Raw genomic sequence first — 72,089 nt, 5'->3', positions numbered from 1 at the left:
AGAGTAAGTTAACAAAAGGACGGCATATCTTCATTAAAATTCTGGCCATTCGAGCCGGTCGGAATGATTACAAGAAACACTTCATTCAAGGAAATTATAAACCTGCTTCGGGATAGAAGAAAGGAGCGTCGCGTAGTCTTTAGCCGAGATGGCAGCGGAGTCGGGAAGCTGACCCTTGGACTTCAGATAGTCCGTCGTGGCGGCAATGGCCAACTCAAAGGAAGTATACATCCGCTCGCGGACTTTCTCAGAAAATTCGTTCGAGCGGATGTGCTGCAGTCTCAGGGATGCGACCCGGCCTGGCTCGGCCTCTTGATACTCCTTGAAGGGAGCTCGGGAAGCTTCAAGAGCCTCCTGCAGGGTCTTCAGTTCGTTCTTGTGTTTGGATGCCTCCCCCGAGAGCCCCGTCTTCTCGCCGTCCAACTGCTCCATCAACTCCTTAACTCGTTGCTCCAGGGCCCGCACCTCGACGTTTTTCTTATCCAGATCGGCGACAGCCTGCTTCTTCCGATCGGTGGCCAGGCTTATTTTCCGGTCAAAAGTTTTGACCTGTTTTTCGAATTCGGCCAGCGTATAGGCCTAGTCGGTCATCTTCTTTCGCTCGGCCTCCAACAAATCTTTGGTCCTCTTGAGCTCTTTCTGCAGCTCGGCATATGAGGGGCCCTGGGAGGACGGCCCGTCCGAACTCTTCAACCTCTTCAGCTCTTCATCCGCCATGGCCAGTCGGTTGGCGACAGCGATGTCCTCCACCTATCTCTGACATAAATAGGAGTATTAATAGCCGATCGGAAAGACGGCATAAAGGACTTCGGAAGAAAACACACTTACCCCAATGGCCTGCTGCATTTGGCTGTTGGCTAGGTTGTCGAGCGGAATCATCGCAACACGGGCCCGAGCGTCGGCCCACATCTCGGCGAGGGGCCCCTTCATGGTGATCGTATGCTCGGGCACTGTCGGCCGATCAGACTCGGCCAAAAGCTCCTCGGTGGGAAGGTGCAGGGTGGCCCTGATGGTGCGGCTTCGGCCGAGAGTCGTGTGAACAGACGTAGAGGGATCAGAGGCCGGGGTGGAGAACTTGGACAAAATGGCCGAGCGCTGGACCCGGCGGGAGGCAGGTGGAAGAGTGCTGACCAGCACAGCCTCGATAGGGTTGGCAGGCGGGTTCAGTTGAGACGGAGTCCGATCGGAGGATAATGCCTCCACCATTGGGGTTTTCCCACGAGAATCGGGTCCCGTCCGCTCGGACACATGAACAGTGGAAGTAGCCGATCGCAGTGGCGTCTCCGTCTGGCGTCTTTTTTGTCTGAGCGGGCGCTCGCATTCCCGATCAGAGCCTTCCTCCTGGACGGTTGGTTCCCTGTTTGACGTGGCGCCCCACGTCACCTCCACGGGGGAGGCATGAGCGGCCGACTCCTCTGCGTTTGTCCCGCTCTCACCCTCGTGAGAGCCGACCGGGGTGATGCCCAGTTGCTCCATCTCCTTGGCGGCTGCCGCCTCAAGCGCCTCCGCTTTTCTCTTCAAAATCCCGAGCATCACAGACTCCATGACGATATTCGCTGCAAAGGAAAAAGAAGAAAATCAGTTAGCACTCAAAGTAAATACCTAAGTGAAATTCTTACCAAAGCTGCTCGGGAGTGGAGTTCGGCTCGGACTCAGGCCGAATATATACAGCACGCCTTCAGGCAGAAGCTTGTTGATATCGAGCTTCAGACCAGCAAGCATGTTCGCGGCCTGGAGATAGTCCGGTCGGGTCTTAAATCTTTTTAGCTCGGGAGAAGTAGGCGGTCCGACCTGCCATTTGGTTTGGAAGGGAGCCCGCTCGGGGAGACGAAGATAAAAGTAATACTCCTTCATGGGTGAACGACTCTATTATTCTTCTCCTCTCTTTCCCTCCTTGGTGGCCGACCCTAGCTTCTCTCTCTTCTCTTCTTCTTGTGGCCGGCGGCAACCCCTCTTGGAGCTCTTGATGGTGGCCGGTTCTAGCTAGGAGAAGGAGAGAAAGGAGGTTTTATTTCTTGTATCCCTTGGAGCTTGGTGGTGGTGGCCGGACCTCTACTTCTCTTCGAGAATTGTGGTGGCCGAAACCTAGAAGGAAGAAGAAGGTGCTTGGTGGTTCTCGTCTTGGAAGATAATTGCTCACACAATGTTCGAGGTTAGAAGAGGAATACGGTAGAAGATTAAGAAGTTATTTTTGCTTACAAAGAAAAATATAACTAGTAATTATTTTCTGCATCATACTAATTTTCTTTGTATTGTTATTTTTGAAAATACCAAACACAAGAGACATATGATTCTAGAGTTTTCGAAATAGTTTTACGAGTTTGTGTTTTTTTTTTTCGAATTTGTGATTCGATTGTTCTTTTTGGTTAACCTAGAGTTATTTAAGGAAATAAATATGAACTTTCCTTAAAAGGCTTTGCCTAGGCGGTGGTGGTTGCTCTCATATCCAAGAAGATCATGTGCCTCGCCATGCAGTCCTGGAAGCCAATTTTGAAAATTAATATTTATGAAATTAATAACTTAGGTAGATTTAAATCAATAGTGTTAAGTTCCGCTTGCGATTCAAATTTAAACAATTAAGAACAGATAAGTTAAATTTGAAATCAATGATGTTAAGTTCCATCTGCGATTCCTAATTTAACTTCTAAAGAACACAATAGGTTATTTAAGGAAAGGTTCGACACTTGTACAAAAAAATTTTGTATAGTGGAACCGATACGATTTTCTTAGGACTAACCAACAATTAGTATCAGAGCTAGGATTTGCCTCTGTGTGTTTGGTTTTCAAATTAGGTTATGAACATGTCATACATAATTTAGGTAGGATAATAGTAAGATGTGCTAACTTTGTGGTTGTAGGCTCCAACTATTATGGCATATTTTTATTGTGTGTGATTGGACCCTTGGACATGTCAAGGCATTTAGTTGTGTGTGTATGATTGTAAAATTAAATACAGCAGGAGCTGTATTAGTTATTAGGATTTTACATTTTTTGTTCGATCTAGAATATATGTACATTCCTTTATGAAATATAGGATCGATGTATGTAAAATTCTATATTTGTCGCGGATCGTATCCTTGCGAGGCGTGGTGCTATCAGAGGACCAGAGGCGCAGCGGAATAAGAAGGAAGATAGATGCGACAACTCGACCTGATGGTGGTGGCTAAAGATGGCAGCAGCTAGGGTTGGAGCACACGGAGGACAGTGATGAATATGCCATAATAGTTGGGAAATTAATTTCCATGTTTATTGTTTTTATTTACTGTGATGTGTATGCATGTGTTATATGCTAGCATAACATAAAATTCCTCACTTTAAATAACTAAGTGGGAGAGGGATTTATTTTAATAAATTCCACGGTCTCCATTACTAGTTTGTAAGTGATGCAAACAAACTTGCGCGTTGGCTCTGAGTGTCTTCCTCCATATCGGATGAATTTGTTTGCGGATCACTAGATCAAACTTCCATTTAGGATGACTATAGGAAATTAATTAAGAGCGTGTGATCTTCCCCATCGGAAGGGACATAATCTTATTAATGGACTTAGTGTCAAGTAATGGTATACACTTAGACACGTCTAATAGTATCCTCCCCATCGGAGCCACTGCTATTATTTGTGTGACCAAATGAAAACCAACTATTAAATTTGTCAAAAAGATAAGTTGACAAGATAATAAAATTAAATCCCCCTCTTACAAATGTTTGATTTTGTATACGTCCACACTATTGTGACATACAAAATTCACGGTGTTTGAGGTAATTTTATTCGTCATAAAGACTTATTGACAAGATAATTAATGGGTAAAACCCTCCTCTTACAAATGTTTGAATTTGTATACGTCCACACTATCGTGGCATGCAAAATTCACGGTGTTTGAGGTGTTGGTGAATTTAATTGATATTGTTTTGAGGAATCAATATTATTTCAAATTCAAAGTTATTGACCAAAATATTTGATAGACCAACTATTAATTTTATTGGTCATAAAGTTAGGATGACGAGATAATAAAATTAATGAATAAAATCTCCACTTTGTTTTTGTATACGTCCACACTATCGTGACATATAAAATTCATGAGGATTTTAAGGTGTTGGTCTTGACCAACTATTTTTGTGATTCTTAGGATTTAAAATGTTTGTCAATTCCCTAATTGTTATACTATAGAATAGACTTAGTAGTCCCAATTGTAATGATTGGAAATAGGACTTGGACATTTAAGGTAGACTGTACTCTTAGAGCTAAGAACAAAATAGGTGTATTTCATTCATTAGTTAATACATGATTAGTGATGTTATCTACCGGTACCTGGTGTGTAGATACGGGAGCCACTAATCATGTCTGCAATTCATTGTAGAGGTTCCAGGAAACCCGATAACTATATGAAGGGGAAGTCACCGTCTACATGGGCACTACTGCAAAAGTGGTAGCTGTTGCAGTGGGAGATGCTTATCCTCTGATAGGAATAAAATATGGATTTTAAGAAATTATCTTTACGTACCAAGTTTAGAAAGAATTTGATTTCGGTTTATAAACTATAGAAGAATAAATATTCTATCTATTTTGATAACAAACTTATTATCAAGAAAATAGGAAAGATATCTGTTCTGATACGTTGGTTAACAATTTATAAATCCAATAACTCCCACGATGCAATAAATGGAAATTAATAACACATCTTCTAACTATTAAGAGAAAGCAACCTTCAGAAATGAACCAATTATATCTTTGGCATCAAAAGCTAGGTTATTTTAACTTAAGTAGGATTAAGCTGATGAACTTTTGGATTCATTGGTAGTGTGGAAATCTTTCCAACCTGAGAGTCTTACTTGGAAGGAAAAATAACCGAGAAGCTTTTAAGTCTAAGGGATATGGAGCCAAAGATATAATGGAATTGGTTCATTCTGATTTGTGTAGTCCTATGACTATCCAGACAATAGGTAGTTTCGAATATTTCGTCTATTTTATAGACAACTATTCGAGACATAAATAGATTTACTTGATACACCGCAAGTCTAAGTGATTTAATTAGTTCAAAGAGTACGAAGCTTATGTGGAGAAATGTCAAAGTAAAAATATTGAGACACTACGGTGAGATCATAGTAGCAAATACCTCTTGGGAGAATTTAGAAGTCACTTATTAGAAGTAGGGATTCAATCCAAACTAACTGCACTTGGTATATCTCAACAGAATTGTGTAGTAGAAAAAAGGTATAAGGCTCTTATGGAATAATTAGATCGATGATGAGTTATTTAGAAAATTACCAAATTCGTTTTAAGAATATACACTGAAAACGGAAGTGAACATAGTACCTTCTAAGTCAAAACTCTCTACTCCCACAGAATTGTATAATGGGCGTAAGCCTAGTCTGAAGTATATTCGGATTTGGATGGTCTAGCACGTGAGAGACACTGAAAAATTGGAGATGAGTTCACTTGTTTGTGAGTTATCCTAAAAATAAAGAGGTTTGTAGTCCTTAAAATCGGAAGGTCATTGTTGGCACCAATGCTCGATTTGAGAAAAGGACTATACTATAAACCACAAGCCCATGAGTAAAAATTAATCTTAAGGAAATTAAAGGACACGTCTAACCTAGTACCAACTGTACAAGATGAAATATCACAAGAAACTGCAACACATATCACAAATGATACACAATTGCAGAAAGTGTCTCATCGTAGTGGGAGGGTTGTTAGGCAACCTAAAATATTCATGTTTTGAGAGAGTCTTTGGACTCGATCCCTGGTGGACATGAACCTGATCCTCGGACATATAACGAAGCACTCCAAGATAAAGAGGCAGTATCTTTGCAAAAAGCAATAAATACAAAATTAGAATATATGTATTCTAATAAAGTCTGGAAGCTTATAAAATCACCAAATGGTGTAAAATCCATTGGGTAAAAATAAGTCTACAATAGGAAAAGAGGGATAGACAAGAAGGTAGAAACTTTCAAAGCAAGGCTTGTTGAAAAAGGGAATTTTTTTACCGGTAGTCATGCTTAAGTCTATCCGGGTTCTTTTAGCTATGAGATTTAGCAAGTGGATGTCAAGACAGCTTTCTTTAATGGAAATCTTGAAGAAAACATCCATATATAGCAACCAGAAGGGTTCATTGCAAAGAGCATCTTGTGTATAATCTCAATCAGTCTATGGATTGAGGTAAAGCTTCAAGGTCTTGGTACATCCGGTTTAATAAAGTAATCCAGACCTATGGATTTATTTTATAATCGAATGAGTTTTGTGTATACAAGAAGTGTGATGGAAACGTGGTGATATTTCTTGTACTATACGTAGATAACATTTTTTGTAGTTAGAAATAATATCAAAGTGTTGTCAGAAGTAAGGGTATATTTGTCTAAATAATTCGATATGAAGGACTTGGGAGAATGCATATATTCTTGGGATCAAAGGGATCGGAAGAAAAGAATATATTTTACTTATCCCAAGCTTCATATATCGAAACAATCCTCGCTCGTTTTAAGCATGCAAAACTCCAAGAAAGGTTTCTTACCTTTTTAGGCATGGAGTAGCTTTATCTAAAGAGATGTCTCCGAAGACATCAAAGGAGATAACGGACATGGAGGCAGTTCCTTATGCTTCACCTGTGGAAAGTCTAATGTATGCAATGCTGTGTACAAGACTGGATATCTGTTTTGTCGTGGGCATGGTTAGCAGATATCAAAATAACCCTGGACAAGGACATTGGTCTATGGTAAAGCATATATTGAAGTACCTTAGAGGCACTAGAGATTATATGCTAGCTTACAAGGCAGATAATTTGTGGATTACATAGATTTTGACATCCAATCAGATAGGGACAATAGTAAGTCGACCTCGGGGTTTTGTATTTACTTTAGGAGATAAAGTCATAACTATGGAAGAGTGATAAGCATAGGTGTTTTTTCGGATTCCACCATAAAAGCTGAGTATATGACAGCCTCTGAGGTAGCCATAGAAACTGTATGGCTCAGATACTTCAAGATAAACTTAGATATGATTTCTGGTTTGCCCAAAATAATTTGGTGCAGTAGCAAACTCGAAGAAACCATAAGTCCATAAAGCAAGTAAACACAATAGAGCGCAAGTACCACCCAATACGAGAAATCGTATAAACGAGGAGAAGTTGTTGCCGCCTAGATTGCATTAGATGATGACCTATAAATCTTTTCACTAAGGCCCTTAAGGCAAGAGCTTTTGATGGGCATATTGAAGGGTTGGGAATCAGATGTATAGCAGCAGATATGGCAGCTTAGTCTTTTAGTATAAGTGGGAGATTGTTAGAGTATATACTAAAAGCCTAGTTTTTGGTATAAACATTTATCTAGAAATAAGAATCACATTAGTCAAATATCTACATTTATGATAAATGTAGTTGTTCAAATAATTTATATTGTAGATAATATGGTGTGTGGTGTCACACACAGAAGATCATGTTATCAGTTATTTATAAATTATAAACAGTTGCTCACGACTAAGATGGAAAGGAACAAACCATTGAAATAGTCGTAGTGTAATTAGGTATTAGTTTATCTTGACTAATAAATTACACTAGTACACTCTAAGTGTATTGAGTAGGACCATTTTAGGTAAGTTCTTTTTATACTGACTTGATAAAAGAACTAGAGCTTAGTTATTATGGAAGTGTGTGCTCTTAATCCTAATATAATAACAAGCACATATATTTGATATTTATTTCTTTAATTTATCAATGGGTGAGATTTAGTTCGATAAATCAATAAGCCCGATAAGTTGGAAAATGATATCATTTATAGTGTGTGTTGTTGATTATAGAAGGAATCTGTGTCCTAGTAATGTAGGTTGAGAATGACCCCAAGAGGAGCTCATAAGGATTGTCATGTTAAACCCTGCAGGTGGACTTATTCGGACATGACGATAAGGTTGAGTGGTACTACTCTTGGACTAAGATATTAATTAAGTGAGTTGTCAGTAACTCATTTAATTAGTGGGCATTCATTATCTTAAACACAGGGAGACTAACACACTCATAATAAGAAGGAGCCCAAAATGTAATTTGGAATTGGTACGGTAGTTCAATAATAGTTCTTTAGTGGAATGAATTATTATTGATGAAATTAAGTTATGTGTTCGGGGTGAACACGGGATGCTTAATTTCATTAGGAGACCAAAACCAATTCTTCCTCTCGGTCCCTATCGTAGCCTCTTGTATATAGAGATTTATACCCACCACATACTCACCTTCTTACCCAACCAATAGGGGCCGGCCAAGTCAAACTTGAAGCTCAAGCTTAGGGTCGGCCAAGCCTAAAGGTTGAGCCTTAAGGTGGTCAGCCAATAGCTTGGAGCCCAAGCTTAGGTTGCCGGCCACATCATATTGAAAAGGGATTTTTGTTAAAATTATTTTTTATGTGAATATCATGGTTTTAAAAGAGAGTTTAAAATTTAAATCTTTCCTTTTATAGCTTTCTACAAAAGATTAAGAAAAGATTTGAAATCTTTCCTTATTTGTAGATTAAAAGATAGATTTTATTTTTGAGAAAACTTTCCTTTTTAACCATGTTCATGATTTAAAAGAGAGTTTAAAAATTAAATATTTTCTTTTATAAGTTTCTACAAAAGATTAAGAAAAGATTTGATATCTTTCCTTATTTGTAGATTAAAAGATATTTTAATTTTTAGAGATAACTTTCTTTTTATTCACATGTTTAAAAGAAAGATTTTAATTTATAAAATTTCCTTTTTACAAACCACCATAAGGGAAAATTATTGGAGAAATTTTTTATAAATTTCCGGAGACAAATTAGGAAGTTTTAATTTTTGTTTTAATTAAAACTCTCCTTGTTTTTGGGAAATAAGTGGTCGGCCATGTATATTGAGAAGAGAAAATTATTTTTAATTAAATAAATTTTCCTTTTCATAGTAAAAGAATTAAGGAAGTTTTTTATTTAAATTTCCTTATTTGTCAAGACCAATGATTATAAAAGAGGGGGTAGAGATGCCTTCATGGGTGAACGACTCTATTATTCTTCTCCTCTCTTTCCCTCCTTGGTGGCCGACCCTAGCTTCTCCCTCTTCTCTTCTTCTTGTGGCCGGCGGCAACCCCTCTTGGAGCTCTTGATGGTGGCCGGTTCTAGCTAGGAGAAGGAGAGAAAGGAGGTTTTGTTTCTTGCATCCCTTGGAGCTTGGTGGTGGTGGCCGGACCTCTACTTCTCTTGGAGAATTGTGGTGGCCGAAACCTAGAAGGAAGAAGAAGGTGCTTGGTGGTTCTCGTCTCGGAAGATCATTGCCCACACAATGTCCGAAGTTAGAAGAGGAATACGGTAGAAGATCAAGAGGTTATTTTTGCTTACAAAGAAAGGTATAACTAGTAATTGTTTTCCGCATCATACTAATTTTTTTTGTATTGTTATTTTTGAAAATACCAAACACAAGAGGCATATGATTCTAGAGTTTTCGAAATAGTTTTTCGAGTTTGTGTTTTCTTTTTTTTCGAATTTGTGATTCGATTGTTCGTTTTGGTTAACTAAAGTTATTTAAGGAAATAAATATTAACTTTCCTTAAAAGGCTTTGCCTAGGCGGTGGTGGTTGCTCCCATATCCAAGAAGATCATGTGCCTCGCCATGCAGTAATAGAAGCCAATTTTAAAAATTAATATTTATGGAATTAATAACTTAGGTAAATTTGAATCAATAGTGTTAAGTTCCGCTTGTGATTCAAATTTAAACCATTAAGAACAGATAAGTTAAATTTGGAATCAATAATGTTAAGTTCCGTCTGCGATTCCTAATTTAACTTCTAAAGAACACAATAGGTTATTTAAGGAAAGGTTCGACACTTGTACAAAAAAAATTTGTACAGTGAAACCGATACGATTTTCTTAAGACTAACCAACACTAATTGGGCGAGCGGGAGACCAAAGAAATTGCAAACGTCGACGAAGAAGGGGTGGAGAGGAAACCGCAGACCGGCTGTGAATTGGTTGCGGAAAAAACAGATAGCTCCGCGCGGCAGTTGGTGCGGCCGAGCGGACGATGAGGGTAGAACAAGTTCAAAGTCGGACGAAATATCATAACCATCAAGCAAGGTCTCGACGTCGCGCCGATCGAAGCGAGACTCCATGGTAGTATACCAGGGGCCTAAAGTGAGGTCTGCAGGTCGGGAAGAACTGGCCATTGTCCGACCGAGTAAGAAAATAAAAAAACGAGAAAAAGGCACACAGCAAAAGGAAGAAGACGATGAAGGGGACAACGACCAAAAGACAAGAATTTGACAAAGAACACAAGGGAAACAGAGAAGAAAGGCGGGAGAACCTTACAAAGAAGTTGAGGATCGAAGGAAGGAGGTGGGGAATCGTCGGAAAACAGAAAATCGGAGTCGTCGGAACGCTGAAGCACCAAAGAAGGTTGCGGGACACGCGAACGCAAAGGTGCAGCGGAGGAAGAAGGCGAAGGCTTTATAAGGTCGGGCCCGATCGGCCTCAGCCGTCAGATGCAGGTCACAGGAACCGAGGCCCACATCGGGCCGTTCATTTCAAATCGCCGATGTCCCATCGGACACATCACCGAGTCGTACAATGACGCCAGCGGAGGCGACACGTGGCGCCATGCCATAGGGGCGTATTTAATGAGCGCCATTACGGCGTGCAGCGCGCGTGCTCGGTCTTAATGGAGAAGATTTATACGAATTTCAAGGAGATCCGAAGGGCGTCAGCGTTGACCGTCGACACGGTAGCAAAGCCAACGACAGTAAGAGGCCGAGCGGCCGTGAGGAGGAACATTCCAGAAAGCGACAGAGCGATGTTACTCTGGCCGACCGGCAGTCCAGTCAGTCGGACTTAGCACCTCCTTCGACTAGACTTGAGGGGGAGGCATGTGATCCGGTGGTAAGGACGGGGACCCTCGTTGGCGGAAGGTCAATGACACGTGGAGGTCAAAGGTCAAGAGATTCAACTCTGATACCCGACCGACCGGACTGAGAAGGCCGACCGGCCGGGAATCCCCCGAGCCGAATGAAAGACAACCCGACTAGGGGTCGGGTTTCCGATGCTCAAGGTAAAAAAGGTTTCATGGCCGAGCAAGTTGTCCGTTCGGCCGGGGCACAAGGCAACAAAGACAGGCAGGAGCAATCTCATCCGAGCATACGACCGGGAGTCCTCCCAGTCGGACCGATACTTACAACCGGGGCAGAAGTGATATGTCTGTCGAGCGGTCGAACTGCTCGACCCTGGAACAGACAAGAGGCGCAAGAGGACAAAGGAGACGGGAGATAACATCATCCTCGAGACATCTGCCGCCGACAGGCAGCAGGGTTGGCGGTCGAGCCGTACACAAGATCATCAGGTGGAAGCTTCCACCGTCACATCCGGGTTATGCTCGGACGATTATAGAATGGCGTCAGGAGTACTTTTCTGACATGGGCTCGTTAAGGTATGTTTGGGAAAGCGTACACGCATCGAGAAATGTGCCCGCGCCTCCCCGAGGTCCTATATAATGACCCCCAGATGTCGATGAAGATATGCACAATTTTCACTGTAGCCACAGTTACGCTGCCTCTCTCATTTCTCGTTGCCTGACTTGAGCATCGGAGGACCGTCGTCGGAAAACCCTTCCCGACTCGGCTTCTTTGCAGGTCCATCGGAGATATTTATCGTCAGCCAGAGACAGCGGAGCGTGCCACGTCCCAACGTCCGTCGACTCAGCGCTCGGACAGGATCATTTGTATTATCATCTTCCGTCTAAATCCTAAGTTGGTCGGATATATTATAACAATTACAATTTTATAACTGTTATTATATATATTATAATGGTTATTATTTCAAAATTATTATAAAACATACTTAATCTGTTAAAAAAATATGATTTCATAATTACTATCTGTTTAAAAATATTCACATTTTACCTAGCTACCTTGCTGGGAAGCAGACGCTCCATCAAAACCGTCACGTTATTAGCAGCTGTTGCACTTTTACCTAGCTGGGAAGCAGACGCTCCATCAAAACCTCCACATTTTTGACGAGCTTGCTCAGCCATGAGTTGCCACTTTGAAAGCATATCATCTCAAGCTGCTAGCGGCTTGAGCTGCCACATTAGCAACTGTTGTTCTTAGTTTATCGTCTTCTTCTTTGTTAGCCTGCTCAAACAAGAAAGTAATTACAGGGAAAATGAAAAAAAAAACAATTATTCAACAGAACAGTGATACCTTAACGGCTTTAGAACAATCAACTTCTTTGTCCTTTTCTACATCAACTTTTGTATATCATGTCAAAAAAGGTAAAAGGCCGTTTTAAGTACTTAGAAGGAAATAAATGCATGAAAAATTTTCAGATTTGGGCAAATTCCGGAAAAAGTCAGATGCCAGTATTCACATGGAGCAATGTTTGATTCAAATACTTAAAGGTGTATATATCAAGCCTTATAGAAAGGATAAATCCAAATTGTTTCCGGGTGATGGTAAACCAAGCCTTATCACTAATTAGGGTCGGCAATATGAATTCATCTATGTTATTATGTTCTATCCTCTATTATATCATCTATATTTAAATAAATTTTATCCTATTTTATTATATTACTAAGCAAGTCTTTTTTGATCTTTCTCTCTCTCATTTAATGTGAGTATTTGTTAGATCCCAACATTCAGAGTTATATAACATAACAGGTCTAACTGTCATTTTGTAAAACTTCTCTTTAACTTTTAGAAATACTTTACTATCACATAAAACATCCGATGTCAACCTCCATTTCAACTATCTTACTTATATTCTATGTAAGACATCTCTCTCAATTCCTCTATCGTTTTGCAAAAATGATCCCAAATACTTAAAACTTCTAGTTCCAGACAACTCGTCATCTCCCATCTTAATAATTATCTCACTACATCTAATATTGCTAAATAAATTCAATCTATTCTGTCTATACTCTAGTAAGCCTAAAATCTTTCACTTCTAGTGTTTCTCGTCAAGATTCTAGTTTAGTATTTACTCCTTCACGTGTCTTATCTATCAAAACATATCATCTGCAAATAGTATGCACCGTGGTACTATATCTTGAATGTGTCTAGTGAGTTCGTCCATGATTAGTGTAAAAAGATAGGGATTTAGAGTTGATCTTTAATGCAACTCTCTTCTTATTAGAAATACTCCAGTTGACCCGCCTGACGTCTTCACTCTGGTCATTACATTTTCATACGTATCCTTAATTAGTTTAATATATGTTACGCTAAGTTTTTTCTAAGTCAATAAATATCATGTGTAAATCTGGCTTTTGCTCTCGATACTTTCAATTAATTGTCTGAGAAGATGTATAGTTTCTATTGTCAACCTTCTAGGCATGAATCCAAATTGATTTTCGATCGTCGTTGGCTCCTTTCTTAATCTTTTTTCTATTACTTTTTCCCAAAGATTCATGGTATAACTCATTAGTTTAATACTCTTATAGTTTACATAATTTTGTATGTCTCCTATGTTCTTATATAAAGAATTAGAATACTTACATTCCATTGATTAGATATTTTTTCTATTTTCAATATCATATTAAATAATTTTATAAGTATAAGTCATTTATTATCTTGTTCTCTAAACACTTCCATACCTCTATTGGGATATCATCTCATCCCACGATTGTTCTATTTTACATCCCTTTTAAAGCTTGCTCTATTTCTGAAGTTTGAATTCTATGATAAAAATTTAAATTTCTATACTCATTTAGCCTACTTAAATTGTCTAAGTTGACCACCTAAACCTTATTAAAAAGTTGATGAAAATATATTTTTCACCATTCTTTTATTTCTCCATCATTTACTAGTATCGTATTGCATTTATCTTTAATACATCTCTTATTTTTCTTTCTCTCACTTTAACTATTCTATAAATGTCTCTTTTCCCTTCTTTTGTATCGATGTTTCAACATAATCATTCAAAAGTTTTATTTTTTTCTTCATTCACTACTTTTCTTAGACTCTTTCTTAGTTATAGTATATTTTTTAAAGTTTTTCTCGTTCTTACAATATATAATTCCTTATAGACTATTCGATTTTTCCATCACTTTTTCCTGTACTTTCTCATTCCACCACTAAGATTCATTAGTGATACATGCCCCTTTGACTCACCGAGTACACTTTTAGCAACTATTTTCAACTTGGATACCATCTTATCCCATATCGTATTAGAGTCACAGTATATTTCACCTAATGCTTGTACTTCTAGTTTCTCCTTAAATATATTTTGTTTCTCATCCTTTAACTTCCACCACTTAATTCTAAGAGTCGCGTATATTTTCCTTCTATTGATATTATGATTAAGGCGTATATCCAATACTACTAACTTATATTCGGTAGTTAAATTTTCTCCAAGGATAACTTACAATCTTTATAAATCTTTCTATTCCTCTTCCTTACCATAAAAAAAAAAACAATTTACGATTTATTATCCCACTTTTAAACGTGACCAAGTGTTCTTTTTTTCTAAAAAAAACGTATTAGCTAGTATAAGGTCATATGCTATCACAAAATCTAATATAGTTTCCCTTCTTCATTTCTTGTTCTAAACTCATAACCCCCATGCACCCTCTCATATTCCTCATTTTTCACTTCAACATGTTCATTTAAATCGTCTCCTATTAAAATCATTTCATTTGACGAAATATTTTGTAGCACCTCATCTAAGTCGTCCCAAAATCCTTATTTAGATTCTTCATCAAATCCTACTTAGAGGTGCATATATGATAATTATGTTCACAGCTTCTTTCGCCACTACTATTTTGAGAGCTATAATTCTATCCCCTTTATAACTACTTCAACGACTTCAACTTTTAATGAACTATCTATAAAAATATCCACTCTATTTTTTGTTTTACTCTTTCCTATGTATTATAACTTAAACTCGAGTTCTCTATCATTTTTGTCTTTTCACCTACCTATTTAGTCTCTTATACATACAAAATATTAATTCTTCTCCTAATGATCATATCTATTACCTTCATTACTTTACCAGTAAGAGTTCCTATGTTCCATATTTCAAATCTTAAACTATTAATGTTTCTATAGTCTTTCCTATGTTTGCCAATATGTAATGGGTGTGAGTTGTGTTCATTCTTGTTGTACTCTTGTTTAATAAGAATGTAATCTTTTTATTTGGCTTAAGCTATCTTGTTTCCATGATGATTGGCATACACGTGTACTTAGAATAATTAGTCCAAATAATGTGAATTTATTTATCCAAAATTGTTTAATGATTATTATCATACACATGAATATTATGCATAAGGATTCATGATGGTGTCCCCTCGGAGCAGGACGGGACGGTGGTTAAGATATGAAATGTTATCACAAGATATCTTAGGGTCGAAACTGAATACATTCGAGCTTTTTTTTTTCTCATATCTTAGCCACCTGCACCAATAGCTTATAACCACCTGTGATTTACCTTCTTCATATTATCCTAAGAATAGATTGATGAGGATGCTGGGGCGAGCGAATCACCACATAAGGATTCCATTATGCCACATAAGGATTCCATTATGGCTTGAAGATTTCTCAACATTTTAACCATTTTCCATTCAATTATGGAACATAATAATTTAGCAAAGTACTACATCTGGTCATCATGTTTAACATAGCGAATACATTTTTATCTTTTTTATATATGGAAAGAAATGTTTATCCATCTTCTTTATATTTATCTATTAGAGCATCTGCAACGCTAATTCGTTATAATATCCATCATCTCATCAAAAAGTATGAGACCCACTACCACATACTCATTATAACAACATATCTCTTTCACTCACATTCCTTTTAACATTAACATTCATTATTTATGAGTCCCACCCTTCACTTATTCATCTCTTTTATTAGTTTTTTAAATAATATTAAAAATTTTATAATTTAAAAAAGAAAAATATATTAAAAAATTAAGAGAGAGGGTGTTCAAATCTTTGAACACCCTCTCTCCTCTCTTTTGTAAATGGACATTATAATACCCACTCACAATAGAGAGGGGAGTTTATAATGTCCATTTAACACCCATTGAGGATGCTCTTATAGTTTTTTTTTTATTTATGAAATATCATGTGTCACAATCTTTATGTTTAAGAATTGTTTACACGGCATGCACCTATTAAATAAAGACATTATCTTCTTCTCTTTCTATCGATGGATTGACTTTTCAATTTCTTGTTACAACATTGATTTCTGGTATCATTTACATTTTTCATATTTCAAGTTTAGTACAATTGTATTTTAATTGAAGTTCATTCTTTGAATAAGGAATGATACCTCAAGCTTTAAATTGATATCACGATTGAATCAAATAGTCAGAGAATCCAAGTATCAATCATATTAGATTGGTAGAATCGATGAATCAAAATTGCTAGGAAAAAGGAAAAACAAAGGTTCAGATTTAAGATTAATAGATGATGTTCTAAATATTTAAAAGAATATGTTTATTATACATCATTACATATACAATTATTAAATATGTAAATAAAGTCATATTATATAAAGATTAATAAGCAATAAAACATTATTACAACAACTAATAAAATTATATTTTAGATTACTAAATAACATTAAATTGTTAAAATATATATAAAAAAATACCTGCACACCCATGATGGACTCCCACTATGAGCCCCCTTCACACTGAAAATGATCAGGATGACAAAAATTGATTCGAGTGCCTGTCCATAGTGGTTGCCCACCGTGGGTGTCTTGGCTATATATGTGTTATTCAATATTTAATTTTATAGGAGCCAATCGAGTCCCAAATTAGTTTTTAGTTAAAAGTTATTTTATTTTTAATATTTAGATTGTTGTTGATCGGAGGAGATTATTGTGTTCTCTCTTAATCCCAAATAACTTCTTTCAATTCATAATATCCTCAATCAATAATGAGTAAGGGAAAAATAATAAAGCGTTGAGTCACTCGACGTACAAGTTAAACAAGTGATCCTTAATCTTATAGTGGATTTTGAACTGCAGGAATAATAAGCAATTTTAGAGTAAATTAAAAATTCAGGTGACGTTTGATTTAGAAGTTTGGGAATGAGAGAATGGATTCATTCTTAAACCTTGTATTTGGTTGATGGAAAGGGAATCAAGATTTTGGAATGAACCCAAAAATTTGAGTATAAATGAAACTCACCCCCTCCCTTTGATTTTAATGGAATGGGAATAAGAATTAAGTTTTAGACAAAATACCCTTAGTATATTTGTTCAATTTTTCTTTCATTCCACTCTCTCTACTTATTCTCTCTCATCATACTTTCTCTCTCCTCATTCTATCATCACATTTTCTCTCTCAACATACTTTTTCTCTTCTTATTTTCTCTCATCACACACTCTCTCTCTCTCATTATTTTCTTTCTCTTCATTCTCTCCTCATTTATTCATCATACTTTCTCTCTCCTCAATCTCTCTTACCATATTCTTTCTTCATATTTTATCTCATCACACCCTCTCTCTTCATTCTCTTCCATCACACTATCTCTCCTCATTCTCTCTCATCACACATTCGCTACCATTTTCTCTCTGTATTCTCTCTCAGCACACACTCTCTCTCATTATTTTCTCTCAGTCATTCTCTTCTATTTTTCATCATACTCTCTCTCATCATATTTTCTCTTTCTTCAATCTCTCTTGTCATACTCTCTCTCCATATTTTCTTTCATCACACTTTCTCTCTCTTCATTCTCTTCCATCACACTCTTTCTCCTCATTTTCTCTCATCACATTTTCCCTCTTTTCATTTTTTCCCATCACACTTTCTCTCTCATCACACTTTCTCTTTTTTCATTTTTTGCCATCACTTTTTTTCTCTTAACACACTTTCTCTCTCATCACGTGTTGGCCTAGGGACGGGTTGGCGGGGGCGCTGGGGGCGAGCGAATCGCCTTTTGTCACATGTCACATACTTTTTCTCTTCTCAATCTCTCCTATCACGCTCTCTCCTTATTTTCTCTCATGACACTTTCCCTCTCTTTATTTTTTTCTCATCACACTTTCTCTCTCATCATATGTTTCTCTCACATTCAACTTTATCTTCTATTTAATGTTTTCTCTTATTTTTTTTTCAAGGGTAAAAAAGGAAATTTAAGTTCATTCCGATTGAAAATATTCAACTAACCAAACATTATTTTTAGGAATGATATCCAAGCTCATACCCATTCCCAATCCACAATACTATGATATCCAAACTCATACCCATTCACATTCCACAATACTATGATACTCATTCCGATTCCGATTCCGATTCCGATTCCTAAGAGAGAACCAAACGCCACCTCACTCTTCTAACAGGATGAGTTCAGATTAAAGAGAAGGCTAGATTAGTCACGTTTTTCAAACTTATCTCACTTTAACCAAATGTTATCACAGCTCATCCATTTTCACTTTATATTTGATTAAAGTTCAATAGATTCTATCAATTTTCTAAGGTAATCTAAAAAAAAATCAACAAATAACTAGCAAAGAGGGTCCTTATCTACTCACTTCCGTTACTTTCCTATGTTTTTCAGTCCCTTCAACCTGTTTTTTTTCGCACTCTTAGCTTTCTGATTCATTGAAAAAAATCTGGCATCAAACATCTGACGTGATGACAAATTGATGCCTGGACTTTTCAACATAGACTCTCTGAAAAAGGGAATAACAAATCTCACGATAGATGACGGGATTCAAAAATAAAGCCAAGCATGTCCATGATTAGACTTACCTGTTTTGACAGTCTTATCAGATAAGACATCAACCCCTTCAAATGCTCCTCGACGCACTGGCAAGTATTGGGTATTATTAAGTAAATAGATCACCTCCAAGACAATGCAGATGATATAGACATGAATTACCATTAGACAACGTTCTACGTCACCACCAATAATCTTCAAACCACATTTAAACACTGCAAGAAGCACCACAGATTAGAAGTGCCGGACCATTATATCTTCCTAATATCTAAAAATGGTAAAAGAGCATTAATTTCATCAGATAGAAGATGTAATAACTGATATCTGAAATCCTTTTTTGAAGGGGGGCCTTCTGCAATATTAACCTGTCTTCTTCTTGTACAACCCTTCAAGTTGCTTCTGACTCTCGACTGTCTTCTTTCAGGCCTGATAACAGCTGCTCTTCCTCTTCCTATTGAATATTCAGAAATACCCAATATAAATTTGGAAACATTGTATCAATATTCATTTGTAGAAAGCTGCTATTTTTTCCATAAATTAAACACAAGGACAGGTTCATACCCTTAAATTAACTCCACTAACAACAGCAACATCATTTAGCTGCACAATGCTTTGATCAAGAGAAGTGCCAGCAGTTTTCTGCTTCTTGCTGACGGCATAATAATAGAATTTGCAACTTATAGTTCTAGACATGCTCTTTGAAAAGAGTATGGTTATGAGGTTAACCTGAACATCGGCGGAGATGAGCCTAGTGCATCGAATGGTTTCTTCTGCCCAGCAGATGGTTTCTTTAATGGAGATTTTGTCATTGATCCAGGCGGGGGTAAAGTTGCAGAAGTCACCTGCTGCAAGTGAATCTACATTTACATTCATAAAAAACAATGCATGCATTTTACAACAAAAGGTAAATTTTACAAGGCATTTTGTGGAAATATTGCAAAATGCAAACTATTGGGATGCATTTTGACAATAAGCAAAGTTGAAGGTGTAAAAAAAAGGCCTTTTGAGGGTAGAATAGAATTGCCACAAAATAAAATGTCAAATGGTAAGTTACAGTCTTATATGAGGATGTTGTACTGCATTCAATATCCAGGGAGAACATGTAGTTAAAAATGCACTTTCATTGTAGCTTTATGCCAATGTAAAAACACTCATGATGACAAAAGGCGAATACGCTCGCCCCCAACGCCCCCGCCAACCCGTCCAAGGGCCAACACGGAGGAGGTAAATCACGGACGACTACTAGCCTTTGGAATAGTGACTAGTACATAAGGGAGGTATTTACCATGCTTTGGTACTTGGGTGCTCAACAAGTACCAAGTTAAATGGCACACATGGTGAGTTGGTAGCACTAAGCAAAAAAGCTGGTTTGTTACTCATTCTATTAGGAACTACACACTTTTTATTTCATCATATTCATGGATTTAAGATCATGACTGAGAAACTAAATCTGCTCCGAAGAAAAGGGATGAATGTCCAACAAGAGAAAGGATAATCTATAAGCCTAATTCACTTGCAAGTTAGTTGGTTGAAGATGGAAAAATAATCATTTCAGAACATTTTTGTAAGATGATTATTTTTTTTCCTTTCTAAAATCTTTCAAGGCTATAAATTGTGACCATAAATAATCATTCTATCAGAGCCTAAGGATTCCACTAAAGGTTCATACATGGAAGGTGAGTCGAAGCATAATATCAAATTGGAATGTGCCATCAATGGACAATATGTAAATATTGTTGTACTACCCTTTGATGGTCCGAGGCACAAAAGATGTTAGCTAACATGAGTACAAGTTAGTAGCACTCTAATCTAGTTCAATGCTCAGTATTTTTAGAATGTCACATGGTGCCATCAAAAGTCCTATAATAACACATGTTCCCATATGAGTTAATTGTTTGCAGTACAAAAGTTTTCTAGTTTAATGCTCTTGTGTTTTAGCATGTCACGTGGTGCCTTCAAAAGGACTATAATAACACCAGTTCCCAAATGAGTTAATTGTTCGCAGTATAAATCTCAGAGACTCAAAATTAAACTTATTTTGCCTAAAGTATTTTTGGAATTACAACAATGAGACTCAACTCTGCCCATGATGATCGGTCATGGCCGGTCCCAAGCCCGGATAAAGGAGGAGGGTTGTGTTAGGTTGCCAGCCAGCGTCAAATTATAGCAAATATTCAATGAATGAATTCATTAAACTATTGTGCTAATGCTAGGTTGTTCCCCGGAAGGAATGCGTTGCAGGATCCGACTGTAACGTCTCGGCAAGGACCGCTACATCTCCAGAACTCGAGTGTAGTGCTAAATATGCAAGAGTTCGCATTACAAGGTCCGACTGTAACGTCTCAACAAGGATCGATTCATCTCCATGAGAACTTGTGTGTAGTGTTAAATAGGCAAGATTTCTCACACCATACGTTGGATAAGAACAAATATGATAGGAAACCTAATAATCTAATATTTGAAACATGGAATATAGGAACTCTCACTAGTAAATCAATGGAGGTAGTAGATATGATGATTAGGAAAAGAATTAGTATTTTGAGTGTACAAGAGACAAAATGGACAGGCGAGAAGACAAAGATGATAGAGAACTCGGGTTTTAAGTTATGGTACACTGGAAAGAGTAAAACAAGAAATAGAGTGGGTATTATTGTAGATAGTTTGTTAAAGGATGAAGTTGTAGGAGTAGTTAGAAAAGGGGATAGAATTATAACCCTTAAGATAATAGTGGCAAAAGAAACTATGAACATAATTAGCATATATGCACCACAGGTAGGATTAGATGAACTACCAGATCAAGGTTTTGGGAGGACTTAGATGAAATATTACAAAATATTCCACCAAATGAAATGATTTTAACAGAAGGTGATCTAAATGGGCATGTCGGAGTGAAAAATGAGGAATATGAGAGAGTACATGGGAATTATGGGTTTGGAACGAGGAATGAAGAAGGGAAATCTATATTAGATTTTGTAATAGCATATGACCTTATATTAGCTAATACGTTTTTTAAGAAAAGAGAAGAACACTTAGTCACATTCAAAAGTGGGAATAACAAATCGCAAATTGACTTTTTTATGGCTAGGAAGAAGGATAGAAAGATTTGTAAAGATTGAAAAGTTATCCCTAGAGAAAACTTAACTACCCTAGTGTTAGATATACGCCTCAAACATAGTATCAATAGAAAGAAAATATATACAATTCCTAGAATTAAGTGGTGGAAGTTAAAGGATGGGAAGCAAAATATATTTAAGGAGAAGGTAAAAGTACAAGCATTAGGTCAAATATACGATGACTCTAATACAACATGGGATAAGATGGTATCAAAGTTGAAAATAGTAGCTAAGAGTGTATGGTGAGTCAAAGGGACATGCACCACTAAGTAAAAAATCTTGGTGGTAGAATGAGAAAATACAAAAGAAAGTAAAAGGAAAAACAAATAGCTTATAAGGAATTATATATTTGTAAGACGAGGAAAACTTAAAAAAATATACATTAGCCAAGAAAGAAGCTAAGAAAGTAGTGAGTGAAGCAAAAAATAAAACTTTTGAACGGTTATATCAAAAATTGGATACAAAAGAAGGGGAAAGAGACATTTATAAAATTGCTAAAGTGAGAGAAAGGAAAACAAGATATCTTAGCTAAATAAAATATAATAAAGATGAATGTAATAGGGTATTAGTAAACGATGGAGAAATAAAAGAGCGGTGGAAAAGGTATTTTCATCAACTTTTTAATGAAGGTTTAGGTGGCCAACTTAACTTAGATAATTTAAGTAGGTCAAATGAGCATAGAAATTTTAATTTTTATCGTAGAATTCAAACTTCAGAAGTAAAACAAACTTTAAATGAGATGCAAAATGAAAAAAATAGTTGGACCAAATGATATTCTGATAGAGACATGGAAGTGTATCGGGAAACAAGATATCGAATGACTTACAAAATTATTCAATCTAATATTGGAAACTAAAAAAAGTCTAACAAGGGTAAGTACTCTAATTCCCTTATATAAGAACAAGGGAGATGTACAAAATTGTGCAAACTATAGGGGTATTAAACAATGAGTCATACTATGAAACTTTGGGAAAAAATAATAGAAAAAAGATTAAGGAGGGAGACCACAGTGACAGAAAATCAATTTGGGTTCATGTCTGGAAGGTCGACAATAGAATCTATACATCTTCTTAGATAATTAATTGAAAAATATCGGAAGCAAAAACAAGATCAACATATGGTATTCATTGACTTAGAAAAAGCTTATGATAGAGTCCCAAGAGAAATTATATGGAGAATTTTAGAAAAGAGAGGTGTTAGAGTAACATATATTGAACTAATTAAGGATATGTATGAGGATGTAACGACCAGAATAAAGACTTCAGGCAGAGTAACTGAAGCATTTCCAATAAAAATAGGGTTACATAAGGATCAACTCTAAGTCCCTATCATTTCACATTAATTATGGACGAACTCACTGCGCACATTCAAGACACAGTACCGTGGTGCATGTTGTTTGCAGATGATATTATTTTGGTAGATGAAACACGTGAAGGAGTAAATGATAAACTAGAATCTTGGAGGGAAACACTAGAAGGAAAATGTTTTAAGCTTAGTAGATTAAAGACAGAATATATGGAATTTAAGTTTAGCAATATTAGAAGTAATGAAACAATTGTTAAGATCGGAGAGGATGAGTTGCCCGGAACCGAGAGATTTAAATATTTAGGATCATTTTTGCAAAATGATGCAGGGATTGAGAGAGATGTCTTACATATAATACAAGCAGGATAGGTGAAATAGAGGGGAGCGTCGAGTGTTTTATGTGACCATAAAGAACCTCTTAAACTTAAAGGTAAGTTTTATAAAATCGCAGTTAGACCTGCTATGTTATATGGAGCTGAATGTTGGGCTATGACTCGAGCACATGAGCAGAAGATGAGAGTTGCAGAGATGAGGATGTTAAGGTGGATGTGTGAACATACTAGGATGAATAAAATAATAAATGAGAGCATTAGAGAGAAAGTCAGAGTTGCATCTATTGAAGAAAAGCTCCGAGAGACACGTTTAAGATGGTACAGACATGTACTTAGACGACCAATAAATACTCCAGTTAGGCGATGTAAAACTATGATAAATATACATATCAAACGAGAAAGAGGAAGACTAAAAAAGACTTGGTTAGCAACAATAAAACAAGAAAAAATTTATTTAAATATAGATGATGATATAATAGGAGATAGAGCTCAATGACATAAAAGGATTCATACAGCCGACCCCACCTAGTGGGAAAAGGCTTGATTGTTGTTGTTGTTGTTGTACAACAATGAGACTCCAACCATTATTTTATCCAATAAACTTCATTTTTCTTTAATTTATTGTCATGAAGAGTTAGATATCATTTTTATTCAAGTTGTGATCTTTTTTTCTCTTGGTTCTTAAAAGAACTGCATAGAAATGTTGAGTTTCAAACAAATTTTGGCATTTTCCACACAACTATGAATTTGCAACTGCTAACCTGTGTATTCTGATCTGCTTGTCTAGGTACTGAGCCCGAAACCCGATTTGTTGTCACCATATTTGAACCAAATGCTGAATTCGCTTGGTTCAAATGCAATGTATCAAATGAAGTGGTCTCTGAAGATGAAAACTGAACCTTAGGAGGTTCAGACGATTGATCAACCACCTCTTGATTTACATAAGAAGTTGATTGCAATCCACTACTTTCTGCTGACATCTGCAAAGCAATTAGGTTACGCAGGGAGGATGAATGGTCTGTCAAGGAACCAGTTTGCTGTCTCTTGGTATCATTATTAGAACCTTGTTGATATGCAGGCATTCTCATTGTATTAATGGGCTGAGTTGGTCTTATTAGCGTTGAAACAAGTCCCTGAGTATGTGAAACTGGTCTTGGATGTGACTCTAGATTGGGTCTGAGAGAAGTTGAGGAGCTCATAGATGGCCTAGGATAGGCTTGGGTATTATAACTATTAGTGCTACCAGACACTGAAATAGATGATTGCAACTTCTGTGGCCTGTTAATTGATTGTGTTGAACCCATCAATCCATCCCTTTCAGAACTGGACATATTCATGCTGTTAGAATAATATTGCACACGATAGGGACCCTTCCCATTTGATCCAATCCCAACTTCTCGAGGACCTGTGCTAGGGTGCAAAGCAGGAACATGAGGTTGACCAGGAGAAGATGCAGGGACTATAACATTCTGAGATGGTAAGGAGTGGAGTGCTGGAAATGATTGAGCTCCAGATATCTGCTGCGTAGCACCGCGAGAAACTTGCTGAGAAGAAGCTTGAGCAGGTAATGAAAATAGATTTGTATTTGACGGTGCGTTCTGAGAAGCCTGCGCCTGAAGCTGCTGAGAAATCAACAGAAAAAAAGTCGCAAATAAAATAGACAAACCTTAGAAGGCAATAATCTATACAGAAAGCTATTTCTCTACACAGTTTTTAACATTCATTAACATCAAAGAATAAGAAAATTTTTAGAGATGTCTTTGATAGTTACCTGCATTTGTACCTTTCCAGCAGCCTGTCTAAGCATCTGATCACCAACTGTATTCCTTATCACTCTCAAAAAGTCCTCTTTGCTGACTTCTTTATTCTAGAAAATACATTGCAAGTTTAAGTATGTTTTTCATAACTAATCAAATTGTATGAATCTGGTTCCAGCATGTAATCTATTACAACATAACAAAAGATCATCTAAAAAGGTAGTCAAACAAAGATTTGAAGTATAAGAGGAAGTTCTGAAAAAGTTACACATAAAGGTAGTTTTAGTTGACATATTCCATGATCTATACAACAGGGATTTGGAATTGCACAAGTTTATGTGAAAAAGAGAAACAAAAGACTCAGACGCATTTGTTTGATAGAAGAAAGCATTTCCTTCCTTCCTGTTGGTTTTCTCCAAGTATTGTATCCTATAAATTGACTTGTTACATGATATAAACCTACATACCACTCCCTCCAACCATAGAACAACTCAAACTTTTCCTCTTGCATTCCCAGCAAATCCCCAAGATGTTGGTCCTGCAACTCCTCTATTCAGCCAAATCATACACATCCTACTGCACTAGTTTTTGATGGTTTCTTTAGAATAGAATAAATTAGAGTAGCTCACAGAATTGCATACCCTGAGTTTGTTAAAAATAGACTGCAGCTGCATGGATCTGTGCTTGTCAAGGTGAGGTCTTAAAATTGGAATCAGCATGTGGAAAGGTATGGACGAAGCAGTTTTAGTTCTTAATGCCATGTTTGATTGACTAGAAGTGGGTGTTTGTTGGCTATTTGACTGTTGCATAATGAGTTGTTGGCTCTCAGAAGGCCGAGCAGCTGCATTTGCTATGTCAGGTGTTTGTTGACTGTTTGACTGCTGGACAATGTGCGGCCGCCGCTGCTGCTGCTGCTTCTCAGAATGCTGGGCAACATCCAACTTTGGGTCTGCAATTGTATCCAAGACTGGTATATTACTTTGCTCAGGTCCCTTGTCCTCAGGTTTAACTGAATTAGCTTCTGACTGTTGCTGACAGTTATTTGAATGCATGATCTCTTGCTGAAAAGTCATTTGGTCTTGTTTCGATACATGATTGAGCTGCTCCACTCGAGGTTGAATAGAACTTGTCCGAACCAGTTCTCCCCCAGACGAATGCTGCTCCAATGATTGTAAAGGTTGGTTTTGTTCTTTTTGTACAATCTGGTCATCTCCTACTTCACTGGGTGTTTTCCATTGTCTAATTACTCGTTTAGATGCTGAACTACTTGCTTGCATCAACACACCTGATGAACACACAGCTATTGTAGAAGTTAAAAGATAAATAGGTAATATCTGCTATATAAACTTGAAAATTAGATTTTGTCATACACATTAGGTAATATTTGCTGTATAAACTTGAAAATTAGATCTAGTGATACACATTCGAGAAAAGGGACCATATCAAAACATTTTCCAAAAGAATTGATAAAATCAGAGAAGCTACAATGATTCTATGGTGATGACATATTCTGGATGCACATGATGAACCAGCGAGCCATTCCAAACTAAGACATTGAATAAGGTGGTGCATAGCATGAATTGTTGTGATGATTTTGAATTGAGAATCATATTAAATTGTGAAGCTTGACATAAAAAATATAAAATATATTTAAAAGATTCTACACTGATCAAAATAATTTTAAAACCCCAACCATGGAAATTAAAATAATATTCTCTAGCCTAAGCTGCTGGAGAATCGCCAGATGATTTCTCATACAGGCGATAAATCAAAGATGATTTGGACATCTGTTGTTGCTTCTCAAGGGCCGCAATCACATCTTTAACAGAGATATTGTGTGCAATTTTTGGATGTGCCAGGGCACCATTCCTCCCAAATATCCTCACACCACCTGCAACATCAGATTTTCAAGTGAACGACGAAGACGAATCATGCTACCTCAGACTTCCATTTAATAGAAACTCTTGCGATAATACAATACGCTGAACTGCAATGAATAATACTAGTAACATTGTTTTATTAGTGTTAGATCAAAAGCAGATCGGAGGCTACTAATTGATCTGACTGAATCTATATATGAAGTTGAATCTAAATTGCACCATTATATGAGGCAGTGGCGAATACAGATTTAATCAGTATCATTTCTACCCAAACCGGATCTTAGACTGAATCAGTCAAATACAATCCAAGAACAGCATAGAGAGTAACACTTTATAACCTTCTTAGTCTGCAGAATCAATTAAAGCACTTAACTACCAAATCAGACTATCCAAAGTCAATCCTCAAAGATTATTTAAATCATCAGAATATGAAGTTAATGTTTTTGTTCATAGCAAGATCAAATTGATCCACTAATACTTCTATACACTTGGGATTGAACTCAAGCATAGAGATATCGTGTTGAGTTGGGTAGCAGGCTTACCAGATGTTGGCATGGAAGAGTTTTTCTTTTCAGATTCATGTATTTCTCTCGAACCTATTCCCAAGTTCAGTGAAGATTTACTGCTTGCACTTTTACCTAGCTGGGAAGCAGACGCCCCATCAAAACCTTCACGTTTTTGACGAGATCGCTCAGCCATGAGTTGCCACTTTGAAAGCATATCATCTCCGCCAACAGCGGCTCGAGCTGCCACATTAGCAGCTGTTATTCTTAGTTTATCATCTTCGTTTTTGTTAGCCTGCTCAAACAACAAAGTAATTACAGGGAAAATGAAAAAAAAAAAAAAATTATTCAACAGAAGATCAGTGATACCTTAACGGCTTTAGAACGACCATCCTCTTTGTCCTTTTCAACATCAACTTTTGTGTTTCCGTCCATCTGCAATTACATATATTTATAAATTATCATATACTTTGTAGTGTCCATCTCAAGTCACACATCATGTCAAAAAAGGTAAAAAGACCATTTTAATTACTTAAAAGGAAATAAATGCAGGAAATATCTTCAGATTTGGACAAATTCGGGAAGAAAGTCAGATGCCCAGTATTCACATGGAGCAATGCTTAATTCAAATACTTAAAGATGTATTGAAAGGATAAATCTTACGGGATTGCTGACAAATAACCTAGTTGTTTGCATGTGATGGTCAACCAAGCATTATCTCACTTGGTGGGGTCGGATATTTGGATCCTTTTACGCCATTATACTCCATCCTCTATTATATCATTTATATTTAAATAAATTTTATATTGTTTTATTGTTACTAACCAGGTTCCTCTCTCTCGTTTGATATGCGTATTTCTCATAGTTTCACATCGCCTAACTAAAGCATTTATTCATCGTTTAAGTACATATCCGTACATTTTTAAAGTCTCTCGAAGCTTTTCATCAATAGATACAACTCCGACTTTGTTTCTAATACTCTCATTCCTTATTCGGTTCATTTTCGTATGTCCACATATCCATCTTAACACTCACATCTCTGCAACTTTCTACTCATGTGCCCGAGTCATAGCCCAACATTCAGAGTCATATAACATAGTAGGTCTATCTGTCGTTTTAAAGAACTTCCTTTTAAGTTTTATAGGTACTTTACGATCACATAAAACACTCTATGTCAACCTCCATTTCAATCATCCTGCTTGTATCATATGTAAGACATCTCTCTCAATTTCTCATCGTTTTGCAAAAATGATCCTAAAAACTTAAAGCTCGTTCCAGATAACTCGTCTTCCCCTATCTTAACAATTATCTCATTTTTTTTAATTTATTATCATGAAGAGTTAATTATCATTTATATTCAAGTTATCATCTTTTTTCTCTTGGTTCTTAAAAGAACTGCATAGAAATGTTTAGTTTCGAACAAATTTTGGTATTTTCCACACAACTATGAATTTGCAATTGCTAACCTGTGTATTCTGATCTGCTTGACTAGGTACTGAGCCTGAAACCTGATTTGTTCTCACCATACTTGAACCAAATGCTGAATTCCCTTGGTTCAAATGTGATGTATCAAATGAAGTGGTCTCTGAAGATGAAAACTGAACCTTAGGAGGTTCAGACGATTGATCAACCACCTCTTGATTTACATAAGAAGTTGACTGCAATCCACTACTTTCTGCTGACATCTGCAAAGCAATTAGGTTACGCAGGGAGGATGAATGGTTTGTCAAGGAACCAGTTTGCTGTCTCTTGGTTTCATTATTAGAACCTTGTTGATATGGCATTCTCATTGTATTAATGGGCTGAGTTGGTCTTATTAGCGTTGAAACAAGTCCCTGAGTACGTGAAACTGGTCTTGGATGTGACTCTAGATTGGGTCTGAGAGAAGTTGAGGAGCTCATAGATGGCCTAGGATAGGTTTGGGTAATATAACTATTAGTGCTACCGGACACTGAAATAGATGATTGCAACTTCTGTTGCCCGTTAATTGATTGTGTTGAACCCATCAATCCATCCCTTTCAGAACTGGACATATTCATACTGTTAGAATAATTTTGCACAAGATGGGGGCCCTTCCCATTTGATCCAATCCCAACTTCTCGAGGACCTGTGCTAGGGTGCAAAGCAGGAACATGAGGTTGACCAGGAGAAGATGCAGGGACTATAACATTCTGAGATGGTAAGGAGTGGAGTGCTGGAAATGATTGAGCTCCAGATATCTGCTGCGTACCACCACGAGAAACTTGCTGAGAAGAAGCTTGAGCTGGTAATGAAAATAGATTTGTATTTGACGGTGTGTTCTGAGAAGCCTGCGCCTGAAGCTGCTGAGACAATCAACAGAAAGAAAGTTGCAAATAAAATAGACAAACCTTAAAAGGCAATAATCTGTACAGAAAGCTATTTCTCTTAACAGTTTTTAACATTCATTAACATCAAAGAATAAGAAAATTTTTAGAGATGTCTTTGATAGTTACCTGCATTTGTACCTTTCGAGCAGCCTGTCTAAGCATCTGATCACCAACTGTATTCCTTACCACTCTCAAAAAGTCCTCTTTGCTGACTTCTTTATTCTAGAAAATACATTGCAAGTTTAAGTATGTTTTTCATAACTAATCAAATTGTATGAATCTGGTTCAGCATGTAATCTATTACAACATAACAAAAGATCATCTAAAAAGGTAGTCAAACAAAGATTTGAAGTATAAGAGGAAGTTCTGAAAAAGTTACACATAAAGGTAGTTTTAGTTGACATATTCCATGATCTATACAACAGGGATTTGGAATTGCACAAGTTTATGTGAAAAAGAGAAACTAAAGACTCAGACGCATTTGTTTGATAGAAGAAAGCATTTCCTTCCTTCCTGTTGGTTTTCTCCAAGTATTGTATCCTATAAATTGACTTGTTACATGATATGAACCTATATACCACTCCCTCCAACCATAGAACAACTCCACTTTTCCTCTTGCATTCCCAGCAAATCCCCAAGATGTTGGTCCTGCAACTCCTTTATTCAGCCAAATCATACACATCCTACTGCACTAGTTTTTGATGGTTTCTTTAGAATAGAATAAATTAGAGTAGCTCACAGAATTGCATACCCTGAGTTTGTTAAAAATAGACTGCAGCTGCATGGATCTGTCCTTGTCAAGGTGAGGTCTTAAAATTGGAATCAGCATGTGGAAAGGTATGGACGAAGCAGTTTTAGTTCTTAATGCCATGTTTGATTGACTAGAAGTGGGTGTTTGTTGGCTATTTGACTGTTGCATAATGAGTTGTTGGCTTTCAGAAGGCCGAGCAGCTGCATTTGCTATGTCAGGTGCTTGTTGACTGTTTGACTGCTGGACAATGTGCGGCCGCTGCTGCTGCTGCTGCTTCTCAGAATGCTGGGCAACATCCAACTTTGGGTCTGCAATTGTATCCAAGACTGGTATATTACTTTGCTCAGGTCCCTTGTCCACAGGTTTAACTGAATTAGCTTCTGACTGTTGCTGACAGTTATTTGAATGCATGATCTCTTGCTGAAAAGTCATTTGGTCTTGTTTCGATACATGATTGAGCTGCTCCACTCGAGGTTGAATAGAACTTGTCCGAACCAATTCTCCCCCAGACGAATGCTGCTCCAATGATTGTAAAGGTTGGTTTTGTTCTTTTTGTACAATCTGGTCATTTCCTACTTCACTGGGTGTTTTCCATTGTCTAATTACTTGTTCAGATGCTGAACTACTTGCTTGCATCAATACACCTGATGAACACACAGCTATGGTAGAAGTTAAAAGATAAATAGGTAATATCTGCTATATAAACTTGAAAATTAGATTTTGTCATACACATTAGGTAATATTTGCTGTATAAACTTGAAAATTAGATCTAGTGATACACATTCGAGAAAAGGGACCATATCAAAACATTTTCCAAAAGAATTGATAAAATCAGAGAAGCTACAATGATTCTATGGTGATGACATATTCTGGATGCACATGATGAACCAGCGAGCCAATCCAAACTAAGACATTGAATAAGAAGGTGCATAGAGTGAATTGCTGTGATGATTTTGAATTGAGAATCATATTAAATTGTGAAGCTTGACATAAAAAATATAAAATATATTTAAAAGATTCTACACTGATCAAAATAATTTTAAAACCCCAACCATGGAAATTAAAATAATATTCCATTTGCTGGATACCTGGACTACCAAAAAAAAAAAAAATCCATTTGATAGCATAATAATATAGATGGAGTAACTCTATGTTTATTCTTAATAAGAATATATAGGCTCATATCGTAATAAATAATATATTAATTATTATTTATTTCATATCCTAAATTGATAATATAATAAATTATTTTTATTTCTAAGTAGCAATAGTATAAGAATGAAGCTTTTGGTCATGTAGGCCAAGATGCTAGAATCCATGAAAAAAATATAGGGGACCCACTTGCATCAGGATCCAAGGGTGGGGCAACCACAGCTGGATCATCACCAATATCACCGTTCAATGCTGCCAACAAGGCCTCAACATCAGCACTGGAGTGCATGCTCTCATCCTATGAATGCAATCATAAATTTCTCCCTTTTCATGACACACAGAAGACCTGACAAATTCCAGTTGCAAACTAAGCCCATTATCAACAGGACAAGAAACAATAACTCATCCTCTTCAAGAAGCTTCATGATCGTAGGACCCATGATAGGAAGGTTTGGCTGGTGACAGGCAGAAACTTTACAAAGCACAAGATGCTTAAAGGGAGGAGGCACAATTAGCGCATTAACTGATCCAATCTTTTTCTTCTTAAAAAGTAAGTTCAATCAATGAGACAATATTAATTGAGAGGTAAAAATAAGCGTATTTACTGGATTGAAGCTAGGACAGGTTGACGAGAAATCCAGAAGATAGCTTCTCAGTAACTATCAAATAGTACTATGAAAGCAACAAAATTAAATCTCACATTCAGTTAAAGAATATGAACCAGATAATGCTACTTGCAATGACGCAATGTCCTGCAGGCTGCAGGCTGCAGGCTGCAGGCAGGGTGAATATGTTCCAAATGGATATTTCCGTAATGATAATGAACACTATGGAAGGTGAGTTTTAGTAAATGGAATTTCTAGAAACAATGTTTAGCAGCATATGAAGCAGAAGGACATGTCTATGCTAGAGTTAAGAGCTCTATAAGTACAGACTTGTGCCTGCCCAAGATATTTAGATATTTAATCATTGGCAATTATTATTTCAGAGCTAAAGATATGGAGTATAATATTTGTCATCAAATAATAAGATATGAAACTTTTGCTTCTGAGCTTGATACTAGAGAAGAAAAATTTCTGGTGTCACAAACTTTCTCCCCTATTCCCAGTTGAGGAAAGGCTGCTAATGAGATAACACATTTGAAACCTACCACTTGTGTCCATGACTCCATCAATTGTTCTTTCTTCCTACACATTCCCCTCCCTCTATTCCATCTCCTTTACCTTCTTGAAACAGCCCTTAGTCTCGAGCAACGGATATAACTTCACAATAGATCTACATTCCTAAACAACAATGACCAAATGTGATCAAACCAAAAGGAGGCTACACCAAGCACAGCCGTTAGAAGCATTCCTTCACCCACCTCCAGGTCATCATCCTCAAGACCACCTCCAACAACTTGGCCGTTATTGACACAGTCATGACTACTCATTTTGATGTCAACATGCCCCTCAAATTTAAGTGCACCCTAAGCAATTAAGACAATGAGGTCCACATTCTTGGCAAGGGATTCAACAATAAAGGAGACAAGACTCCCAATTCCTTAGCTACTAGGTCCACCCAATCTCCTCATTGTTGCCTCTTCACCAATCACAATTATTGAAGCAATTGGGTCAAAGGAGATTTGAGATGTGGTTCTATATAGGAAGCTAGAGTGGCACTAATCTTTTCAAAAGCTTAAATAGCATAAATATCCTTGGCAAGATGGATGTCTATGGTGTCATGTCAATCTATTAATTCCCATCAATCTAGCAAAACCTCACCAACATGGACGACGACAATTACCCTCATTGAGTGCTACCCTTCACAATGACGAGGAATCACCTAAACCATGGTTTAAAATCTCTCACCAAGTCAAATGACATGATTGAGATGTATGGTTATGATAAATCTGAAACACAATACCACTCGGCATAGGTTATCTCTCTTGTGTTATTGCGTTGATCATGTCAATGACTATTGTGTCATGCCAACATTTGCCACCTCTTGACATACTACAATAAACATTAAGATGAATTAAAATAATGATTATATTATTTATAGCTCATGACGTACAATATAATGTCAAAACTCTAGCATAGCATTTTAGATGTGACACAAATTCTAATCTTAGCTATATAGCTTTCTTCTTTTGTTTTTCTTCTTTATCATCTTCATCTGTCAACCTCCAATTTGTCACTGACACCATACGTCGAAACACTGACATGGTAACAAAAGAATATTATTGCAGTCAAAGATGAAAACTTGACATGGTAACAAAAGAATATTATTGCACTCAAAGATGAAAACTTGACGCTGCTCAAGATTTTGAAGCTTGATTTAAACTACTCTGATCACACCCTTTCTGGCTTTCTATTTCATCCTGGTGCCGGTCTTGGCTAGGCTCTCTTCTAAAATGCTTTACCTTCTTGTCCGTCTAGACACTTAGCACTGCCAGTGCAATAGAAGAATAGACATGTTCCTACATCCATCCCCTTCCTAAAAGGCATACCAAGCAACAATTATGATCTCTCTCTTTACGAGATCTTCACACTAGTCTTTGTTTCATAGCTAATCATAATTCCTCTGTATTTTTTTTAATCTTCAGTAGTTCTTATATGAACAAAGAAAATTCACAAAACTTATGAGTTCTCCTTTGTTGTAAAATTTGAGAAAATCAGTCATCAAAAAATGTTCTAAGAGAAGAATATTCCTAAAAACAAAAGTTCAACAATATTTTATAAATTTTGTTAGGAAAAACAAAGCAAATATTAAATTATTGATACTCAACAAATGTGCCATGAGAAAATAACAATCATCTAATAGAAGAAATATAATAGCAATACCATTCTAAATGGGACTTATGATTCTATTGTTGTATATCATGGAGAAATCTGAAAACTCTACTACTAAATTAGAACTAGAGCTATTACATAGTAGAAGAGAATTTTCAACTGAAAGAAATTTTTTGAAAATGATCACTAGTGAAATCACGAAAATATTTATTTCAATAGATGTAAAGTATATTATGCTCGACATTGCATATTTTTAGTCCTGGGTATGGTACCAAACAAGTAACCAATTTTTGTTTGTCAACACAGCATATACAATTCAAGGGTCCTTACAATAAAATGCAAAAAGTAATTCAAATTTATTGATAAAAAATAAATAGTACAATGATCCTTTAAAAGGGCTATATTTTGAAAAGCAGTATGATTGTTTCTTTGCTGATGGCCCCAACAACTTATCACTCAATACAAGTGACGGGACAATTATTCATGCACTCACCCTCATTCTAATAAACACTAATATCAATTATGGAGCAAAAGGAAGTTTGATCCTCTAATAAACACACTAATCCGGTAATAATGAGGGGTCCCACCAAAGGTAGATCAAAGTAAGGAAGACCGGTTGACGTGGAAGACAAAGTCAAGTGGAGTATCCAGGTCAGCCCAGCCGACCGGATACAACCGAGTAGAGTGGGTACGGTCGAGCGGACTGGGTATGACCGAGTGAATGGTACCAGTTTTGAAGACAAGTAAGTCGGGCTCTCCCCAGCCGGGGAAATGGCCCTCCAATAACAAAGAGAGCTAAGCAGCAATGGGTTTCATCGACCGAGCTATACGTCCGATGAGAACGTATTAACTGAGGACAATCATGAAGCAAGGAAAGAGACGAGTCAGCAAGCCCTGAGGACATCGTCGAGCGGCAGCAGCCCAGTCGAACGGACTCCAGTCGGCTACACATGACCCCATCAAGTATCTTTTCATATCCTTTTGGGAGTTTGTGCCGCTGGCAGCAGGGTATGTCCTCAATCGTACTTTAGAAGCTTCTGAGCTTCCAAACTGTCACGTCAGAGGGTTACATGGTTGCTTAAAGAATGGTGTAGACACCTTTTCTAGGACACCTAGGAGAACGTGTCTACGCCTTGAGATGCATGCACAAGCATCATGTTAACACTATAAAAGGGGGTTCCTAGCTACAAGGAATAGTATGCACAACTTCGTCTTCTACATTTACTTGCTACAGTTCTCCATTTCTTGAGACAACCGAATACTGACTTGAGCATTGGAGGACCAACGCCAAGAACCCCTTCTTGACCCGGCACTGACGTTTTTGTCTTGCAGAGCTACGTGGAGTCTTCGTCGCATCAACTGCACAACCACACCACCAGCTTGCCATCTTCACTGGTTATGGATAGGATCATATTTGGCGACGTCTGTGGAATCTTACTTGAATCTGAAACGCTGAGATGGAGAATGTCGGACGAGTCACCATGGTGACGTTGACGCAAGAGGAGTTCGACATGCTGGTGCAAGCGCGAGCGACGAAATGTTGGAACAGCAGCAGGCAATAGCCAGTCACCAAGTAAATGAACCCGCGACATCGGCGACAAACCAATAGGCTGATCATAGAGATCGAGGGGAAAACGTCGTCGCTCGTCGGTTGAACAACAAGCCAATCGGCACATTCGGAGATGCATCAAATACGTCAATCCACTATCATCGGGCGTTGTTCCATACCCCTTTAGAGGAACAAGGCCGAGCGGATAGGGCTAAAAGATCCTCATGGAAGGGCTCGCTCAGGACGAGCGCAAGGGTAAAGCACCAAGGCTAGATGACTCCCCCGAACGGATAAACAGACAATTCTCTCAGGAGATCTTGGACAACCAGCTGCCGCGACACTACGCGTCGTTAACTATCGGAGAATACATAAGGGCGACCAACCTCGAGGATCACCTCATCAAATTTGACAACATGGCCACACTCCATCAGTACTCCGACGGGGTCAAATGCCGAGTGTTTCTCACTATACTCCAAATCAGCCCAGAGGTGGTTCAGGCGACTGCCGATTGGCTCTATATGTAGCTTTAAAGACTTCTAAGTGGCGTTCCTATAGCACTTCGAGAGCAGCTGCCGCCATCAGAAGACGAACGTTAATCTGTTCGCGGTCAACCAGGGGGCCAAGGAGGCACTGTAGGCCTACATTACGAGATTCAACCAGGTAGCTATGGAAGTCCCTTCGGCCACACCGGAGATCTTTGTGAGTGCATTCTCACAAGGGATGTTAGAGGGTGAGTTCTTCCGCTCGCTCATCCGAAGGCCCCCAAGAGACTTCGATCATCTGCTCAGGCGTGCTACTGAGTACATTAATGTGGAGGAGGTTCAAGTAGCTCGGAGGAGGGAACCGATCCCCGAGCCGGGAATGCCGAACGACCAATTCAAACCCACCACCAAAAGGGCCCTGAGCGAGAGCATCGCAACAAGAGCCCCGTACACACGCGCTCCAGCATATGGAAGCCGAACGGGGAAGATCCATCGAAAGACGACAATGGACACCACTCTTTTGCTTGTTTCATCAGGTGGGGACACATAACACTAGAGACTGTTACAGTCTTAAGCCGAAGACCCGACGATTAGCCTCACCAAGACCGCACCGCCGCTCCCCATCTCCTGACCGTCACCATCACAGGCGATCAGGAGGACAACAGGAAGAGAGAAGGCCCTCAATCAAAGAACATCACAGCCGATGCAGAACTGGAGAGCATCAGCCGAGCGGCCTCGAACCTCGGCTCGGGAAGAGGAGAATCGCCACAACGCCGCTCGAGGCAATATAGGAATGATTGCGGGGGCCCGACCGACAGCGACTCCAATCAAGCTTGGAAGTCACACGTCTAACGTTTGGAATCCATGTCGTCGGGTGCAACAAAACAACAGCAGCCGGACCGAAAATTTGTTTTGGTCCTCGAGACTTAGAGGGAGTGGTCTCTCACGATGACACTCTGATCATCCAAGCGGTAATCGCTAACTACAACATTCACCGTACCTTCGTAGATTAGCTCGATGAATATCATCTTCAAAAAGGCGTTCGAGCAACTACAAATCAACCGGAGCGAGTTGCAGCCCATGACGACTCTCTTATACGGGTTCACCGGCAATGAAGCCAGGTTCGCCATATCTCTCGGAGAAGAGCCGCTCAAGCGAACAAGGTCCGCAAACTTCATTGTGGTGAATGTGTCATCCGCCTACAACGTTATATTGGGTCGACCCACTGTTAATGAGTTTCGAACGGTAGTGTCCACCTTCTGCCAGAAGGTTAAGTTCCCAGTGGACAACGTGATTGATAAAGTCAAGAGCGACCAACTGATCGCTCAGTGGTGTTATGTAGAGAAGGTCAAGACCGAGGCCCGTGCCACTCGGAAGGCTCAGCACTTGGAGGTAAACGAAATCATGGAGGAACCTCCTGCACTGGTCTATGATGAAAAAGAGGAGATCCAAATCCATCCCATCCGACCGGAAGCCACACCTTTTGTCGCGGCCAACCTGACAGACAAGAGGAAGGCCGAGCTGGTGGTCTGCCTTAGGCAAAACCACGATGTGTTTGCTTGATCGACTCACGAGCTCCCAGGCATCTCACCGAGCGTGGCACAGCACGAGTTATACGCCCGACCGGGCGCCAAGCCAGCTAAACAAAAGAAAAGAGACTTCAGCTCGGAGCAAAATCAGATCATCCGAGCAGAAGTAGAAAAATTGTTGGAGGTCGGCTACATCCATGAGGTCCAATTTCCAAGCTGGCTAACGTTGTACTAGTCTCCAAGCCGAGCAACAAGTGACAGGTCTGCATCGACTTCCGTGACTTGAACAAGGTCCCTTGCTGCATATTGATCAAATGGTGAACTCCACAGCGGGTTGCGAACTGATATACATGCTTGAGGCGTACCAGGGCTACCATCAAGTGTCGCTCGTCAAGAAAGATCAAGAAAAGGTCAGCTTTATTACGACGCCACTTATCAAAGACTGATAAGCAGGGTGTTCCGACGACAGGTCAGCTGCAATATGGAGATATATGTCGACGACATATTAATAAAATCTCTCTGAGTCATTGACCTTTACACAGACGTTGAAGAAACCTGTCAATTCTTGAAGACGTACGGAATCAAGCTTAACCTAAGCAAGTATCTGTTCAGAGCGAAGAGTGGTCGCCTCCTCGGTTACATCGTTACCGAGTGAGGAATCAAGGCAAATCCAATCAAGGTAAAGACGTTGCAGAATATGCCCCTGCCTCGCAATTTAAAGGAGGTCCAATAGTTGACCGGACGGATCATCGTACTATCGAGATTTATCTCCAAGTCGTCCGATCGAAATCATCTATTTTATAAGATCCTAGAGCGGAGTACAAATTTCCAATGGGATGCCGAGTGCGACAAAGCACTAGAGGAGCTCAAGAGTTATTTAACCTCCTTACCTGTATTGGTAAAGCCCATCGTTGGCGAGCAGCTCTGGATATACTTGTCGTCAACAGAGTGAGCGATTGATTCAGCGATGGTGCAGCAGAACGGCACTGAACAACAGTCGGTGTATTTTTTAAGCCATATATTGAAAGACACTGAATGCTGCTACACCTGTCTAGAGAAGCTGGCGTACGGGTTGGTCCTCGCCTCTCAGAGGTTACGCCCCTACTTTCTATCGCATCCAATTATCGTGTTGACTAACAGCACTCTAGGGTGGGTCCTCCTTAACCTCGAAGCATCCGAGCGGCTGATTAAATGAACTACGGAGTTGAGAGAATTTGACATCCAGTATCAGCCTCGAACGGCGATCAAGGCGCAAGCCTTGGCCGATTTTGTGACGGAAGTGCAGAACATCGAACCAGAAGCAACTTGGAAGATCTATGTGGACGGCGTGGGCATACTTCTGATATCACCATGCGAAGATCGAATATAGTTATCCGTTCGGCTAAACTATGAGGCAAAGTATGGAGCGTTGATAGCAGTCTGCAAGCAGCAAGGCATGTGGGAGCTACGCGAGTGCTGATCCACTCTGACTCAATTGGCGACGCAGCAACTCGAAGGAACTTTTGAAATAAATAATGTCAGGCTAAGGTTATATGCGGAAGCATTCAAGAAATTAAAGGTTGGGTTTTAAGAAGTCATTATTCAAAAGATCCCCTGAATACGCAGACGAACCGAGAAAATTAGAAAGTTCCTTAACTCCGGTGGTGTTGGATAAGTCGATCGAGCAAGTGATGTTAGTGGCCCACATCGATAGGCCAACCGTAGGAGATGCACTGGAGGATGCCTCTGATCGAGTACCTCCGATCAGGGAACAAGCCGGCCGACCAGGAGCAGGCTCAGTTACTAAAAAAGAGGGTCGAACGGTTCACATTGATGGGGACCACCTGTACAAGAGAGCCTACTCAAGACCCCTACTTAAGTGCGTTGGATAGGAAGACGTTCAGTACATTTTGCAAGAAGTTCACCAAGGCTCCTGTGGAAGTCACCCGGGCACCCGGTTATTGGCAAGAAAAATCTTACTTGTAGGATATTACTGGCCCACTCTTCAAGTTGACGTTGCACGGACAGTGGCGACCTGCATATCTTGCCAAAAGTATCAAAACATACCGCATAGGCTAACGGAAGAGATGAAGACATCCGTGGTGTCTTGTCCGTTCAACAATAGGGTATGGACATCGTAGGGAGATTCCCAATTGCGACTGGACAAAGGAAATTCCTCCTGGTGGCAGTAGACTACTTCTCTAAATGGGTGGAGACCGAACCACTAGTCAAGATAACCGTGCAGATGGTCATAAAATTTCTGTAGCAAAATATCGTTTGCCGATTCGGCATCCCTCGTAGACTCATCTCCGACAATAAAAGACAATTTCAAGGAAACCAATTCAGAGAATGGTGCACCAACTACAGTATTACGCAGGGCTTCACTTCTGTTGCTTAACCTCAAAGCAATGGTCAGGCGGAGGTCACCAATAGAGAAATCCTCCGAGAACTCAAGACTCGGTTCGACCATGCCGGAGGGAGCTGGGCGGATGAACTGTTGAGCGTGCTATGGGCGTACTGCACCACCCCCCGAGAGGCTATCGGCATCACTGCATTCCACTTAGTATACAGAGGGGAGGCTATTGTGCCGATCGAGATGGGAGTGGAGTCTGATCGGGTGAAGCTCTACGACGAGGATAATTCCGAACGACACCTCATGTAACTAAATTTAATAGATGAAATCAGAGACAAGGCAGTCGTTCGGATGATGGCCTACCGACAAAGAATGAAGCAAAACTACAACAGACGAGTGATGCCCAAATCATTCCAGGTCAACCTAGTATGGAAGAAAGTCAAACCGGCCGGTGACGTCGGCAAGCTGGAGACCCTATGGGGAGGACCCTAGAAAGTGATTTGGAAGCTCAGCTCAGGGTCCTATTCCGTCATTTGGCTTATATTCTTCGTGTAGCATTCAGACTGAATGACTCTATGAAATTACGTCGATACTTCCACATATTATGGGTAACGTAAGAGACATCTCTCTTTTTCCCCGAGGATATCTTAATTATCACTGCTTAGCTTTCAATTCGCCTCTGACCATCAAATTAAATCTGAATAGCCCGTCCTCCTCTCTTAGAAACAAGGGGCACTTCCGACGTTTGAAGATTAATAACCACGGGGTCCAGACTGGGCGTGTCCCAAATTCTCAACCCGATCGAGCAAGTTATAAACGAGCGTTGCTCTCGCGTTTGAAGATTAATAGCCACGGCATCCAGACTGGACGTGCCCCAAACTCTTGATCAAATCGAGCGAGTTATAAGCGACTGTTGCTCTCGTGTTTAAAGATTAATAGCCACGGGGTCCAGATAAGGCGTGTCCTAGACTCTCGACCCGATCGGACGAGTTATAAGCGAGCATTGCTCTCGCGTTTGAAGATTAATAACCACGGGGTCTAGATCTCCCAGACTCTCGACCCGATCGGGTGAGTTATAAGCGAGCGTTGCTCTCGCGTTTGAAGATTAATCGCCATGGTGTCAAGACCGGACGTGTCCCAGACTCTCGACCCGATCAGGCGAGTTATAAGCGCGCATTGCTCTCGTATTTGAAGATTAATAGCCTCGACCCAATCGGGCGAGTTATAAGCAAGTGTTGCTCTCGAGTTTGAAGATTAATAGCCACGGGTCCAGACCGGTCACAGACTCTCGACCCGATCGGGCGAGTTATAAGCGAGCGTTGCTCTTGTGACTGAAGACTCTCGACCTGAGCGGGCGTGATATAGGCAAACAGGTCATTTGGCCTATGCTGAGAGGGTCAGTCAGATGCCTTAGCAAATATTTACTTAGAAGAACGGGAGCGCAAAGATTTATACTTAGGAGATTTTTACAAACTATACTTGTGAAGGGTTACAAGATTATTGAACGGAAAACCGAATAGCCATAAAACGCCAAGCGGGAACGCACTGAAGGATACTTAGAACATTTAATAAAACCCTATAGCTAAAATCTAAAAGCGTTGAACTGGCGCGCATTCATTAACACTTGGAAATTTTTACAAAGCACAAGAGGGAGGTACAAAAAGCTATTTAGAAAACTGAAGAGAATGTTAGTCGAGGTAGTCAAGGACGTCGTCTGAAAGCAACTCGGTGAGCTTCTCCTTGTTTATACTTTTGCTAGTCAAATATGGAGAGAGATAGTCGTCGTCCTTCAACTACTAGAGGGTCCCATTGATGCCGCAATTGAAGAGGCGAAGAGCCCGGCCGGTGAGCTTCTCGTTGAAAGGGTCAGAACGGAGATAATTCACCTTGAAAACTTCCAACCGGCTGGATTCCTCCTCTTGGTACTTGTTGAAAGTCATTCGAGATGCCTCCAACTCAGCCTTTAATGAAGCCAGCTTGGCATCTTTTGAGTCAAGCTGGAGCTTGGTCGTCACTTGCTCCGAAGCTCGGCTATCCCATTCAGCTACCAGAGAAGCTTCTACCTCCTTGAGATTTTGGACCGAAACCCGAGCCTCTTTGTTTTTGATGTCCAAGTCTTCGTTTGCTCGGAGTTTTCTGGCATCAGCAGAGTTTATCTTAAACTCAAAAGAATGAGCCTACTTGATAAGCCGATCGAGATGGAGGGTTTGCTCGTGATTTTTATTCTTCTCGACACCGAGCACCCGTTCAGAGCCCAGTAGCTGCTCAGAACTCTTGTCCAAGTCTTCTTTCAATCGGGCCACCTCCACATTCAGTTGATCGATCGTCGGCCGAAGCGCACAATTGTTGCAGCTCGTGCTCCAAGAATGTCAGCCTCTGGCATATGGCCAGGCTTTCAACCCAAAACTGCAATAAGAACAGGTTAAGCGCCGATCGAGAAATACAAAAGTAACACTTAGTAAAAAAATATATATCTCAGTGGACTTCTAAGTGAAGCCGTCCACGAGCACTCCAGGCGGAATAGTCACCACGCGGGTCCTTGCATCTACTCAGACTTGGGCCAGCGGTCCTTGAATCTTAATTTGGTGTTCAGGGGTGCGTGGCTTAGCGTCGTCAAGGTGACGCCACTCGTCGGTTGGTAGATAGGTGATGGTCGTTATGTGCCTGCGGCTACTCGGATCCAACGGCTCGGAAGTGGCAGGACCCTTTAACTTGGACATCAAGGAGGAGCGGATGGTAGACACCTGGGGGTTGGCCTGGACGGCTAGGGTGGTATGTATGCAACTGGCTGTGCTGTGCGCATGTCGTCCCGGTCGACAGCGCAGACAGCGAGGGTGTCCGATCGAAGGATGGAGGAGTGGGAACAGCAACCTCCCTCTCTAGGACGGTAGAAAATGAAGTCTCACCCTGTTCGGAAGGACGGCAAGAGATTGTAGGTGCAGAAGCCTGCAAAGTGGAAGTGGCAGAGCGGGAAGAGGCTTCCGCTCAGTGCCTCTTGCGGCGGATTAACGTCTCACCTGAGGTGGCCGACTCCGAAGACACCGCGATCGGCGCCATAGATGGCTACTCGAGGGGGGAGTTCGCCTATAGCGACAGCGGCATAGCTTGCCGCCATCCAACTTCCTCTTGCATCGCTAGCCCGTGCGTGACCTCCTCTTACCTCGCCAATTGGATCGTCGGAATGTTCGACCGGCAATAAACCACGACTTTCCAGCTCGACGACGCCCTTGGAATTGATTTCCGCGTCGGCGAGTCTGCTTTTGCCGCTCAGCAATACCCTCAACATGATTTGAGCTGCAATAAAAGAAGAGAAATCAATTAGAATCAAAGATGGTAGGAAGAAAGGACATACCTAGGGGAATAGGCAGCCACGTTCAGATCGGGTTGAGCCCGAACACGTATAAGACACCCTCCAACAGCAGCCGGTGCATGTGATATTTCTAACCGGCCAAACCGGAGGCTGCTTAGAGGTAGTTCAATCGGCTTTGATATCTTCCGAGAGAAGGAGGTTTCATCAATTCCATCTGCCAACCGGTCGGAAAGTTGGGCTGGACGGGAAAGCAAATAAAAGAATAATGCTCCCTCCAATGTTTATTGGAGGATGACATTTTATCAAAATAGGCAGTGCCCACTCAGGCTTGAAACAAAAAAGTACTCCGCTCGGAAAACTTGGGGTAATAAAAATAATGGAGCACGCGAGGTAATAAGGGAATTCCGTACAAATGAAATAGCACGACCACCCCGCACAGCAACCTAAAGGAATTGGACACTAATTGGTGCAGAGAGATGTGGAAATATCTACACACTTCCGAGAAGAAGAGATGAACGGGAAATCGAAGGCCGGCGTAAAACCGGTCCTTAAAGAAAGTGAGAAAGCCATCATGCGGCAAATGGGGCCGGTCGTAAGTGGAAGGGATGGCGATTTGGTAATCAGCAGGAAAATGATAGGTAAGCTTCATTTGGTCGACTTTGTCGCCGTTAAATTTAGAGGTTGTGGAGATATACCAGAGCCTAGGGACAGCGGAGGAGGACGAGGAGACTTAGCCATGAAGAATAGAGGGGGAAGAAGATAAAAAGATTCGAAGAAAGAAAGGGAGAGAAGTTTACTGCACAGGAAATCACCGACGGAGAAAGAGGAGACGACGATGAGAGCGAGTAAGACGGTGAAAGGAATAGAAAAAATCGGGGGCTTAAAAATGTGGAGAGCAGTCGTTCTCAATCGTTCGATCAAGGGCTTTGGAAAAGGGGAGTTTATCGCGACCGTTGATTTTAAAAAAGCAACGATCACATCATTCCCAAATTGTCGTCTATCATATCACGTGTGCAGCGGCATGCGGGCACGCCACGTGACATTCTTCTACGGGAAGCATTAATGATAAAGCTAAGAACATGATTACGAGGCATGGCTGAGCGTGCCCAGCATTAATGGAAAAAGATTTGAGCGGTCTTCGAAAAATCAAGATGACATCAGCAACAATTAAAAACCACTACTGTCGGGAGCAGAGTTTAGCAGAGAATCAGAAAATTGGCTAAGTGTCTTCGCTTCAGCAGTCGAACGACCGCTATAAAATCAAATGTCTTCGCTTCAATAGTCGAACAACGGCTTTAAAGTCAAGTGTCTTCACTTCAGTAGCCGACTCTAAAACCGATGGTCTTCGCCTCAGCAGCCAAACGACGACTATAAAACAAAGGGTTTTTGCCTTAGCAGTCGAACTGTGGCTATAAAACCGAAGGTCTTCGCCATCAACAGTCGAACGACAATTATAACCCTCAGGACATCGTTTACAAGAGAGGGAATTCCAGGCCGCATCAACTGTCCAGTCAGTCGGACTTGTAGCCTCCTTCGACTAGACTTGAGGAGGAGGCTTGTAATCTGATAATAATAAGGGGCCCCACCAAAGGTAGGTCAAAGGAAGATCGGTTGTCGTGGAAGACAAAGACAAGTGGAGTATCCAGGTCGGCCCAGCGGACCAGATACAGCCGAGCGGACTGAGTACGACCGACCAGATGGTACCAGTTTTGAAGATAAGTAAGCTGGACTCTCCCCTGGGGAAATGACCCTCCGATAACAAAGCGATTTAAGCAGCAGCGGGTTTCACCGACCGGGCTATACGTCCAGTGAGAACGTATTAACAGAGGACAGTCATGAAGCAATGAAAGAGATGAGTCGGCAGACCCTGAGGACATCGCCGAGCGGCAGCAGCCCAACCGAGCGGACTCCGGTCGGCTGCACATGACCCCATCAAGTATCTTTTCATATCCTTTTGGGAGTTTGTGTCGCTGATAGTAGGGTATGTCCAATAAGCAATCACACTTTAGAAGCTTCCGAGCTGTCACATCAGAGGGTTGCATGGTTGTTTAAAGAATGGTGTCAAGGACACTTTTTGATCTGTCTCTTCCTAGGATACCTAAGAGGGCGTGCCTATGCCTTGAGATGCATGCACGAACATCATGTCGACACTATAAAAGGAGGTTCCTAGCTATAAGGAAAGATATGCGCAATTTCGTCTTCTACATTTACTTTTGTAGTTCTCCATTTCTTGAGATCATCGGATACTGACTTGAGCGTCAGAGGAGAAACACCCAGAACCCCTTCCCAGCCCGGCACTGACGTTTTTGTCTTGCAGAGCTACGTGGAGTCTTCGTCGCGTCAACTACACAACCACACCCCCAGCTTGCCATATTCGTTGGTTTTGGACAAGATCACACACATTAACTCCTTTCACGTTTGTTAAAAAAAAAGAATGATAAGCTCAGTTAGACTCATTGACTATCCCAAGCGGTGATCGGGCAGGTCCCACGGAAATTTCCCACCGGCCACCAAGGTAATCAGGAAGCGCACGCGACGGCCAGCCCAGAAGTCCAGTATCCTTTGATTACATCCCCCATTTGGAGGAAAAATTCCTACAAATACGTCGTAGCTGGGGTTCGAACCGCGGGTGCCTAGGTGACAATCTGAATGTCCTATTGTGGCATCATGGCCCCGGGGACAAAAATATAGGGGCTGACATTTTTTTTCTATTTTTAATTTTTAACTTAACTATCTCCGTTTCACCCGTCAAATAGGACATCAAAGGGGAAAATAAAAAAACAAAGAAAAAAAACATGAAAGTTGAAATTTGTAAAAGGAAAAGATTTCCAATTTTGACATATTCCAGAGAATACCTACAATAATGAAGCGGGAATTTACCGCAATCTAAAGGCACCGATAACTCCAGTCAGCACTTGGGGGACTTGAGAAGAGGCTCTACGAACTCAAGAAATTTATCGGATGCGTGCATCGATTAAGGGAAAGCGAGGAGGCAGCGCCAGGAAAGGGGGTTGCTGCAGCCCGATGGGAGAAGGTTGCTTCCTTGCGGGAACCGGCAGAAAAACTGCACAAGGTCCGAGGAGGAGGGGAGGGCAAAGAGACGGATCACAGAAGGGGGCTGCAGCGGCCGGTTAGAAGAAGTTCGTGGATTGGAGACCTAGCGAGAGTTGGAACTGCGATGAGGAGTAGGGAGAGGACGAATCAGCGGGGCGAAATGACGGCGGGGGAATCTCCGATCCCGGGATAAAACGGGGGATGGGTGCGGATGAAATTAGGTAAATGACCTCGCGCCGAAGCCGGGATCGAGCATGGTTTCGATCGCCGGTCGGGAAAGCCGACTACGTTCGCATCCGGTTCCGGAGAGGAGGAAAGCAAGCAGCCTTATTTAATTTTATATTTTACAAGAAAAGGTGTTATTTTATAAAATTCTGCATGACGCCCCTATATTTTTCAGAAGAACCCTCGTACTTTTAGCTTATACTTTGCATTCGCGCATGAGCTCATCCTTCTCTTTAGTCCCCTCGAGACGGTCTAATGGCTAGCATATGAGATATTACCATTATGAGGTCTGGAGTTCAAATCTCAGCAAAGCTGAGGTAAATGTCTCCCTTATGTGCTAGTCACTATTCCAAAGGTTAATAGTCGCCCGTAATTTACCTCCTTCGTGTTGACCCTAGGACGGGTTGGTGGAGGCGTTGGGGGCGAGCGTATTCACCTTTTGCCACCATGTGCTCATCCTTCTCTTTGATAGTGGGCCCGATAACGGACTGGAGACTGCACCACACCCTCTCCTTATCGTCATCTCCAATCCTCGATCCTGGAGTACGCGCAATCGCACATGCTCAAGGCTCTCATCGCATGCAGTCCCTTCGCCCAACCGCCAGTCAGAGCCCCCTTCAACAATCAACCTTTCCCTTTGCCTTCCCCTCTTGCGACGCGCTCATCCGAGGTGGTGCTTGAGTTTAGAGAGGATTTTGTCATCTTCCACGGCCTTCTCCTGTGTCCTGAAGGATGTTTGATACCTTCTAGAGTCACATGGGTGAGGTGTTTGAGCATTTCACATCCACTGAGAATCAATCTCAGACTTATTGACGGCGGCACTTTTGCATGAACCAACTATACTAGTCCCTCACACTTTTGCAAGTTGGTTTTGACATAAATATTGATGCAGAGCCGACCTTGACTTTTCAGGACCCTTGTGCGAAAAGAGAAAAGGGACCTATAGGAAAAAAATTATACCAACTTACAATTTAAATAAAGTTTAATAGAAAATTTTAAAAATTAATATATTTTCATTTAAAATATGATAAACTCTCTACAAAATATATTTATCAAGATTCTTCAAAAAATACAATACCGTACAAAATATATTTCTTAAGTTTCTCCAAAAAGTGTAATACCTATAAATTAAATACAAAAACAATAAGTATCAAATAATTATTAAAAAAATCTATATCTTCTAACATTTTGAGAAGTAAAATCATCAATAAGGTTTTCAAAATCAAATTTTTCTGACACCTCATTTTCGATACATATAATTGTCAAGACATTTATATTCAAGTCATTATCATCATCTTCACTCAATTCGTCTTGCTCATTCATTGCATGATTATGATCATCATTTTCTCTCAATTCTTCCTGCTCATTGATTACATTATCATTTAGTTCTTCTTGATTACTAAGTTGCTACTCATTGTTGTATAATCATTTAATTCTTTTTGACTTTCTTCTTATAATTCATCAATTGAATCTTCAATTGAAGAGTTAGTTTTAAATAACTTACAAAGAACACCTTTGTGAATTTTAATAATCTGTTCTACTCATTTTCTTTTGTTTTTTTTCCGACTCTAAGACTGATATTTCTTTGAAAACATGTTTGTACTACAAATTTTAAGTGTAAAAAAAAACATACAAAATCACCAACAAAGTTAATAATGAAATAAACACAAACAGTAAAAATAATAGTTAAAGAACAATAAAGCTTGGTGTATGCTTGAAGTAATTGATATAATCTATTCTATGATGATTAAAATTGAGATGATTTATTTTAACTCTTTCAACTCTGTATGAAAAATCAAAAACATTGGCTCCAATATAATATTAAAAATCAATATTAAATATTGACAATAAGAAAAAATATAAATAAGTAGGTAACTTACATTGTAAGTTTATATATTGATGAATGATGATATTGATGAAACTAAAATTTCAATTGGAGAATAAACTTTTCTAATTTAATTAGAAGAGATTCAAAGGAGAATAAAGAAAGAAATTAGTGTTTAGGATTTATACTTTACTCTTTAGAGTTGACTTCTATAAATAAATTAATAAAGAAAGAGTTTTATAAACAATAAAATCTTGGAAAGAGAAAAAATATCATATACCTTCCTTCTTTTTGCTTTCTATTATTTTTTAGATTTTTTTCTTAAATTTTAATAGAATATAAATATATATATATATTTGACCTTTATTAATATATATATATGGACATTTATTAAAATAATCTAATTAATTTTTTTAAGATTTTTATTAAAACAATCTAATTATATATAATATATATTATATATGCATGTCAAATTTGAGGCCCCTAAAAATCAGAGACTCTTAACCATCGTTCCTGGTAACATACCTCAGGATTGACCCTGTATGGGTGTTTTTGCCCAGGCACAGGGCATTCCAATGGCATTCATTCATTTTGAAGCCCTTTTCGGTGAAGCTCTAAGCTCCTTTTCTTATCAGCTACATCATCTTATATTTTTTGTCATGTTTGAACTGTGATTTTATTATGTTAAATGCTCCGTGCTTTATCAGGGATGGTTGGAGACACACCTGATCTACATGAATCTTAGTGGTGAATCTGTAAGTAGTCCCTGAACAGTTAAACTGAGTTGCAAATTACTTCATTGTCTTTTTTCTGGTAACTAGTCTATTACTCGATATATGTGAATTTGCCCCATTTATACCAAATTTGCTGATTGAACACATTTTAGGGAGATAACAAGAATGAATACATCCATTTGTGCAATTTTTTTTTCCATGTTCATGGAAAAGTTTATCTGGAGTTTGAGTTCTCTATTATCAATCTAATTTATGCAGCAGCAGCAGCATTTTTCTTGATAAGCATTGATTGTTTTGGTTGGTCCTTATCCAATAGCAAGGATTAACCTAGTATTTTAACAAATGCAATTGCTTCAACCTTGACTGTCTTGATGGACCATGGCACCACCAGTGATGTATGTTCTTCAATGAGCCAGATTGATGTTGCATTGCAAGAAGGGGTAAACATTCTGAAGACAAAGGGCTTAACAGAATGTGCAAGATCCACCAACACAGATCAGAAATGCAAACACATAAGGCTCCTTGATGTACCGGTGTAAGCTATGAAGCTACATCGACCGGGAAAGATATTCGGTAGCTGGATCGTATGCAGGCCTTTTGTCGTCAAACTACTAATCTCTCAAGAGGAATTAAGATGCTACAATCTTAATAATGTCTATTTACCATACTATTGAAGTAAAATTAGAGATGGGAGTTAGAAACATTTGTGTATTTGTTGCATCATTAATACGATCATGTTCATTGGATCAAACCAATATGACAACTCCATTATTCCTCCAATTTAATGGTTTTGTGGCAAATTAATCTCTCTTTAGTTTAACAAAAACACTTTGTAAAAAATAAGGTTATAATCAATGCATAAATTATCCATAAGAAGTTAAGGTGAGGTCGAGAGTCAAGCTGATGTGACGGTCAATCAAGATGAGATGGTAGTCAATGTCATGGAGTACGTATCTAGACAAACCACCTCTCAGAAGCAGGGTCTCCCAGCATAAACTCGGGCGGTCCCAGAGTCAGCCGAGCATATGGGATTTAGCTCCCTACTTCTTTTGTGCAAGTCTCTCAACATAAAGTCAGTCGAGCCCAGAGCCGGTCGGACATACGAGGCTTAGTTTCCTATTGTTGTACCTTAAGGTTGTTTTAATGTGATCAAACAAGTTAGGTTAGGTCCTGTTGTGTTTAACCTTATTTCTAAGTGTACAGGAATTTAGGAGCACAGGACGTTGAGTAAAAGACGCAGCTGGCGAGAAGGACGACACGAGAAAGAGCCAACGAACTCGGTGCGTCCGAGGGATGAGGAGCTGCGGAAGAGTGAGCAGGCGGACGAGAAGGAGGCGTGCGGCGTTTCCGAGAGACGAGAAGCCAAGAGCGGAAGCTTGCTCGAGAAGGTCGGAAGTTGGGTTATGATGAGCCCTATTCCAAATGGTCGAGATTACCTAAGCAAAAGGAAATTTTCAACGTTTACTTCAGAAAGATTTCATCAATTAAATATATTTAGAAATATATATTTAAATATAAATGGATACAAATAAGTATATATATTTGATTAAAAATATATTATTTTTATTTCAAAATTATAAGAAGAAAATAATAAATTGACATAAAACTTAACTAGTATGTGTTTTCTCAACCCGTGGGTTAATCCAAGCCCGTCGTGGATTAACCCGCATGAGTCGCGGGTCTAGGCGGGTCGGCACACGATGAGGCTTAAATTAATAAAATTTGAACCAACCCATTTAAATTATTTGGCGAGGTTGATCAACTCGACAGACCCAACTAAAATTGACGACTCTAATCAGTATCATCTTATATACCGAATAGAGAAAAGTGATGCATACACATGATAGAGAAATAAAAAATATAAGTTTTGATCGTATCAAATTATTCACATGGGATGTTATCTATTTTACATATAGAAAGAGAAAAATGTTGCATTCAGATATAAGAGAAATAAAAAAAATAAATTTTAATCATGTCAAATTATCACATTGGATATTATTTATAGTCACTCGTGCAAATATGTGTAGGGTATAATTCTAGAGCATGTGTGTGTATATATAAATATAGAGTAACGATAAATAATTAGAAAAAATTCTAAAAAAAATTAGGAATAAACATATAAATTTATAAATTTATGACACATTTTTTTTATTTTCATAAGCCTCATCATTTTATGTATTTCCCTGAGTTTTTTTTAAAAAAAAAAATCCACTCATGTTTTTATAAATATAAAAGTGACAGGAAACGTTTAACCTCGAGAATAAATGAATAATTAGTGCATGTTTTAACGTCAACGTCAAGGTCCCAAAGTCTCGCCATCTTGCTGAGGTCCATCCACCGAACCAAGGTGCGGCCCACTTCTACGGACCACTTTTTATTTTCCACCCGCAATTTTAATGATTCAAATTTCTGTTTAAATAAATACGCATATAAATTTTAAGGTAATATCGTTTTATGAATTTGTTTATAATTCTTTTTTGTTAAAGAAGATAGAACACAGTTCGACATCTACTTGATCTTATGAAGCTACTAATTCTTCCCGAATTCAATTGGGACTAAGGTTGTTGTTCGGCTGTCTCCGTCTCGGGCTCGATCGTAGCTCATTTTATCGAGTTGCCCAAAGTTGGATCCAAAATTGATTCTAGTGCCACCATATACACTGACAGTCTATTAACAATTTAATTAGATGACAGTAACATACAAAGCTTATACATTGTCTATTGGAGACACAAGACGAGCGAAAAAAAAAACTATAACCACCATTTTGTCATTTTGTAAAGCACACACACTGGCGCACCTGCCTCACTCCTCTCTCTCTCTCTCTCATTTTACTTTGCTACAAAAGTGGTAGAGGAGGAGCTCGAGTCCGGTGCACCGCCCGTCAGGTCACCGCCCGTCAGGTCACCGCCTTTCGCTTCCTGGGCCGGTGCAGTGTGATGGGATGAATCGCGCCTTTGTTGGAGAAACTTCGCTCGAGGCCGGTACTCCGCACTTCGTGCCGACCCGGAGATCAACATAGGCCGCCGAGATCTCCGGCGAGGGAGATGGCGGCGGCGATGGCGGCCGCCGCGTCTCGGAATCCTCCGCACAGGCGTAAGAGCGGCTCGGCCTCTCCGAATCGGGGAGATCCCCTCATCCCTCGCCGCTCGCCGCTGATCCCTTCCGAGAAGGGCAATGCCGGCGCTGCCGGCGGGAGGTGGACTCGGGCGAAGGAGATCGAGTCTCGGTATCTCTCGTCCTACGGTCCCGCCTCTTCGTTCTCAACCGTGACTTCGTTCTCTTCTTCGGGCTCTTCGTCGAGCGCGTGGCGTTCCCCGTCGCCGCTCCTGGCCGCGCGGCCCTCGACGCCGCGGGCATTGCCTCAATCCGCATCGCAGAAGCGATCCCACTCCGTGGATCGGGCGCGGCCTGCGACGCCTCGTGCCGCTTCGCGGCCGGCCACACCGGAGCCCTCTTCTTCGGCAAACCGTGCCCTCTGTATGACAACCCGGAGCCTCTCTGTGTCGTTTCAAGGGGAGTCGTTCTTTTACCAGACCAGCCGCGCTAAGACCGCCTCCCCCAGCCCTACCAGAAAGCCCACGCCTGAGCGGCGGCGATCTAATGCCAGTGCCGCTGCACCAAGGAAGAGTGGCGATCATTTGGAGAACTCGAAGCCCTTTGAAAACCATCATAGATGGCCATCCTCTAGAGTCCAACCGTCTAATTCGTTGGTTGATGGGTTGAATTATTCGTCTGACAAGAAAGAAACGAGCTTGGCTACCTTCAGGTTGCTCCAGCGATCAAGGATGTTTGATGACTGTGCGAGGAGGGCGTCGTTGGATGGGATTGATGTCTCAGCTTCATTCGATACGGATAGCTTCTCCTCTGGGAGCAGTTCGGGTATTCGCGAATCCAAATCGTCGTGCCAGGAAAAGGTGTCTCCCAGTTGGATCAATGTGCCAGCAAGGTTTTGCCAGGAGACAAGCAGGACGGGTAGGCATCCTGAACCATATTCTCCTGTTTCTTCACCAGATTCAAGGTCTGCGGGACAGCAAAAATTGAGTCTAATAAAGAAACCGTCGGTGGATGGCTCTTTGTCTTCTCCAAGGTCAGCTTCTTCACCTCTCCGACCCATGAGAACTCCTTCTCCAAGTAAGCTTGCTGCTTCAGCAACGAGGGGTTTAACTGCTCTTCGGACAAGAAGTAATGCTTCATTGGGTACCTCCCCGCTAAGTCACCCAGGCAATGCACCTTCAATCATAAGCTTTGCTGCTGAAGTGCGGAGAACAAAGAAAGGGGAAAATCGGATTGAGGAGGCTCACTCATTGAGGTTGTTTGATAACCGGCATTTACAGTGGCGATTTGTTAATGCCAGGTCTGATACTGCTCTTCTAGTGGAGAAACTAACTGTAGAGGTAACATGTTGATCTATTACAAAACATCCATTATTTTCTGTAGTTTAGGTAGTTTATCTTGGTTCCTTTCCTTTTTGTGTCTTTTCTCCAGCGCGGTATGGGAGGAATGTGGTTTTACTTCTTAAGTTGGTTACTCCACTAAGTAGTTTGCTTTGGCTCGAAATTGTGTTTGCATGTCCCTTTGCTGCATCGTTGGTGTTTCCATTCACTGTACTTTGCTTATTTATAAGAAATTATATTTTATTTGTTTGTGTTTTGAGTTAGAATTAAACTTCTCTTCCAATAAGAGTAAGTTTGGGACGCATACAAGCATCTTGAATCTTGAGTTGAAACTGTCCCAAAAAATCAGTCTTGCCTACTCATGTAATGCTGTCAGATTTGGCCACTACCAATATTTGGACAAATTTCCAAGTCTTGAAATCCATATATTTTAGAAGGAAAAAATTATGCTCATAGAATAACAGAACCTAATTAGTGTATTGAAATTAAAGTTCAAAAATGATATTTCAGTAGCCAAGACTACCAAATTTCAATTTCTTTGCCTCCTAATTTATTGCCGATGTTTTCTTTTGGGAAAACCAAATGTTCTCGATTGATCTGATTAATAGTCATTTACAAATTTCAAGGTTTAAAAGAATTGAATGAGGAAGGCCCACACGTCTTTAAATTTCATTTTATGTGCATGGCAAAGCAGGTTAAGATTGTTCGGTTCAAATATATCAGGAGATTGACAATGCAAGAAGGATTATATCAAATATAACATGACTGCTGGTTTTAAGGATTTTATTGCCTGGGTTAAATGGCATCAACCTATTTATACAACTTAAGTAGCTAGATGAATTGTTATTCTTCCTTTTTCTAGTTTACCTTGATATTTTATTTCATTATCAAGGACAAAAAAAATGAAGTGTTTTAATGGTATTTTGGGAATAAGAAAAAAGGCAATGCAAAAGATACTTTCCTACATGGTTAAGATCAAAAAATTAAAATTAAAATCTCTACAACTGCTATAACCCTCCAGTCCAAAAGGAAAGGTATTGCATGTAATCATCTCATGACAATGAAATTGTATTCAAGGTCAGTGTTTTGTATAATGTTAAAACGATTGAATAATGTCATAAGAAAATAAATCGTTATTATAGCTTAGATATAGCATTGATTTTATTTAGCCTACTAACTTTGATTTATATTGGTTGTATGTGTTTGGTCACATTTAGTTACACCGTTCTCATTCTTTTTGTGTGCCCAAAAAAGTCTAGTTATTTCATTTGTGATCTCAAGATTTTGATTCTCTCTTCCATGTCAACGAAATTTGGTGATGATCTATTGCCTAATGCTTATGTTTTGGTATTTCCAGAAAATTATCCATAATGCATGGAAAACTATCACAGAGTTGCGTGATTCCATCACTATTAAAAGGATCAAGCTACAACGTCTGACCCAACATTTAAAGCTATTTTCTATTCTTAAGGGGCAAGTAAGTCTTTGTTTTAAGTTTGATTTTATCGTCTGCAGGTTGCTCTTATCATTCTTCATGCCTCTCTTATAATTAAATAAACAGATCCAGTAACTTGATTAATGGATCATCAGTAAAGAAGTCAACCTATCTGTATCTTGTTTACCTTATTGAATGTCAATGAATTCTTGTCATGAACAAACAAATGGTGCTCAGAATATACAGAAAAAATCGCTCATGTCATATGCAGTTCCAGCTCATGATCCCAAACTGACAGATTAACACGTCTTCTAGGAATCTATCATCATCATCATCTAGAAATTAGTGTTGACCATGATCCCAAAGTGATAAACTAACACCTCTAGGAATCTATTGGGGATGACAACATCTATTTTATCCCTGAATTGAACTCTATGTGGGACTATATAATAATAGTATTTAAATTTTTTATATCATTTATAATTGGATGAACTAGATTTTCATTTGGTCACCCTCTACACCTAGCACCTTCTCAACTCTAATTAATAGTTCCTTTCCTTTCCAACAATCTGCTTTTTATCCCATTAATATTTGTCTTCTTCAGTATGATCACTAGGATCATGCATATTATGTTTGCATTGGAGAAAGCTAACAAAATCAAATTATACATTATCTCTTACACAAAAATAATTTGTCATTTTAAATGGGGCTAGAAACATACCAATATATAATTCCCTCTTTGTTTTATGTCAGCAGACTACATCTTAGAATATATTGGGGAAGATCTAAGTGATTCATGTTCAAACCATGGAACTTAATTGGCACTAGGTCTACCAGTACACACCTACCTTATTATTTGGCACACTATATTTAATGAAGAAAAGATTGGGTTAACTTTACACACAATAAAAACAAAAAGAAAAAAGGTCGTCTACCATGTGGTATGACTTTAGATGAGATAATCCTGAAATGTTGAAACTATGAGAGACAAATCCTATTTGGTTTGGTCATATTTGATAGGCAGGCTGTGCAGGTCAATACTCCAACTAAGTTTGATTGAACTTCACTTGTCCTGCTTCTCTCTAAGTGCAAGGTCAGTACTCCAATTAAGCTTTCATTGAACTCCACTTGTCCTACTTCTCTCTGAGTGCAAGGGTCGCGGTCATGCATTTCAATTGATCTGACAAACCTCAATAACTCTTTGTATAATCTACTGAGAAGGGTACAAATGACCTTTGATATTTCAGGCTCCATTTGGTCCAAATAACCTCTTGACATAGATCTGACTTCTGGATGTCTGTTTTCCAAAAAATGTGATGTTACTTCCATACCAAATATGGTGGCCACGGGACAACTAGTGGGATATATTATTAAAACCATCAGACTGATGCGCCACACTGCTCAATGTGTCATGCTATATGGCAAGTAAGTCGGCTAAAATTGCTTGTGCTTAACTATCTGCAAATCATAGAGGAGGCTCATTGTAGTTCTGTGTATTCCATGCAATCCTAGATAGATCATATGAGGTGCATTCTACTCTTAACAAATGGGGTCGTTTATGTCAAGAAACCTTAGTAATATTTTACATTATAGATGTATAATCTGATACTATTAGTTTAAGGAAAATTTTTGCAATAGATGATAGTGGATAAGCTGCTGGTTCTTTTTTCCCCCTATTATTGGCCTTGAACAGATAGTTCATACTTCAAAATTCTTTCCTGAATAAAAGCAATATTTTCCTTGTTTTTGATTTGTATATGAGTTGTTTGTACTTGAACATATCACAACATGGTTGATGTAGATGGCCTCTCTGGAAGAGCTGTTAATTTTGAAGAGAGATCATTCAAGCTCATTATCAGGAGCTACTGAAGCACTGAAGGCTAGCACACTTCGTCTTCCTATAGTTAGTGGAGCCAAGGTTTGCATTTCCTGAGTTTTCATGTTCACAAATAAATTCAGAAATCTCAATCAAACTTTGGTTGCAAACCGTTGAGCAGGCAGATATCCTGGAAGTCAAGGATGCTGTTGGTTCAGCACTTAATATGATGCAGGTTATGGGATCTTCAATATGCTCTCTATTATCTAAGGTGACTATCTCTAGTACATTCCTCATGCCATACTCTTGGTTGTTCTAATTCTGGCGTGTTCCACTTTCAATTTCTAGCAATTGCCTGTAAATTCCTTTTCCCAGTTTATTCTTGACACAGCCATTTGCATTGATTTGTTGTCATATACAATCACTTGGTCAAAAATTGGTGAACAAGGTTTCTGATACAAGCCAGTGAGCGTTAGTTGCAAAGTTAATATATACAATAAAAATCTTGGGCGACTTAAATTGTAAGTTAATTCTTGTTGGAGACGTATCAGATGTTCACATGTGGTATACCTCTCTGGTAAATACCAAGTATAATCCATAAGATAACTAAAAGAAAAGTGTCACAATATCTAAAGAGAGTGTAATCTTTAAGAGTTTTTTCCTAGCTTATTATTGGTTGACAATATATAATCCAGTTTATGGACTATTTTTATCAAACATCAGCTTATGATTAGTGTAAATTGGAAATTAGGTTCATTTAAGAAAGCTTTTAGAATCTTCTGTACGTCTTTTGTAGCACATCTTATCACAGATTTTAGATGCTTTTTAGTTGCTTTTTTTCCATCTTGGGTCTGCTTCACACTTCTTCTAGTTGCATTTTACAGAACCTTATCTTCATTGTATCCATCTACTTGATTAATTATTGTTCTCTTTTTCCCTACTGTTAGTTCTTCAATGTCCCGCCAACAATATCCTGGTTCATATTGGTTACACAATTTCCCGAGTGAACTTCTATTGTGTCTGTCTGACCTGCTCCTATGACTTACATTAACTTGTATTAGCATTCAACTGTTCTGAAATTACTAATAATAACCCACTATAATAACTTCATGCATTTGTTTTTTGGTACAGGTAGAGGGTGTGAGTAGTTTTGCTTCCGAAATTACTAAACTAGTTCTGCAAGAGCAAGCGCTTCTCTCCCGATCAAGAAATCTCTTGACTACCCTTGCAGCTCTGCATGTAAGTTTGACCTCCACACCCCTGGTACGAGTTCTATAGTGGAAAATGATTTACTGTTCTAACCTCCCTTGGTTATTTTTACCTCAAATTCATGAACCAGGTAAAGCAGTGCAGTATCCAAGGGCATCTTTTACAACTAAGACGAATAGAAAGCGAGAGATAAAGCACAGGGAATATTCAATTACCAAACTTGTGATCACTAACATGACAGCAAACTCCTCTTTTTTACATCTGGAGCATTGTGAAGGTAATAAAGTGTGAAGAAATGTTTGCTTGATGAAAAGTGAGTGCTTTTGTACTACTTGTATCGTCTTTCCTTGCCTATTTATGTAACTTCTTTTTTGTTTTATATTCTTTTCCTCTGTTTTTTTGGTTCTCTCTTTCTGATTGTATTGTTGTGTCACCGAACCCCATACAGAACGTGTATTTGTTATGCTGATCAAAGAGAATGTCATGTAAAAAGTGTTTGTTGCTACTTATGAGGGACGTGCTTGCTTCGGTATCTAACTTGTGCCAAAATAATTTCATTGAGTAATTAGTAATGTTCATAATTAAAAATAAAATAACAAATTTAAAAATATTGAATTTTAAAAATCCAATGAACATTTTAGAATTAAGGGTGCGTTTGATTCGGGGTTATTCTTGATAACCTTGGTTATCCATCCAAGGTTATCAGCAAAAATCTTGTTTGGTTTAGGTATTCGATGATTCCCAAGTAATGTTTCATGCCCGACACGTCAGCAAAAGGGTCATGCAGCCCAGAATCGGAAAACCTCAGAAAACTAAGGTTTTTCTTGATTCCGGGGTTAACGAATTTTTTTACCAAAAATACCCTCCGATAAGAAAAAACATGAAAAAAAGAGAAAAAAAAGTAAAAAAAATATTAAAAAATGTAAAAAAATAAAAGAAAATGTTTTAAAAAATAAATTTTAAAAATTTATTTTTTTTAAAATAAATAATTTTTAAAAATAAAAAAATTTAAAAATATAAATTTTAAAAATAAAAAATTTAAAAAATAAATAAAAATTTAAAAAAATTTATTTTAAAAAAAAATAAAAAATTTAAAAATTTTAAAAAATTTAAAAAATTTAAAAAATTTTAAAATAAAATAAATAAATAAATATTAAAATTTAAAAATGTAAAATATATATATATATATAAATATAAATAATATAAAAAAATATAAAAACTTTAAAAAATAAAAAAACACATAAAAAAAGTAAAAAAAATATAGAGAAAAAAGAAAAGTAAAAAAATATTAAAAAATAAATAATAATAATAATAATAATAATAATATTATTATTATTATGTATAGCTGTTTTGTAACTAAGGGTAATACGGTAAAATATTAAACTAGGGTATTCATTAAAACCTTCAAACAAATAAATTTTTGTTGCATTACCTAGGTTGAACCAAACAACATTGGTTATGTTTTATTCCCCATAACCTTAGTTATGTGATTACAAGGTAATCACATAACCAAGGTTATACATGATGACTTGAACCAAACGCACCCTAAGGGTTATCCATAGAGAAACAAAATAACAAAATTCCTTTCGATATACTACGTTTTGTAGATTTACCCTCATGCAATAGAGAAATCAAATCCCGATCCTTTACGTAATTGCTCGCGATGATTCAGAATACACAAAGAAAATTAATTGAAAAAAAATATATATAGGTGATTATAATTCTGCAAAAAAACAAACTACAAGAATTGAGCACCCTGCTTTAGATAACAAAAGGCCAAAGGACCAAACTATCGAGGAAGCAGAGACCATGCTGCAAAATGTCGCAGAACAAATTACATAAATTGCAAACAATAAGCCTTCCCAATCAGATTGGATCCTGTGGCTTGTTGTTATAGAATCTACTACTCATCAGACCCATTATTGGATTGATGTAGCATATGATAAAGGCAAACTATAAGCTTGAGAAAAGAAAATTGTTTATTAGCCTCATTATGCCCATGTTTGTTTCAGCACAAACCAGCAGCATCATTATATTATGTAGAAGATTTTTTTAGTTTCAGTCGTCTTCAGGAATTAGATGGCCTTGTTTCCTTACCTGCAAACAGAACGTTCTCGACGTTAGTCGAACATAATTTGTATCATTTATATATAACGACTATCTTGAAACTTTAAACAGCAAAAACATATTGTTTCATTAAGCCAAACTGCGATTGCCCCGACCATTTAGAATCACCTACATTAATTATCAGAGAATTTATCAAATTGTTCATCTTCGTTTTTGAATTGATCAAAAGGCATATGTAACTTTAGTATTTACCAAAGGGAGTACTTTTTTAAGTACACTTCCAGTTCTACCTCCTAACAAATCTAACTTTTTATGCATTTTTTTCCTCTATCATTTTTCTCTCCTATGCATGCAACTTCCTGATTATTTTTTCTTCTCTCTTCTCTTTCTTTCCTCTTTGCATAGATGAATAACATTTTATAAGGTTTAATTGAGTTTTTTTATAACATTTAAATATATTTGGATAAACTGAAATAAATAATGATTTATTAATGGACCTAGAGAATTCCGATTGCACCCGTTTCAGTTCCTATGGATTTCTGAGGTTGCAAGGAGTTCAAATATGATATTCATTGTTTATTTTGGCTTCTCGGAGGTATTAAAATGTAATAAGGAATAATCGTCAAAATTTTCAACGTTGAACCTGATATGGAACATGGATCTGATATGATCTCTCCAAATATAGTTAAATGCTATAAAAAATCAATTAAACCTTATAAAATATTATCCATATGTTATTCATCCATGCAAAGAGGGAAGAAAGAGAAGTTGCATGTATAGAAGAGAGGAAAGAGAAGAGAGAGGAAAATGATTGAAAAAAAATGATGAAAAGGTTAGATTTATCATGAGGGTAGAACGGGAAGTGCACTTGAAAAGGTGCTCCCTTTGGTAAATACTAAAATAACATACACCTTTTGATCAATTCAGAAACGTAGATGCACCATTTGGTAAATTACCATTAATTATCTCACAAAAATCAATAATATTTAAATTAATTATATAAATTTTAAGTAATTACATTGAACACTATTTTCCTTAGCCTCACTCTATCCCTCGGAATTAATTATACTCTAATAATAGATTTAACCATTCTAACTACAAATTTTGATAATCGTTTTAATAGATTCAACCAATTTATTGAATAATATGATCATCAATCGGAGCTATACTAATATAATCACACTATTCTGTCCAAGGCCTGACTGAATAACTACGACATGATCAATCATACATAGCCTCTATGCAACGTGTCAATATAAACAAACATGAAGGAAAGAAAATGAGAGGGAAGAAGCTACATGCATAGCTTAAAAATAGAGCAAAGCACCTGAGCTAGCTTCCGATCCTTGTTCATCTTTTGAGTCCAACCTTTGTCATCTGATTTGGAGATCTGCAAAGAAAACATAATTGTGTTAGCAAGATAACATAATTGTGTTAGCAAGCAAAGTACACCAAACTAGATATAACCATAAGTAAATGAGAGAAACAACCTCATTCAAGTTCAAAAGCAATAAGATGGAAAACAATAATATGATCCAAAACATCGCTAAATTGGCCATGGTGATAAAAGGGAAGAAACGAATAATAAAGTATCATTTTGAACTCAATAATTTAATTTCATTGACTTTTGGTGTTGTAGAGCTTTGAGACATTTGTTTACAAAAGATTGTCAAATGTCTCAGCAGCAGTTACACTGGGAAAAAGCCACTACAAGTATATTTCTAGCACTCTAAAATGGAAAAATAAATAAAACATTATTCATGAGTTCAAGTGCCACATTCTATAAACCAATCGTTTTTTGTAGCAAAAAGAGCACATCGCATGAAATAGAAGAACTATATGAGAATTGCCTACTTCACAATACTACCTCGACATCAAGCTGCATATCATCAATTTAGAGTGCTCTATATATCTTTCATCATGGAGCTGTGTGTACTTCATACCATTGGGATTGCCAAGGTCATTTTTTTATTCACAATACAAAGGATAACTAAATATAAATAATTCCCATGAGCAAAACAAAACCAAGCAGGCTAATTATGCAATTAGAATAGATCCCACACCAAAAAGTCCTAAAATCAATAACTAATCCTGCCAACTTTACCAACATAAGAAATGAAAAATGTGTCAAGGAAAAAAAACAAAAGGAATAGCAAAGCAGGACAAAGTACTGGCAAGACCTTTGTATATCACAATAGTATAGACTAAAATATCATTAAACCAGATAAGAACTACGAATTTTCCATAAGAGAAACCAAAACAAACCTTTTTCCTTGTCGATAGCATCCCCATCCTATCTTGTGCAAAGTCAAAAACATCATGAAGTAGTTCGTTATCCTGTTTAAACCACAAGGAAACATCAATTTGAACATGTGAAGATGCTTATTGTGGAAATGAACACACAAAACAGACTAAATTTAAACCTGTGCATGCTTCAGAAAGCCTTTCCCAAGGAAACCTTTCAAGAAGTTCAACTGCAGAGCAAATAACAGATGAAGTTCATCATAAGGTACATTTTAGACTCAGACACATAAAAGAAGCAATTAATACTTGTAACATCTGAGCCCACGTGGAAGTCGTCAAAAATCGCTGTTTTCTTGAAATCTTCAGCAATGTTTCAGGACAATCACCAGTCTGGACAAAAAACAAACCTCAATGGAACAAGTGGTAAATAGCAGACTCAAGAGCACAAAGAAATGCAAATAACCTCCACAAAATCCAAAAACTTCTGGAATAATTCTCGTTGATCATTGAGATTTTTCTTGTCAGTGCCCTTCCCACCAGCTTCAGTTGAGAGGTCACAGGCTCTTGCTAATATCTTAGCCTTCAAACCTTGCAAATGATGAAATGCTCCATGTTTTGAAATCTCACGTTCAAGCTTATCAATGTTTGTGTCTTCTCTTTGGAAATTCATATCAAGTATCCCCAGCTCAAAGAAAAGGCCTAATGCTTCTCCAGCAGCAATTCGGACAGAACGATCTGGGTCTTCTAGAAGATTATAAAGGAACGAAATCGACCTGAAATCATGTATCCTTTTAGAGTACTAGTAGTTTAAACAATAAAACCAAGCATGAGGTAAAGTCTCCATACTCTTTCCAGCTATCAGGATTGATTCTCCAACTACTGATAGTTGTCAAAAGAAATGACCATGCAGAAATGGCAGATGATAATACAGCTGAGTCTGGCTTTTTAACTGAACCTACCTGCAGAAAAAGGTAAAAATAGTGAGTTTATGTGAAGGATATAACAACAGAGGACAAGAATGGTTGAAAGAACACCATACTTACATTAGGCCCTGACTTGGGATAAATTACTTGCCATATGATCTTCAGGGACCCCTCAGTTTCAATCAGATCATTTGCACCTATAAATGTTACAAGGGCTAGGCAATCTATCACCTGCATACCATTTCACATAAGATTAGAGAAGTTACAAAGAACCATGTCTGAGCTACCAGGAAGGTAGCTAAGGCACTCAACAGAGGCATAGAGCATACTGCTTTTTTCTTTGTCTTATCTGACCCTGATACAAGGGCCTGAGAAAGTGGGTATATTGATTCTTCCATAATTTCATGAGCCTTATTTCCAGCCCCAACAGTGATGGCCAGCAATCCTTAAAAAAAAAAATTAAAAAAATAAAAAAAAATAAGAAGAAGAAGAAGATTATTAGACAAGATTGAGCATTACCTATGGTTCGAGAAGCTAAGCAAGCCTCCTTGGAAGAACCCTTTTTTATTGAAGCTAGATACTGATGTAGCAATGTAATACATCTGAGGCAGATCATAAAACATACCAACAAATTTAGAGAATGTACTCCTTGCCGATGGAGTACAGACACAATGCCTTCTCAATTATAAAGCGTGCATCAATTACCAAGCTATTTTACAGACTGAGGTCATAGAGAATGTAGTGACCATAATTTCAAACTTCAAATTTGAAAAGCATTTCCACTGGAATACAAATCTATGATGCTAGAAGACAGAGGAGTAATTCTAACACGCTTATAATCTAACAATATGTGGAATATGTATAGTGCAATAATCTTGATCGCTGACACAAAAAATTACCAGCATATTTAACAATACTTACAGTTTGCACTTACTTATTCTCAGTAAATGGAAGGAGGACCTGCCCTTCAAATGCCTCAGCAAGCCCCAGCAAAGCTGTCTCTCTCACAGATCCCCTTCAACATAGAATCAAATTTCATAAGAATGCTTCAACCTTAACTCAGTGATATGTGATAAGATCAAAAACATAGCACAAAAAAATATAAAATACAAGTTTGCCATGCATACAATTAGATGCACGATCAGCTTTTAAATGAGAAAACCAGGCAATTAGCCTAAAACAGGGCAAAATCACTAACACAATATCACTCCAAAAAACTAAGTTTTAAGGTGAATACTGCACCACTAACGCATACAAGCCTGTTGACAACTCAAACAGATATTACAGGCACACACACCTCCAATTATGCAAGTAATACTTATACCTTGATATGGCTACTATATGTGAGAAATCACTAACATGAAAAACTCATTTATCCGACGAAAATTTTAATGCCCATGGTTTGCAAAAAGGTGCCAAATAGATATGAATAAGGCCCAACTAAAACTAATAAGTAATAATGCACATCTGGAACACTGTCTGATATTGTAATAACTAAAGAAAAAATAAATCTCACTCCTAAGAGCTCTTTCCATAAACTATGGAGAGGGGGAATCTTAGGCATAAGATATATTGCACACAAAATATATTTCCAGGTGAGATACGCCTGGTGGCAAACTTTAAGGATAATTTGAACTGGTTCAAAATATTGTTCACGTAACATTCTTTTTTCAAGAATAACATCTTTTGTTGAAAAGGTAACCCTACGCTATTATTAGTTACAAAATACTCTCACATTTTCTAAAGTGGCAAGTGTAAAATGTTGTCCAACCTGCTAAAAGAGACTGGCTATCCTACATAAATCATCACATTTTTAACTGTTTATGGTTGCAACAGAGGAACCCAAAAATCTAAAACAATTTTGTGGGAACCTAAAAGCAATACTTGCCAACTGTTCCCGAATGTTGTTCAGATATCAAGAAGGTATACCATTCAATTCAAAGGGAAATGGTCATGTTTACATATATCAAGCAAGAATCTAGAACAAGATTATTCCCCTACAGAAATCAGTTCAGGAAAACAAGGTAAGAATTAATATAAGACAGTTGGGAAAGAAACAGAAAACACGGAGATTTACCTCTTCTCGTAGAGAGCATCGATATATTTTTCGAGTTGGAAATCTATGGAGTTCACATGTTCTGTTTCGTTAGCCATCGTTGGCTCCGAGAAAGTCGTCGAATCCGAACTCACGCTATCGGCATCGCTACCGTCGAATTGGTCCGCACCAGCCTTTCGCCAGCTGACTGCATGACCAAAAACACAAGATTGCTTCGTTTACTCTAAACCCTCCCTTCTAAAAAAAAAAGCGTGACTCGATTCAAGAATTCGAATAGCTTCGTAAGAATTCACCTTTACCCATGACGAAAGCTTCCGAAACGTCAGAATCAGAGCTCCCGGCGCCGGATCTGAACCTAAGCAGGAGGAAACCCAAAACTACAAAGGGAATCAAAGGCTAAAGGAGCTTGCAAAAAAGGAATCGCCAACGGGCAGCTGCCAATCAAGCAATCAATTGGGCTGGCGAAGCAAAAATCCATGTGAGACCTCGACGGAAGGGAGCGAAAGGGGAGGATAAGGATTTAGGGAGGAGCCGACGAAAGAACGAGAAGGCGGTGGATGATGGAGGATTCAACCCTAGAAAAGGCGAGATCGAGAAATGGCTAGGCGGAATATACGTGATACCTTGTGGATGCCGTGCGTGGACTGGAATATACGGCTACAAAAGTGTTCTTACTAAAATACCCTCCCTTTATTTTGTTATTTTGGTTAAATTGTCATTTAGCAGACGGAAAATAATCTCTTTTTTTATCTTTGTCGCTGACAAATCTCTCTTTTTGTTTTTTGGAAAAAAAACAAAAGGACATTTTTATTTGGATATAATATGAATTTATAGGGGTTATAATATGAATATTTTAATTCTGATGGACACGTATAATAATTATAATTTATAATTCTTACATTATGGATATATAATCTTTACTTAATATTATATCAACAGAAGCACTCCAATTCTCGTAACAAACTGTATTATCGTAATTACAATTTATAACTTTTATAATATAAACATTTCATTTTAATCAACACCGATCAATATTAGTTATCATTATGTAACTATAAATTTATATTATTATAATTTAGAAATTATCCTCGGATTTGCTCAACTGGTTGGTGCATGGATAATGACGTTATTACTCATTGACTGAGGTATCAGATTCGAGGCATCATCTATGCATGCTCTTATCAATTTAAGTCCCTATTTTGGGCACTGTTGACTGAGGTGCCGCGTTCGAGCCCTCTTATCAACTCTTTATCCGTTGGATACGTGGTATTGATGCTCCCAAAAAAAATCCCTTCGAGGGTTTCTAGGATATGGGGTCGCGGAGCGGTCGACCCAGTCACGTTAAAAAGTTTACCTTATCTTAGTTTTTATGTGCTAGTCATTATTCTAAAAGTTAGTAGCCACCCGTGATTTACCTCCTCTGTATTGGCTCTGAGACGGATTGACGGGGACACTGGGGGCAAGCGTATTCACCTTTTACCATTATAGATAATGGTTGTAGAGGTGGGGAGAGTCAAATCTTGATGAGAATTTTTATCACCCTACATTTATCAGAGATTGTGGATGCGGTAGTTTCATTTTTATTGTTAATGTATTTTTTTCTTAAAATAATTTTAAACTTTATTAATAATTTTCTTTGATTATTTTATATAAAATATGTACTGTCATTATTTTCTTTAGTCTCATATATTAGGATTGGCAATATCACAAGCAAAAAAACTTTTATAAATATCTTAGGTCGGCGACATTAGAAAATATACTTTCCACATCTTTTTAGCTAAGATCAAGTGTGATATTTGTCGGTGTTGAAAGTACTAGCTAATCGAACCTGGTTTTGATAATAACAAAGGATTTAAAGTTAAGCTGTATTGTGATCTAACAAGCTTACCTAAGTGTGCAGGCAAAACCTATTTGAGACTAGGCATTGAAGTCCTAATTAAGGGATTGAGCACGAAATCCTGGTTGAAAGAATTGGACACGAAGTCTTGGTCGAAAGGATTGGGCATGAAGTTTCATATTTATTGTTAATGTATTTTTTTCCTTTTCAAACTGAAAATAATTTTAAATTTTATTAATGATTTTCTCTGATTATTTTATATAAATATGTACTGTCATTATTTTCTTTAGTCTCACATCTTAGGATTGACAATATCACAAGCAAAAAAACTTTTATAAATATCTTAGGTCAGGGACATTAGAAAATATACTTTCCTCATCTTTTTAGCTAAGATCAAGTGTGATATTTGTCGGTGTTGGAAATACCAGCTAATCGAACCTGGCTTTGATAATAGCAAAAGATTCAAAGTTAAGTTGTATTGTGATCTAACAAGCTTACCTGAGTGTACAGGTAAAACCTATTTGAGACTAGGCAATGAAGTCCTAGTCAAGGGATTGAGCACAAAATCCTGGTCGAAAGAATTGGACACGAAGTCTTGGTCGAAAGGATTGGACATGAAGTCCTGGTCAAGAGTATTGGGCAATCTAGGCAGGTCAAGGATTGGACGTCTAGCGAAAGTCTTGGAGGTCAAGATCGGAATTGAGAAAAATTCCAAACAGGTGTTTGGAAAAGGTAATCTCTCTTGAGAAAAGTAGGTGAGGACAAGTTCCCCAGTAAAGGAACAGTAGGCGTCGGTCTAACCTAGGATTTAACTAAAACCTAAAAGTCATATCCGGACAGTCCAAGACTATCAAAATATTATTATTTCATATTATATATTTATTTGTGTCAATTCAATTTTTCAGAGTTAATTAAGCATGGATTAGTTGATACAGGCACTTGGATCATATAGGCACCTTAAGATATAGGCGCCTGAAAGTTGTTTAGGCGCCTCTGTCACCTTGGCACGTAGAGCAAGGTGAAGTGTCAACTTTTGATTGGTCGGCGCACATCAGATCTAGGTGTCTCAAAGGGATTGAGGCGCTTGGGACAAGATAGAGACGGCCAAGAGGAGCTCTACTCAGCGTTAGTCACGATAACAATCTAAGCACCTCAAAGGGATTGAGGTGCCTAGACATGGATAATGCTCAACGAATGTGGATCAGATAAGCTTCTATTGAGGTGTGTCAATGGCATAGAGGCCCCTGGATCCTCCTTTATATGAAGGGTTCAACCAGAATACAACTTCCATAAGCAACTGAATGCTTGAAAGCTCACTGCACAACTTCGATTTTCAATGCTACTGCATTGTAACGTTGCTCCGACAATCGTACTCTTCACCAAAAATTTATAATTATCAATATTTTTAATTTAGACAATACTTAATTTTTCATATTCAAATTGTGTAACATTTGAACTGATAGTGGATTGTCCAACAAAAACGATCGACGACCGCATGCCTTGTAGTAAGAGTTGTCATAGGCTCCGAACCAAGTAAAACCAATAGTGTCAAAATTGTCTTTTTATCATTCCACTGCTTTTATCTCTCGAGTTCTTAAGAAAAATCCATGAGCGCTATTCTTCCCCTCTAGCGCTATTTCTTGATCCTATAATTGGTATCATCACTACAAGAAAATTGATTTTTAATGACGAAAACTTAATGAGGATATGGAAAAATGATCATTAAAACCATAATTGTTGAAGTTTTTACAAGGGTAAAAATAAGCATGGTTAAAAAGTTAAATTATTAATAACGAATTTTTAATTTCGTAACTATAGATAACAAATCTCGTCATTATGTGAATACAAAATAAATCTCCTCATAATTGAGTATTATTTTTAGGCGCCAAATTTTTCACCAAATTTTTCAGCAAATAAAATTTTTGTTAACATTATATTATATTATATTATATTAAAAACATATATAACACAATATGCTTGTGTTATCTATAGTTACGATTATATATAACACAAACATATATATGTTTTGTAACACAAACATGTATATTTGTAAAACAAATTAACTATGTTTGTGTTAATTTGTAACACATTATATATTTGTAACTATGCTAGTGTTAATTTGTTTTCCACTGAATTTTTAAAAACTATTAAAAAAATATTATTTTTTCCAAGTTCGTGTTTTAATTGTTACGTTTTTTTTTTTTGCCCTAGGTGGGTTCGTGCGTCTCTTCTCCTCTGCATAGCGGGCGAGCGACACGTGATGACGCACCTCTTCGCAAGTCAAAACTACGCTTTCCTTCCTTCTCTCAACAGCATGCTTCCTTCTCCTCTCAGTAACGACGCAGCCCTTGCTCGTCTCCTTCCCTTTCCGTAAGCCAAACTAAGCCCTCATCTCCTTCCCTCTCAGCAACAACCAAGGAAGCTCAATCAAAGGTAAGCCTAAACCTATTTTTTTTCCCGTTCCACAAAAAAAACACTTTCGTCTGGAAGCATTAGCAATGCGAACACTTTCTAATTCCATATGTGGTACAACTCTGCATCTGAGTTAGTAGTGTATCTGTAAAGTGCATCCATATATACAATAGGATACATAACTCTGACTATTCGTTCCTCAGGGAAAATTCTGATTAGATTAAATATTTCTATCAATAGTACCTCTAGAAGGCATTCCTTAAGAACATGTGACGCTTTAAAATTTCTCATCTGTGCCAAAAACACTTTCATCTTACCGAATCATACTAGTTTAATTGTTTCATTTATATCACCTTTGAACTTCGAATTTTATCTTCAATTTCTGATGCTACACACTTTGTTACGGATATGTTACAGAACATGCTGGAAGCATTAGCAATGTAAACACTTTCTAGTTTAATTGCTTCATTTATATCACCTATTGTTCCCACTATTAGTTTGTTTAACATGCATATTTGTTAACTATTAGTAATTATTTTTTTATTCATAATTTATTTTCCAAATTCTTGGAACTTCTAATATTCGCTCAAGAATTATCATTTTTTAGCATTACAAAGCATACCTTTATGTTGTGTTGCCTATTTGCAGATTTTTTTTTTGAGCAAGAATTCATATTTGTAAAAGGAAAATGGCACCTAGTAAGGAATGGATGAGTTTTTTCAATGATTGGTTCAATGAAAAATACAAGGTTGGAGTTGAACAATTTTTGAATTATGCTTTTAAGAAGACAAGTGAAGAGAATAGTATTTGGTGTCCATGTGTCAAGTGTAATAACACTGATTATGGATCTCTGAAGTAGTTGAAATACATCTAAATGTGAATGGAATAATGTCAAATTATGCAACTTGGTATCACCATGGTGAAAGGTTTGGTGAGTCTTCATCTGATGACGAAGAATTGGAAGGAAGTGATTGTGATGAAATCTTAAGGGATTTATATCCTAACATGGATGGTTTTGATAGAAGTGGATTGGAAATTGGTTCATCAAAGAATAAGAATGGAGAGGAATCGAATGATGAAGCAAAGACATTTTATAGATTTTTAAAGGACTCTGAGCAACCAACTTATCTAGGTTATGACACCTCAAAACTATCTGTGCTTGTCAAGCTATTACACATTAAGCGTATTGGTCAATGGAGTAATGAATCATTTGATATGTTGCTACAATTATTGAAACAAATACTTCCAATCGGTTCTAATTTGCCAGAATCCTATTATGATGCAAAAAAAAATTATTAAAGATCTTGGTCTCTCTTATCAAAAAATAGATGTGTGTATCAATGATTATATGTTGTATTAGAAGGAAGAAGAGGAGTCTAACATGTGCAAAATATGTGGTGCATCTAGATGGAAAGCCAATAGTCATACTCATCATATTTGGTGGGTTGCATGTCTTCACAATCAAACAAATAAAAAAGTAGTGTCAACTTATCATATTTGTTTTTTTTAATGATATTCTCATTTGATAAATGTTTATTTTTTTATGTGTGAGTGGCTCATTTCATATTTTTACTATTTGTACTAATATGTTCATGTTATCCATGGATTTGTAGTAGCAAGTGTTGACCGTGTGATTTGTCCGTGTGAAGCATTTGAATGTGATAGGCAAGTTGATCTTTTTGTAATTGTGAGTGCATGGATTGAATGTGAATTGTTTGTGCATGGATTGTGAGTGCACAATCTGTGGATTTGAATGTGACTGCATGGATTGAATGTGAATTGTTTGTGCACGGATTGTGAGTGCACAATCTGTGGATTTGAATGTGAGTGCATGGATTGTAATCCGTGGATTTGAATGTGAATTGTTTATTTATAATCAATTTGAACCATATTCTCATATGATTTGTTTATTTGAAATCTGTGGATTTAAATGCCCATTTATTTGAATGTGATAGACAAGCATTTGAGTTGATGTGTTTGAAATCCGTGAATTGTAACCATATTCTCATTTGATAGCTCATTTGATAAATATATCCATTTTTTTTATGTGTGAGTTGTTTATTTATTCGGGCTCATTTCATATTTTTAT

General features: G+C 38.2%; 3 protein-coding genes across 6 annotated transcripts; 1 reads left to right on the top strand and 2 right to left on the bottom strand.

Annotated features, from left to right (window-relative positions):
* Positions 1–11,858: 11,858 nt before the first annotated feature.
* Positions 11,859–47,143, bottom strand: LOC121969460 (transcription initiation factor TFIID subunit 4b-like). Of its 3 annotated transcripts, XM_042519575.1 has the most exons (16): positions 46,650–47,143; positions 30,642–31,285; positions 30,017–30,112; positions 29,009–29,866; positions 27,912–27,977; positions 27,582–27,837; positions 25,801–26,444; positions 25,174–25,269; positions 24,164–25,024; positions 19,379–19,497; positions 19,214–19,301; positions 18,971–19,103; positions 18,815–18,867; positions 18,685–18,741; positions 12,180–12,226; positions 11,859–12,110 (listed from the first exon to the last, which is right to left on the bottom strand). In XM_042519575.1, the coding sequence occupies exons 2-12, from the start codon at positions 31,275–31,277 to the stop codon at positions 19,041–19,043; spliced, it is 3,783 nt and encodes a 1,260-aa protein (XP_042375509.1). In that variant the 5' UTR covers positions 31,278–31,285; positions 46,650–47,143; the 3' UTR covers positions 11,859–12,110; positions 12,180–12,226; positions 18,685–18,741; positions 18,815–18,867; positions 18,971–19,040. The 3 variants fall into 3 exon arrangements, with proteins under 3 accessions (XP_042375509.1, XP_042375507.1, XP_042375508.1); XM_042519573.1 differs by lacking the exons at positions 11,859–12,110; positions 12,180–12,226 and adding an exon at positions 18,519–18,605; XM_042519574.1 differs by lacking the exons at positions 11,859–12,110; positions 12,180–12,226 and adding an exon at positions 18,519–18,605 and having other exon boundaries at positions 19,018–19,103.
* A 5,277-nt stretch (positions 47,144–52,420) lies between these two features.
* On the top strand, positions 52,421–58,970 carry LOC121969459 (QWRF motif-containing protein 2-like). Of its 2 annotated transcripts, XM_042519572.1 has the most exons (7): positions 52,421–53,579; positions 53,700–54,001; positions 55,359–55,478; positions 57,238–57,354; positions 57,434–57,523; positions 58,384–58,491; positions 58,592–58,970. In XM_042519572.1, exons 1-7 carry the CDS (start codon positions 52,652–52,654, stop codon positions 58,652–58,654), a joined length of 1,728 nt encoding a protein of 575 aa, XP_042375506.1. In that variant the 5' UTR covers positions 52,421–52,651; the 3' UTR covers positions 58,655–58,970. The 2 variants fall into 2 exon arrangements, with proteins under 2 accessions (XP_042375506.1, XP_042375505.1); XM_042519571.1 differs by having other exon boundaries at positions 52,422–54,001.
* A 1,178-nt stretch (positions 58,971–60,148) lies between these two features.
* Positions 60,149–66,378, bottom strand: LOC121969458 (interferon-related developmental regulator 2-like). Its single transcript, XM_042519570.1, has 13 exons — positions 66,045–66,378; positions 65,773–65,938; positions 64,630–64,710; positions 64,215–64,297; positions 64,025–64,140; positions 63,816–63,926; positions 63,619–63,731; positions 63,236–63,545; positions 63,079–63,162; positions 62,952–63,002; positions 62,794–62,865; positions 61,856–61,918; positions 60,149–60,558 (listed from the first exon to the last, which is right to left on the bottom strand). The coding sequence occupies exons 1-13, from the start codon at positions 66,052–66,054 to the stop codon at positions 60,520–60,522; spliced, it is 1,299 nt and encodes a 432-aa protein (XP_042375504.1). The 5' UTR covers positions 66,055–66,378; the 3' UTR covers positions 60,149–60,519.
* Between the last annotated feature and the right edge of the window lie 5,711 nt (positions 66,379–72,089).

This window comes from Zingiber officinale, chromosome 4A (assembly GCF_018446385.1).
Source record: "Zingiber officinale cultivar Zhangliang chromosome 4A, Zo_v1.1, whole genome shotgun sequence".
Classification (NCBI taxonomy): domain Eukaryota; kingdom Viridiplantae; phylum Streptophyta; class Magnoliopsida; order Zingiberales; family Zingiberaceae; genus Zingiber; species Zingiber officinale.
This window is presented reverse-complemented; position numbering and strand designations above follow the sequence as displayed.

Coding starts and splice junctions, on each gene's coding strand:
- LOC121969458 (XM_042519570.1), bottom strand. Junction 63,163..63,235: donor AGTTTTTGGATTTTGTGGAG/GTTATTTGCATT, acceptor TTTTTTGTCCAG/ACTGGTGATTGTCCTGAAAC. Junction 61,919..62,793: donor TGCTATCGACAAGGAAAAAG/GTTTGTTTTGGT, acceptor TTTTCTTTGCAG/ATCTCCAAATCAGATGACAA.
- LOC121969459 (XM_042519571.1), top strand. CDS start 52,652: ATGGCGGCGGCGATGGCGGCCGCCGCGTCTCGGAATCCTCCGCACAGG. Junction 54,002..55,358: donor TGGAGAAACTAACTGTAGAG/GTAACATGTTGA, acceptor TGGTATTTCCAG/AAAATTATCCATAATGCATG. Junction 57,524..58,383: donor TATGCTCTCTATTATCTAAG/GTGACTATCTCT, acceptor TTTTTGGTACAG/GTAGAGGGTGTGAGTAGTTT.
- LOC121969460 (XM_042519575.1), bottom strand. CDS start 31,277: ATGCAAGCAAGTAGTTCAGCATCTGAACAAGTAATTAGACAATGGAAA. Junction 19,498..24,163: donor AAGCAGATCAGAATACACAG/GTTAGCAGTTGC, acceptor ATTCACTTGCAG/CAGGTGACTTCTGCAACTTT. Junction 19,104..19,213: donor TTAGTGGAGTTAATTTAAGG/GTATGAACCTGT, acceptor AATATTCAATAG/GAAGAGGAAGAGCAGCTGTT.